This window comes from Saccopteryx leptura, chromosome 3, assembly GCF_036850995.1.
Source record: "Saccopteryx leptura isolate mSacLep1 chromosome 3, mSacLep1_pri_phased_curated, whole genome shotgun sequence".
NCBI lineage: Eukaryota > Metazoa > Chordata > Mammalia > Chiroptera > Emballonuridae > Saccopteryx > Saccopteryx leptura.
Genome location: NC_089505.1, coordinates 122,721,797 through 122,793,014, shown reverse-complemented (window position 1 = coordinate 122,793,014; position 71,218 = coordinate 122,721,797). Strand labels below are relative to the sequence as shown.

General features: G+C 45.7%; 2 protein-coding genes across 7 annotated transcripts in view; one reads left to right on the top strand and one right to left on the bottom strand.

The window, feature by feature from the left end:
- Positions 1 to 2,553, top strand: part of SPATA6 (spermatogenesis associated 6) — a 110,470-nt gene extending 107,917 nt beyond the window's left edge. For all 6 annotated transcript variants that reach the window (XM_066376231.1, XM_066376229.1, XM_066376230.1 and 3 more), the window contains exon 13: positions 2,307 to 2,553. In XM_066376231.1, coding sequence (XP_066232328.1) covers positions 2,307 to 2,544 — 238 coding nt within the window. In that variant the 3' untranslated portion in view covers positions 2,545 to 2,553. The remainder of the gene's footprint in view (positions 1 to 2,306) is intronic.
- Positions 2,554 to 40,045: 37,492 nt separating this feature from the next.
- On the bottom strand, positions 40,046 to 61,644 carry SLC5A9 (solute carrier family 5 member 9). Its single transcript, XM_066376224.1, has 14 exons — positions 61,420 to 61,644; positions 59,346 to 59,417; positions 58,266 to 58,370; positions 57,785 to 57,949; positions 56,587 to 56,692; positions 55,685 to 55,765; positions 55,189 to 55,394; positions 54,846 to 54,981; positions 54,283 to 54,390; positions 52,211 to 52,361; positions 49,774 to 49,942; positions 48,094 to 48,309; positions 45,032 to 45,191; positions 40,046 to 41,604 (listed from the first exon to the last, which is right to left on the bottom strand). Exons 1-14 carry the CDS (start codon positions 61,573 to 61,575, stop codon positions 41,396 to 41,398), a joined length of 2,040 nt encoding a protein of 679 aa, XP_066232321.1. The 5' UTR covers positions 61,576 to 61,644; the 3' UTR covers positions 40,046 to 41,395.
- Between the last annotated feature and the right edge of the window lie 9,574 nt (positions 61,645 to 71,218).

The following is a 71,218-nucleotide window of genomic DNA, read 5'->3' as shown; positions in this document are numbered from 1 at the left end:
TAGTTCCTACTAATTAATAAAAAAAAGATAAATAACATGCAATTTAATCCCTAAGTTTTTAAAAAGTTTTCCTGTAGAAAACTAAGCCTCTAGTTCAGTGCTGTCTACAGTGTACTTGGTACTTGTTAGAAATTCGAGTTCTTGGACCCCTCAAACATATTCAACTTGTAGTTCTGTAGTTGAGGCTGAAAAATCTGAGTTGCAGGAAGCCCTCCAGATGACTCAAATGTATATATTAAAGTTTAAGAACTACTGCTACAATTTATCAGTCAACTTCGATATCTTTAATGACATTTTATTTTATCTTTATTTTTGTATGGTATCTAATGATACAAATACAAATAAAAATGAATGACTACTTAAGATATAGAACATACCCCATACCCTTGCCCCTAAGCAATTGCATCTTTCTCTTTCCATAGAAATAACAGCTATTGTAACTTTTCATCATTTCTTTATTTGCTATACCACACACATACCTATCTTTAGTCAGTAAGTTATTTAATTTTTCTTGTTTTAAACTTTATATAAGCAATTATAATTGTATATTGTTTAAAGTTTGCCTTTGCCCCTCAATTGTTTTATTTTTTTGTTTTATCTATGTTTATAGTTACATATTATTAATTGCCCCTGTAAATAGTTATTCAGGCTGCTTCTAGCTCTTAGTTCTGTTACAAAGAGTGTTATTATGAACATGTTTGTACATGGGACACATGTGCAAGAATTTTGCTGGGGTATCAAGCAGTTGAATTACTGGGTTGAAGTTGCATATTTAAGCTTACTGAGTCATGCTGAACTGTTTTCCAAAGTGAGTGTATAAATGTTTTCACTATATCATCATTGATAGTGTCAAACTCTAGAAATGATAGCACAGTTAGTTACTCCATGCCTTTCTTAGTGGTCACTTTTATGGTGCAGTTAGATTGACTTCAGGTCAAATAGCAAATACATCAATAAACAACTGCAAGAGTTTCTGTTTCACAGTTGACAATAGGGGACTGGTGAGTTAGGGAAGAGATTGTGGAAAGTGACATTCCAAGAAATGAAGAAAAGATTTATTGCATTTAATGGCAGGACATTTAGCTTTATATGGCACAGACTTCTCTAACAGGCCTGAGAGCTTTTATCTATAACAGGTACTTAATTTATGGAAGTAGGTCAGTTGCTGGCTTGAGCCGGGAGTCGCTGGTCTGATACCTAGCTGAGGCACAGACAAGCAGCAATCCGTGCACAGCTAAATGGAACAATGAATTGGTGCTTCTTTCTGTCTCTCTCTCTTCCTCTCTCTCTCTCAAAAAAAAATAAGTAAATAAAAATTTAAAAATAAAATAAACTTGGTCTTTGAAAAAGTCAACATTTTATTTCTAGGAAATGATGTCATAAGCCCAGTGCTTAATGTTTATGATAGTAAAATTACAACTTTGGTGTGTTTTTAAAAAGTACTATCAAGCCTTCAGAAAGAGTTGCCTTTTCTTCCCTATTCCCATGTCAACTATTTTGTGGCTTCCTATCTATTCTCTCTCTCTTTTCTTGCTCAGAATAACAGTGGATCCCTACCACTTCAAATATACTCTTCTGGGTTTTTTTTTTCTGTTTTCCAAAAGTGGTTCATATTCAGTCACTCTCTGCTCTTCCTGGAGGATAATAGCAGCATGCCAGAGTAGAAAGGGCATTAGAGCCTCACAGGCACTTGGAAGCTGAGTAGTCTGAGGAAGTCACTTGATTTCACTGAGTCCTAGTTTCCACAGTTACTGACTTCGAGGGTTGTATGATTTTTTTTTTGATAAACTTATATAAATACAGGTAAAATACCTAGTAATTCAATGTCTCCTAATTCATAACTTCTGTGTGCAAGGTAAGAACTGTACTATGCATCTTACATATACTCTTTGTTTTTTAAAACAATACTGCAGAAATACAGTAAAGGAAGCTGAGACTCAATTGCCTAAGGCCCCCAGCCTGAAAAGGACCGTCTGCCATTCAGCCAGGTCTGCCTGACTGGAGAGGCGAGGCACTCTCATCAGTGGCCGTGCCCACCACCTGTGCTCTTCCTTCACCACATCTCACCTGCCTCTGTCCTCTGAATCCCTTTGTACTCTGTCTCTCACAGTTCCCATTTTCTTGTTTTTTCATTGTTTTATACACATAGAGTCACTCTTTGAAGGTGCAGGCCTTATTGTCTTTTATTTCTCATAGTCCATACAGAGTATACCCACCTATGAAGCACTCCACAAATATTTGATTTATATAGTACTGCCTCTCCTCTAGTTTCACCATTGTGTAATCTCGTGTATCCTTTTTTATAGCTCATTTCAGCGGCCACGTGGCACTCTCCATTTGGATGATGGTGAATACTGGTCCAACAGGGCAGCCTCTTATAAAGGAAAATCCCACCGTTCCACCTTTGAGAACAGCATGGACAAGATTTATAGGAACTTATACAAAAAGGCCTGTAACTCTGTTTCTCATACACAGGAAAGCTCTGAGACCATCCATGATAAACTGTATGAGTGTCCGTGTCAGCTTCTCAATGAAAACGTTTGATGTGATCAATATCTGTATTCCTTTTTTTTTTTTTATAACAGGTGGCTCTAATTGAGTCCAGTAGTTAGACTTGAATAGGTTAATTACTTTAAGTGGTAAATGATCATATCCCAGTATTTTTTGTCACAGAAAAGAGTGCTTTATTCTCAAAGTCAAAGTTCTGCAGCACAATCACAATGTCTAAAGTGATGATGAGGCGGCTATTCTGTCACATGTATCTCCTATCAGCATCTGCCTTATGTTCTGCCTTAATCACCTTGTAATTTTATTTCTATATGCTTAACTGGTTTTCTTGTCTGAGTAAGATTTAATTAATATTAACTTACTTTTTTTGGTAATGAGCAAAAAGATAAACTGTATAGAAATGAATTTCCCAAGAGTTGAAAGCCTAACTGGTATTTTCTGCTGCTTCCTCCTGAGAAAAGGATATTGACATTTCTTAGCTCATAAGAAATCACTTTCTGTGTAAAGTTTACATCATCATGCACTCCCTCTACTCCAGAAGAACTTTCTAAGTTACTCGAAGTGCGTAACAGTTATCTAGAATAGCAGAGGCCACGGGTGACCCAGAATGTGAATAGCTTACTTTTAAACATAGATTTCTTTGCCTGGTTTTCTTCCAGGGCCATATATTTTGGTGCAAACAGATCAGAAAACAGCCTCAAAAAAAAACCCAAAAACAAAAAAAATCACGGTATATTGTAATTTAATCTATTTAGAGTTTTCATAAGTACCAGTGGTCCAAGAAAGTTGTATCCTTACTTTAAAGGACACTTAGAACCAGAAAGAGAGTAAAATATTATAGCAGAACTTTTTGTTGTAGGCACTGGAAAGTCTGTTGGTTGAAATAATTAGCTACTGTGACCATTTGAAGAAATCAGTTACCTCACATTTACCAGAGTAGAGGGAAAGCAGAGAATAGGAGATAAGTACACTTGGCTTACAAGCTTGGAGTTGATACCAAAATAATGTTTTCTTATTAATTCCATCTTTGATTAATCCTAGAGCTATGATTTTTAAAGGAAGAAAAAATTGGCTTGAACTTTATTTAAATTGAAATTAACTTGTAAAAGTGGGTGACTTATTATTGTATTAGGAGAAAATATTATAATACTTGCAGTCTAATGGGATTCTTTAACTTGACATTAAGAATGGTTTTTTAAAAACTTTTGATTGAATTTATTGGGGTGACCGGTAAATAAAGAAATAAAGGTCTCGGGTACACAATTCTACAATACATCACCTCTGTGTTACATTGTGTGTTCACCACCCATGTTTTAGTGTGACAGCCTGTGATATATCAGAAAATGCACCAGAGGTAGGAGCCAGGAGTCCTAGGTTTAGTCCCATCTCTGCCATTTTCTAGCTAAGTTTTTAAAATTCTCTGGTCCTTAGTCTTCATCAGCTATCAAACGGAGAGAATGGAACAGATCAGCATTTCCTGAATTACATTCTGTGAACCACTGTTTTAGAAGATGGTTGTAGAAGTGTGAATGCAAGTATTTAATTATTCATATGAGTTTAGGAAAATCTGTACGCTATATTTACCTTCCTCCCAGCTCCCAGAGAGTGAAAGAGGACACTGGTAATGCTGAAATAGCAGCTGCCACCTGGGACCGTCCTGTTGAAACTAGGGCGTAGGCTCATCGTGGTCATAGTGAACACTAGCAGGTTAGAGGCTCTGAGAAATCCTGGCATCAACTTGTTTTGCTCTAGCATCTAGTTAAAGAGTCTGGCACTAGTGGTGCTCACTACAGCTTTATTGAAGTGACCCAGAATTTTCTAAACAGAATTAAGTGTGTAACGGTATCTGTTGTTATGGCCATCTTTCCACAAGCATTCTGTCATCCTCAAGTTCCCGCACTCCTCAGTGTCACCCTCAGGTGCACATGGACACCGGTAAGGGAAATGCCGGACTGCACGCCCACTGAGTTACCTCTGGTTGCAGGTTATATAATGATGTTTTGTACAATAAGCTTTTAAAGGTCAACATTGAATAATGCTTTTTGAAAAGTCATAACCTCAGTAAAAATTATTATCATATTTTTGGAAACAAATGAAAAACCCCATTTAAAAGTTCCTGCTGCTTGAAAAGAACAATACGAACTTCAAAGAAAATTGTTTGCTATCATACAAAATCTCTCAAGTGAATAAGTACCACAGAAACTACTTACTGGACCTATATCTGCCACTGGCGGGGGGAAAGGCCACAAAAAGTAGGTCTCGAAGAGGATCGTCAGGAAGTGACATTCTGAAAGACGTTGTCGTATGGATAAAGCTGACCTCTCTGAAGGCTCAGGTGCAAATTTTCAGATATATAGCATCTTTGCTAAGTGCTTGATTATTTCCATTCCTTTGGGGAAGAAGTGGTCATTATTGCTATCCCTAATTATTACTGTGAATTCTTACATTGTATTGTCTTTAAAGGGTAAAACCTTTAAGTATTAATAGTTATCTTTTCTCATGGATAGAAGCAGAAAGGTGCAGTTGTTTATTCTCTTAGCCCCTTTTCCCTATATTTTTCACAGCCTTCTAATAGTTATTGGACTTAATATGAAAGCTAAATGGACCTTACTTCTTCCTTTTAATGTATTTTTTCCTTTAAATAAAAAAATGGGAATTTTATAAAGGAAAATGTCAATTCAGCTAAAAAAGATATGAATCATTGAACTGAGTCCTCCCTGATTCTACTATTTATATAGCCTCATTGAATCATTTATCCTTCTTGGAATTCATTTTTATTAACTATAAGTTGTTGAAGGGGTTGATTTAGAATGACCTTTAAGTGTTCCAACATTTATATAATTATATAACTGATTAATGTGGAAGATCAGAAAGTTCTAGGAACCAGAGTTGTGTTGCAAGTTTTTGGGAGGAGACACATTCAAGAAAGTATGTTTTGCTATATTTCTATGGACCACCCCCACAAAAGTACTGAGCATCAGTTAGTGTGATAAATCAGTGCTCCTGAACTTGGAGTTTACCTTGACTGCTGATAGAGGATCAGGCAAATAAACAGTCATAGTAAAATATCTATGGATTGCTTCATTTTTACTGTCATATTCTGTGTAGGCTCTTCTACACAGAACATATTTCTTCATATTTATATCATCTTTGTAGCCCCAGCACCACAATCTGGCCTTATTTTCATTATATCCCTTAACACAGACTGAATTATCAATGACTTTCTTCTGTGTCTTTTTCTATTGTTCTAGGTTTTCCTCTGCATTTGTGGAACACAGTAGATATACAATGTTTGTTGAATAACTGCATGAAAGAAAAAAATATATGAAGGCCCACTAAAAACAATACAAAGCCCAAGTGCATCTAGATGTAAGAAATAAGATGCCCTGACAAGACTTGCTGTGAGCTAGTTTATCTAGACCTGCAGCCAAAGAGCTAAAAATGAAAAAGATAAGAGGAAAATCTCAGTTGTGCCTTAGTCCTCAAGAAGAGAGATGTGGTTCCTCAGTTGAGAGTGTTATTGTTTCTACAGTGAAATCTATTTTTTTAAAAGAGTACTCTTAAATTAGAAAAAGAAGTCATAATATGATGGCATGCCTTTTTGTCTGTTACTTGGCTAACCAAATAAGATAAAGCATTCAGGTGACTCGGGCCAGCTCCTAAACAGCTACTGCAAAAGGTGATAAGTATAGGGTTAGGCAGTGGACCAAGAAAACAATTGTTTCCAGCACCTTATATTCCAATGGAGTTTAAATCCCTTTTATGAAATGCAAATTTCTTGGTTCCCAAAATGTGCCTGAAATATTTTCTTTCCCAATGTCTTATCTTTAGTCACTCACAAAGCCATGAATTTTTGACTGAAGAATTGAATTCTCTATCTTCTAGCATTCAGATGTAACAAACGGAGTTAATCTAGAAACTGTGGCTGTCTTGATTAATTAAGAATTATAATATGATAAGTAAGGTATTTATGTGAATATTTAAGCAAAATTATCTCAATGAAATTCATTTTTTTTTCATTTTTACTAATATCTTAATCTTTGTATGTTGAATTCAAGCTATGAAAATTTACATCTACGAGCCTGACAGAACGGAATGTATTCTGCTCTAATTTGTATAGAATGTGAATGTGAGCAGGATTTTTGAGGGGCATTTTTTTTCACCCCCACCCCTACCTTAGTATCATCTTTAAACTTTTTAAAACAAAAGTATTAATGTAATATTTATTAAGGATCACCATCTGTAGTTGGTGATTTACATATATTATCTTATTCGATTGTCACAACAGTTAGGGTAGGTATGAGTGATCTCAGATTTATAGACGAGGTAACTAAGGATCAAACTGCTGTGATTGGCTAGTGATAAACACAGCCAGTACATGGCAAAGCTTGGATTTGAATCTAACCCCAGCTTTGCCGCTGAGCTGAATAAGTGGTTACAAAATTGAGCTTGTCACAGTTCCTAAGTTTTTAATGGTGGAGCTAGTATCTCTTCAGAGAGAACCTCAGTAGATTCCAATGCAAACTGAACTCACATTAATGCAGTAAAACCTGGGGCAGATTCCACATTCAGACACTGAAGATGAATGAAGAGATCATCTCATGAACTAAATTAGGAGGTGGTACAAGTGTATGAAAGGAATATCACTGAACGTTAATTTTAATTAACCCAAGATTTCATGGTCAACAGATTGATGTACGGGAGAGTTGCAAGTAAAGGACTTTTGTTCTCTCTGTGGAGCCCTAGTTACTCTTTGATTCAGTAACCTCCCATTCTTATAGCACTACATTTTTAAACCGCTTAATTGAGTTATAACACATATACAAAGAATTGCACAAATTTAATATGTACAATTAGATGAATTTGGATGTATGCAAACACCTATGATACCATCACCACAATCAAGGGAATAGATATATTCAATACCTTCTGGAGTTTCCACATTTCTTTTTTTAACAGCTTCATGAAGATATAATTGATATACAAAGAACCGCACAAATATGTACCTTTTGGTGAATTTGGACATATACAGACACCCTCGCCACAATCAAGTTAACAGATGTATTCAACACCTTCCAGAATTTCCTTATGTCCCGTTTTCTGTTTGTTAACTATAAGCACCGTGCTGTACAGGAGTTCTCTAGGGCTCATTCATCTTATGTAACCGAAACTTTGTATTATTAACAAATAAAAGGGACATTAACCCTTTATCAGATGTACAGTTTGCACATGTTTTCTCCATAGCCAGAGGCTGACTTAAATCTGTGGGTTGTTTCCTCCGACGTGCACGGTGTTCTGATTTGATGGGGCTCTGCTTGTCTGTGTCTGCTGCTGCTCGTGCTTCTGGTGTCATGCCCAAGAAGTCCATGACAGGCCAATGCCAAGAAACCTTCCCCCTATGTTTTCTTTCAACAGTTTTATAGTTTCAGGGCTTACATTAACCTTCAATCTACTTTGAGCTGGTTTTTGTGTGTGGTGTAAGGTAAGGGTCCGATTTCATATTTTTATTTTTTTGCATGTGGATATCCAATTTTTCCTACACCATTTGTTGAAGAAACTATCCTTTCCCCCATTGTGTATTCTGGGCACCCTTGTCAAAGATCAGTTGACTGTATATGTGTTGCTTTATTTCTGGACTCTCTATTCTGTTTCATTCCTATCTGTCTTTTGCCAGTGCCATACTGTTTTATTACTATGGTTTTGTAATTTAATTTGAAATCAGGAAGTGCGATACCTCCAGCCTTGTTCTTTCTTAAAATCACTTTGGCAATTCTGGGTCTTTTGTAGTTCTATATGAATTTTTTATAATTCTTTTTCTATTTCTGTAAAAGAAAATGCCATTGGGATTTTTATGGGTATAGCAATGAAATGATGGGAGTAGTGATGTATAGATCACTCTGAGTAGTTTGGACATTTTAAACAGCCACATAGTAACCCACAGAATTAAAAGTCAACCTATGGCTATAGAGCAAATGTGCAAAAAGCTATATAGAAGATACACAAAATAAAAAGAAAAATGAAGCAATATCACTACAAAAAATCAAAACAAAGAGCAAAAGAAGGTTAGAGAAACAAAAGAACTACACAACAGAAAACAGCAAAATGGCAAAAGTGAGCCCTTTTCTATCAATAATTACCTTAAACGTAAATGGATTAAACTGTCACAAGCATCACTGCATTTCTGTTACAGTAAAAGTTTAAAAAGAAGTTTAGCTTTCTGATTTTATGATATAGTTCAGAATAAGGCGAGAGAAAACCTCTAATGTCTTTGAACATATGCACTAGAATTGATGATAAGTGTATCCTGTGAGAGGCTCCCTTTTATCAGTGAAATTCATTCTCCACTTGAGTATTTGTTTGGTTTTCAGTAAATTTAATGATATATGCAAATAAAATATTGAAGAAGAATTTATGTATATGTAGGTTTTCAGAAAGTTCTATTTCCAACAACATTGCATAGTAGAAAAGGTACTTCTTTTTCTGAACATTTCTGAAACTCATGTTTTACTACCTGTGAAATAGGATATTAATGACCATTGCCCTCCATTCCTCAGAGAAGTGTTAGGATTGAATAGGAAAATAAATGTGGACAGTTTTTGGCATATATATTAAGGTACTATTATAATTACTTTTTTTTAATTAAGTGAAAGGCAGGGAGGCAGACAGACAGACTTCTGCATGCGCCCCAACTGGGATCCACCTGGTAAGCCCCTTATAGGGCAATGCTCTGCCCATCTGGGGCCATTAATCTGTTGCTCGGCAACCAAGCTATTTTAGCACTTGAGGTGAGACTATGGAGCCATCCTCAGCACCCAGGGTTAACTTGCTCGAACCATTTGAGCCATGGCTACTGGAGGGGGAGAGAAAGAGAGAGGAAGGGGGTAAGGATGGGTGGAAAATCAAATGGTTGTTTCTCCTGTGTGCCCTGACCAGGAATTGAATGTGGGACTTCCACATGCCAGGCCCACACTCTACTGCCAAGCCAACTGGCCAGAGCTATAATTGCTTTTTGGAAAAGTATTTCATTTGGCATAATAGTTTTACTGTTGGTTCTAGAAATGCACAGACCTCAGATTTCTTTCTTTAAATTTGTCACGTCTGTGTCACTTAACGTTTCTGAACTTTTTTTTTTCACTTGTAAAATCAAAGATACTTTTGTAGTGTTGTGATCATTTAAAGAGTTAGACCATGTGGAGCGCTTTGTACAATGCATGGTGCTCAGAAAAGAGTAATGCTAAAGTTCCAAATTAGTACAGAGGTAGTATTCTGGAAGATCTTGAGGATCTGAATGGAGGAAAATAGAATATGAACTATGTAAATAAATGTAAAAAATTCAAAATTATTCTTAAGTCATGAGATCAAGTTAGTCAGATTTTTGATATGCCTCTTAAATTTACTAGCTATTTAATGTATATGTAGGTTGAGCAGGATTATGGAAAGAGCCATATATATATATACCTGTGTGTTATCTGGAGGTACTGAACCTTAATATTGTTATTCATGAAATAGAAATTGACACTAACCTAGGATTGTTACTATGAAAAATATATTAGATAAGTGAAGCAAAGTGTGTAGCATTGGACCTGACAAGAAGTATATGCTTGAAAATGATTTAGTACCTTTCCCTTGTCATTGGTTTAATCTTTTTGTGCATAAATCTACCCAGGCACAGACAGCTGCTAAGCTGTTAACCTTGTGTACCTGTGCACTTGGCAGATGTTACTAAGTGCATGACTTCAATCTCTGAGAAGATTGTTTGTTTATATTTTATATGTGATGTCTCTCATATTAAAGTATTATTTAAAAAATAAATTTAGTTTATGGGTATACCTTGTTATATCAATTTTGACCTAGGGAGTTTATTTTGTCCTTTGTTTATTTTGAACTTTGTACAGTTATGTTTTACAAATTAGCCATATTCTTTTGATTTGGGAGATGTCAGAGGTGGAAGTTAGCGTAAATCATCCTAATTCAATATAAGTAATCCTAGATCATCTCGGCCAGATGAAAATCTCCATAGCCCTTATTAATTTGTAATGAATGGGACTGAGAAGTCATCACCTTTACCAGAATATTATGCTGTTTGGCACTGGTCACAGAGGCACTTGTACAGTCATATGCTGCTTAATGATGTTTTGAGAAATCCATTGTCAGGCAGTTCGTTCTTGAGCGATCATCAAGCGTAGTTACACAAACCTGGATGGCACAGCCTACTTCACACCTCGGCTGTATGGTAGAGCCAGTGGCTCCTAGGCTACAAGACTATACAGCATGTTACTGTGCAAAACAACATGAGATTGAACTAAGCACAAGAGAAAATGGAGTAATCAAGAGACACAGTAAGCACGAGATGGATGAAGTAGCTGCAGGTGTAACATCATATACTGTTCTACAGAGGATTTTTTATTTTAAATGGAAAGAGTGCCCTCTAAAATAACAATGAGCAGTATAGTATAGTATAGTAAATACATAAACAGTAACATAGTCATTTCTTATCATCAAGTCTTATGTATGTGCTATACTTTTATCGGATGGCAGCGCGGTAGGTTTGTTTACACTAGCATCACCGCAAACATGTAATGCATTTTGCTAAGATGGCTGTGACATCACGAGTTGGTAGAGATATTTCAGCTCCAAGATCTTATGAGACTGCTATCCTTCATTGAACAAAAATCACTTGTGGGGCACATGACTCTATGTATGTGTTATAAATACATTGCTTTTTAAAAGTAGATCCACCTCAGGTTTACTAGATAATTCTTTAGAAGTTTTAAATGAAAGATTTTTCAATTATAAAATTTTTCTGTAGAAATCTCAACATAATATATAAATAAAATAAGTTGAATATATATAAATAAAATGAAATTTAAAGTATACTTATATATTTTTTTTTCTTTTTTTTTTTCTTTTTTATTTTTCCGAAGCTGGAAACGGGGAGGCAGTCAGACAGACTCCCGCATGCGCCCAACCGGGATCCACCCGGCATGCCCACCAGGGGGCGATGCTCTGCCCCTCTGGGGCGTCGCTCTGTTGCATCCAGAGCCATTCTAGCACCTGAGGCAGAGGCCACAGAGCCATCCTCAGTGCCCGGGCCATCCTCGCTCCAGTGGAACCTTGGCTGCAGGAGGGGAAGAGAGATACAGAGAGGAAGGAGAGGGCGAGGGGTGGAGAAGCAGATGGGCGCTTCTCCTGTGTGCCCTGGCCAGGAATCGAACCCGGGACTCCTGCATGCCAGGCCGACGCTCTACCGCTGAGCCAACTGGCCAGGGCCTATATTTTTAGAAATTGCTATCTAATGAGTATTAGATTTTATCTATTGCATCTGACTGTATATAAATTATTCACTGCCCAGAAAATTTGCCTGGTGGTTAAATACACAGCTTCTGGAGTCACTGCTAGATTCAAATCCCACTTGAACCACTCAGTACTGTGTGTGACCTTGGACAAATCACCTGATTTCTCTGTGTCTCAGTTTTCTCACTTTTGAAATGAAATAATGTTACCAATCCCATGAGGTCATTATGAATAGAAAGTCAGTTAACAGATATGAAGTGCTTAAACAATGCTTAGCATATGGTGAGGGCTCTATAAATGATATTATTTATGATGATGATGTATCTGACTATCTGGTAGACTCATCTGAAACCTATGTTTTCTGAAACAGTTACATGGTGTAGCTCCCTGTTCACTCCTGTTTTTAATAATATTATGTTGTTAAGTAAAAAGTTATACTGCAAAGGAATCTACCACTCAAGAAGAACATGTTAAAAACACTTTGCATTTTCCTAAAGAATAGAAAAAAAATATGCTATCTTGATTCTCCTTTGTGGCCCAGCAGTTGTTCATATATGATAATATTTCTACAACTGCACTGCATAAAGAACGTGTTTTGGCATAGAAACTGCATAATTTAGAGAGGCTTTTGTTGGTAATCTTAAACAAAAACAGTCAAACTCATTTCAGTTCCACTGGAAACCCAAGGAGGGGCATTGTTTTTGCCAAATGAGAGAAAAGACGCCAGCTTGTGAATTAGGAAGTATTTTCAAGTGTTTATATTGAGAAAATGGAAGGAAAAGAACATTTGACTTCAGTGAATTTTTGTCTAGTAAACATGTAAAGCCTTGGAAAACTATGTTCACTAAATTTTTATGATAAATAGTAGCTTGTATTTTACATAGTTCCTTACCAAGCTCAAGCATTTACATAAGTTATTTTATTGTCTTTCTCCTGAACATGTTTGTAAATCATGTAGAGGAGAATTATCTACATTTTTTCAAATGAGAAAACTCAAGTTTGGGTTAATTGTCTCTCATGGGTCAAACAGTGGGTGTGTAAATGGCTGAATTCAGACTTACACTTAGATATTAGTGTTTTCTCATAAATATTCTATAGAACTTTGACCTACTATTGTTTGATTCTCTTTAGGTATTGGATTTTAAGAGATGATACTTAACTCTGAGCGATCGATTCATTTCTTTATTTAAAGGAGACTTATTTTCCATTATTCAAAAATTTTAAATGTTTATAAATGCCTATAAACATTTGCTTTTCCTGCTCCCTACTCTGCCCTACCTGTTGACCAATTTATCTACTTATTAACACATCTCTGTTCCACTGAGCAGTGGAGGAAAGCTTGTGACTTGTTAGCAGCTCTAGCAGAAAAGTTTAGTAGTAGACTCCTATGGGATTGAAAGAATCAGTGACCTACTTACCACAAATAATTGGAAATTTTCATAATTTGGACTCAGAAGTGGAATATGCATGACTACACAGTATCCTGGGGTAAAGCTGGTGAAGCTTTTGGTTGTGACTCAGTTCAGTGGTTCTGAATCCTGACTGATCAGAATCACTCATGTTAAAAATAGCTTCTTCAGGCCCTGGCCAGTTGACTTGGGTAGAGCGTCAGCCTGGTCTGTGGAAGTTCCGGGTTTGATTCTTGGTCAAGGCACACAGAAGAGGTGCCCATCTGCTTCTCCACTCTTTCCCTTCTCCTTTCTCTTTGTCTCTTTCTGCCCCTCCCACAGCCAAAGCTCCATGGAGCAAAGTTGGCCCGGGTGCTGAGGACAGCTCCATGGCCTCCACCTCAGGCGCTAGAATGGCTCCTGTTGCAATGGAGCAACACCCCAGATGGGCAGAGCATCGCCCCCTAGTGGGCATGACAGGTGGATTCAGATAGGGTGCATGTGGGAGTCTGTCTGACTGTCTCCTCACTTCTAACTTTGGAAAAATACAAAAAAAAAAAAGCTTCTTCATCTCAACCTGTGGAGATCTGGATACAGTCAAGTTAGTGGTATTTTTAAGAGTCAGTGTAGGTCAGCAATTTTCAACTGGTGTGCCACAAGAATTAAAAAAAATTTTTTTAACATGCAAGAATTTTTAGAACACGCAATACTTGAATATTTAATAAAGGCACTGACCTCTTTTCTCTTAGATTGTCAAAAAAAATGACAACAGCCAACACAATAATAGCCATTTAATATGAATGAATAAAAATTATAACTATGTTTTACCTGTCCAGGTAGCTTGATTAGAGTGTCATCCTGATACACAAAGGTTGCTGGTTCAATCCCTGGTCAGGTCACATACATACAGGAACAGTTCCATGTTTTTGTCTCTCCCACTTCCTCCCCCTCTAAAATCAATAATTAAAAAAATTATACCTATTTTTGGTCAGATTGCTAAAAATATATATTTTTGGTGTGCTTCAGAATTTTAGCAGTTTTTTTGTGTGCCATGAGATGAGAAGGGTTGGAAATCGCTGCTCTGGGTGACTGTGGTACTTGCCTGGCTTGGTGAGCCAGGGGTCTGTACCTACATCGTTTCTGTACTAAGGAGCATGTAGGGTTTTTTGTTGTTAATGGTTTAAATTTCTCCTTTTAAAACATTTTTACCTCGTTAACCTCTTCATCATCTGAATGTTTCTTTCTTTCTTTCTTTTTTTTCTTTTAGACACAAAATGCCTTGAGCTCCAAGAAAGATAATGACTGGCTCTTGATTTCCATGTGAATTGTGTATCTTTTGAGTTCTCCATGGCTAACCTTTAAAGACCAGGCCTTTATTTTTCTCTTTTCATCTTGACAGTTATCAAGGTCATTTATTTATGTATTCATTGAGCAAACCTACCAAGAACTAAATGTTGTGGGTGGTGTTAGGCAAATATAAAGTAAGGTAAACCCTGACCTCTCACACTTTATAATACAGTGTGTTGGAAAATGTGAAGTGTACTGTGTATTTATACAATATAAGTATATATATGGAGAAGATATTTGGGCAAGTGCTCTAGGAGCACGGGAGAAGAAGCAGTCACTCAGTGAGGGAAGGAGGACATCACAAAGGGGTCGGCCTTTCATCTCGACCTTGTGGGTGTTTTATCAGGAGAGGATAGTCCGGGTGTCAGAGCTTGCACAGACTGGAGAGAAGCACAGCGTATCCAAGGAACCGCAACAACTTTGGAATGGCTAGAGTGGAGGCTTTGGTGAAATTATGGCCTCGGATGAGGGTGAAATGTATGCCTTATTGTAGGGTTTTAATTGTGTTATATCAGGAAAACTACATTCTCAGTAATGCCATTTCACACTGATAGTATCATTAAGAAGAGACGTATATCTGACATTCCAAAGGTCATATTATGACCAACGATAAGTGTTTTGTAGTCTGTTTCTCCAGCTATTTCTAATCTTTGAGCATATTTATTTGAGTAATTGTGTGTCAAATACTATAGATGACATAAAAAAAATTCTTAAATATTCTCACTGAATTTTCATCCAGTTGTGCATGTGACCCAAGTACTTGAAAAGACCACAGTACAAAATACCACCCAGGAATTCATAAGTGCTGAAGAGTCCATAAGTAATAAGAGTTCAAAAGATGGAGAGAACTACAGTCATTTATCTGGAAATGTTCCATGAATGCAGAGGAGGGACGAGTTCAGTCTGAAGAACGGATTGGATGGGGATAGGTAGGAAAGGCGAAAAGTGCCGTAAGTGGGGAGAACTGAGCAGTGGCATAAAGGTGTGGAATAAAGGCTAATGGAGTATGTGGAAGGCACCACTTCATGTAGGGGAGAAATCAGCATTGTCAATAGATCCAGCTTCTAAATGAAATAAAACCTTCAGAAAAGAAAGGCTGTTGTTTTTGATCCATCTTAAAGATCTCACATAAAACGCAAATCTCAACTTTAAAAAATAAATATTTTGTAACAGAAGAGTATTTCCTGGCATTAAGATACTTTCAAACACTAAAATCATTGCCAGACATTTTCCAGCTTAAACTCATGCAGTTTAAATGCATTGGAAAGAGCTTCATAGAGTTTAGACTTTGTCCCCGAAAGGAAAAATAGAACAGTCGAGTCATTGGTCCTATGTGCACAGAGTATAATTGTCACATCTATTGGGTTCCTGTGTTTCCTTCATTGTCTAGAGTCAGTGGGCTTTAGGGATAATTCCTTCTTGCCTTAGGTCAAGGATGAAACTACATACATAAGGACCACTATAACTCAGACATCAAAGATTAGTATAAACACATTTTTTTTCTGGTAAATTTAAAATCAGAAAACTTAAACTTATTTTATATCAGTTTTTCTAGGTAAATATTTCAGCTTTAACTGGACTTTTTAAATGTTATTATTTTAAAAAGCAATAGTGCATGAAATTGGAAGATTTATACACATCTTCATAGAAAAGTAAAAGCTTGAGATGACTTAGTAATATTTTTGTATATTGTGATATTCTATGCATTTCTACAAAGTTGTTAGTCTTTACAAGTTTTGTATCTTACTTTAATAATACAAACCTTTGTCTAAAATGATGCATAAATGTATTTTTTTAACAGTTATCTAATGTTGCACTGATATATTGTGAAGTAACTTAACCATGCCTCTGGGGTAGGACACCGAGGTTGTTCCCCAAATGTGTCTATTGTGCGTGTATACTGAGGAGAAGCGTGTTTATAGCAAAGGTAGGTTATCTGGTCTGCTTATGCAATGTGCAAGCAGAAGATGGGTGACAGAAGAGTTGTTCTTCTTTTCTTGTTTGTTTGTACCAAGCTCTCTATTGTTTACACACATTTTAGCCTCTATGCCATGTTCGAGAGCTTTATTTGTCTCACTTTTTGGTTTGGATAAGGCTTAAATATAAAATCCATCTGCGAAGCATATTGTATATTCACTTTGAAGGCTGAAACCCATTTTTAATTAAAACTTTGTTCAGCACTCATGGTTCACTTTGTCCTGCTTTTATTATGAAACACTTCAGTCTTCTTCTTAAAACACATATGCCTTGTACATTTCAAGATGTTCCTTGTTGCTCCTGCAGAACTAGTCTCTCTGCTGTCAGCCCAGCCATATGCTCCGGCTGTTCATTTTGCTTCCCTTTCTGGCATTTGTGTAGGCAACATCTTGTATGTAATGCAAGTTAGTTATTCCCTTCTCTTCAGTAGAACTTGTCAGAAGATACAAGAGCAAACTGGAAGCACTGAGCGGTTCTCTGGCGTGTTTGGTTGGGTGTGATTATCAAGGCTGTAGCCTTTCTTAAGTTCCTAATATTTATAAGACATGGAGAGAAAATGTGTCCAGTGAGACTTGAAGGCTTGCCAGATGTAATAATTACAGTGGAGATACTATTGGTGCTACTTGGACATCACACACATTATATAAATTGCAGCGCGTTAGTATTGATTATTTAACTAACTGTGAAGATGGGGGAGGGAGTGGAAGTGTAAAAGTCAGATTATCCCTTCTTTTCAGCAGCACACCATCACGCTCTCATCTGAAGGTCTTGGCGGGATTGTTCCCACCAGGTAAGTGACTTCTGAAGTAACTTGTGTTTTAATTCAAGTTAGGTATGGTCAGTGGTGAACTAATTTAAAAAGTAGCAATTTCTAAATCGAATCTGAATTAGAAAAGGCAGTAATATCTGACACCATTAGAAAGTTTGCTTTGCCTTTCTGAAAATGAATGAAAATTATTAGTCATGATAGACTTTACATTCTCCATAATATAAAGTCCCCAAAAAAGTAAAACCATCACTATCTGAACCCTGAGTTTGAATCCCTAAATATTTCAAATACAGTGGTCCCTCGTCTATTGCAGGGGTTAGGTTCCAGAACCCCCCGCGATAGGTGAAAATCCACGAAGTAACGACTTTATTTTATTATTTATATATATATCTTAAGGCTTTATAAACCCTCCCCATACTCTTATAAACCTTTCCCACAGTTACTAACCTTTCCCACACTCTTATAAACACTTCCTATGCTCTTAAACACTTTCTAAATAATTAAGATAATAAAGATATAAAAATACCTATATACCACAAAATCCCACGATAGAGTGAAAAATCTGCGATACAAAATTAGATATACTGTATACAATTTTAAAATCTGCGATACGGTGAGACCGCAAAAAGTGCATTGCAATATGGCAAGTGACGACTGTAGTTGATATATGTTAAAATATTTGTTCTTTAATTATTGACTGGAACATCTAAATTTATCACATATTCCCTAACTTCCTTAAAACGGAGTATTCTGACTGTATCTCAATGCACTTTTGATGGTTCTGGGTCACCTGTGTCCCATGTCACTGTATGAACCGGTATAAATGAGCAGCTTGTGGGAGTCAGGGGAGCCACATACGGGTGTCTGCACTGACTGTCTCCATGCTTAGGTGGCTCTGCCTTTTGTTTTTTATTTTTAGCATTTATGCTACTTACATGTTTCTTCTTCCTTTGCTGATAGTGGACATATCTCATTATTTCAGAATTTCTTTCTGCTCTTCAAATTGTCTGTTTGTGATTTAGAGTGGGCTTGATTTGTCTGTGTGAAACAAGAATGAAAATGCCACCAGGGACCTTGTGAGTGTTGCTGTTGTGTCATCAGCTTTGACTCTTATGAGTCTTTGTTTGCTTCTTATTCCATCCACATGGATGAACTTGCTGTGTCTAAACAGTGTAGGTTTAATTGTTGACCGTCTCTCCAAATTTAGTTGTTAAACATTTAAGGATACAATTACTTTGACCTAATGGTCTAATTTCAGGTAAGTTTTAATCTAAGAGAAGCATAAGTGCTCTTAGACTGCACTGAGATTGCTTTATACGGTTTACCACAGCATATAGCTTCTACTCCAGATTGATTAGAATGCGTGTCTTACATAAAATGCATGATACAGTATCACATAACTATATATACATTATTTATACAATTGTGTAGGGTATATCATTACCTCAATGCAAACATGATACATTTTATTTAAGCTTATAGTTTTTTCTCTCTGAAGTGGAAACCTTTCTTCAGTTACAACAGAAATGAAAGAACTAAAATATAGGGCTTCGTATATTCTTCCTAGTCATTTTGAAATGGGTTAATACATTCTTGATGCCTTTTTAACACTTTACCCTAATTTCAATAAATCCATTCTGACATATCTTTCACATTTATACAGTTGATTATAGCTTTTCTCTCTCTGAACTAAGACATATATACACGTCAAGAAGACAACTTTAGTAGATCATGGAAGGGTTGCTTTGAACTGTGTTGAGCACTTCCGTGCTGGGCACAGTGCTGGGAGACATGGAAAAGGAATACAGAGATGAGTGATTCATCCCTGCTCTTGAGGAACTGAGTCCCAAGGAGAAAGAGACAAATAGATGGGTTATACTTCTACATGGAAACACTATATTAAGTATAAACAAAGCCACTAGTGGACTCTGGAGAACAAAGAGTTGTTTTGTTTGTTTGTTTTGTTTTGTTTTGTTTTTTAAAGGAGAGGTAGGGGTTGGCTGACAGGCCCAAGAGAAAGTGCCTTCTTCCTGACCCAAGGAACAAGAGAAACACATGTCCTCAGTGTTAGGAATACTGGAGTTACATTTATTAACGTCTTTGAATGCTGTTATTATTTTATTTTGGAAAAATAGAAACTATCCAGGTATAGAGTACTGTGGGGACAAGGGAGAATGTGGTTAATTCTACCAGAGCGATGATGGGTCCAGGGAAGTGTCTACAAACATTCGAGCTGGGCCTGAAAGGATGCGTGGGACATCAGTGGGCGGGGATGTACCGGGTGATGTAGGCCATAAGAACACTAGGGCAAAGATAGAGGAAGTCGTGGTACTAGCGACTATCCCAGTATAATGATATCTTGTAACTGAGAGGTGAGAAGGTCGAGGGCAGAGTGGTCAGAGCCCTGGCTGAGTCAGACCAGCCTGTTGGGATCCTGCAGCCACTCTGCGAGTCAGCGGCAAGGTGCTGAAACAGTCTCTGCTTCCATTTCCTCCTCTGAAAAGTAACACCTGTCCCCAGGGCTGCCAGGTCGCACACCTGCAGGAGGCATTGTTCACATTATACACGGAGGACCTACCTGCCTCAGGTGGGTTGGGGAAATTAATCAAGGTAATTAATAGAGAGACATGGCACAGTAACTGGCACGTAGTGCTCAATAAACATCAACTACTGTTATTCAGGCAGCTACATTTTAAAGAATGAATCCATTTGAAATCCCTCTTATTTACAAAGGTTTATGCATCTCTATCCTTATTAAGCAACTGTGTTTTCTGAGAGTAACTTGAATACAATGCACGATGTACTTTGCTTAATTTACTGGGCTTCAAATTTGTTGTGAAGGAAGTATATACAAAGACAAAAGACAAAAAACAAATCAGAGCAAAACTAAACAAACAAACAATTAAATCATTTCAAATGGTTTTTGAATGAGTAATTTTTTGTCCCTGATCTTGGTTCATTCAATTCATGCCAATGCGTTAGAAGTGTCAAATATATTTATTTTTATTAGTAAAACCTGTCTCCTATGACTAGTGTTTCCATTGGGAACTTTTTCTAATACAATTTTTGTGACCTTGAAGTTTAAAGAATTTTATTTTTTTCTCCCTCTTTATATCCAGAAGCAAGAATGTTGAGAATGGATTAGCTGATTAGAACATCTGACTCAGAAAATGGGACAGCCATGAATTTGCCTGAAGATTCAGAAATACGGCTGGGGGACGATGATTATTATTACCAGACCTCAAATGTCAGCAAACACTTCAGGGTGGCAGGAGAGGGAAAGTAAAGCACACGAGGTTTAATGGCTCTTGCTGTGAGGGTCTTTGAGCAGCTAGGATGGAATTATTTGCTCAACACATGGTAGTGTCTCTGTTACTTGTTCAACTGGATTAATTGAAGCTGGTTAACATCTATTTTGTAAAACAGAAAATAGCCTTTACGACTCACCAGTGCATGTGAGAATGCAAAGGTTCATGGTTTAGTTAGGATCTGTCTTGAGAGATCTAGTCAGCAGAGTGTGAGATGAGAATGAGCACAGTGACTAGGTCAAGTCAAAGGAGCTTGGTTAGCTATTTATATTGCAGTCACAGGTTGAATTCAGACTCTGAGACTGGAGTTCAGTGTGCAGGCTGTGCATTCGGGAGGCCCCTGGGGCACACCCTGGGAGGAGGGAAACTGGATTGGGCGGAGGGAGAAGACGAGCTGTGATGCAGGCCTCATCGCAGTGCTGGCCAACCCCGCAGGGGCCTCTGGAGCTAAAATGGCCCACCAGAGTTGTCTCATATTTGGCTAAAATGGCCAAGCCTTTATACTGATTAGTTATCAGAGACGGGCTTCTCTAGGAGGGGTGAGACCCTGGGCAAGGGGACCGTGCAGCTGAGGCAATCCCTGATTGGCCTCTCCACAGAACTGCCCGCAGCTGGGACACGTCCTTCCTGTCTTCACTTGTCCCCCTTCAGTTCTCATATAACATACGGTATCCAAACTGGTTCCCAGAAGCCTGACAGGACAAAGAGCCTCGCCCTCTTCCTTCTCTTATTTCCCCACAAAATAAAGTCTCAAGTAACTCACTATCCCAAAATTACTTACACCGCTGGGCGACACCAACACCCCCAACACAAAAACATAGATCTAATACTAACTCTGTGAAGTAGGTTGTGTTTTTCCCCAAGCAGGAGTTATATATATAAGGCACTTTTATAGCCCTGATCTCTTCACCAGACTCTGGACCCATAGACACAGATAATGATGGAGCAATTTTGGTGGGACATCTCACCGTGACCTCAATACCAGTGTGCTCAAATTTGAACTCATTATTTTACTCTATTTGCTTTAGCATATGACCATCTAGCCACCAATCTTTATTTTTTTATTATGGTAAAATACCTATAACAATATAATTTTCACCTTTTGGAAGTGTACAGTTCAGCAGCATTAAATGCACTCATAATGCTGTGTACTGGTCACTACTATCCACACCCCAAACTCTTTCATCATTGCCGACATAAACTCTGGCTGCACCCACTAACAATATGTCCTCCTTCCCCCTGCACCTCATAACCTCTATTCTACTTTGTTTCTCTGTGAATTTGTCTATTCTAGGCACCTCATATAAGTAGAATCATACGTTTGTTCATCTGTGTCTGGCTCATTTCATTTAGTGTAACGTTTTCAAGGTCCACCCATGGTGTAGCATACATCAAAATTTTATGCCTTTTAATGGCTGAATAGTATTCCAGTGTGTATGTATATGTTGTGTTAATCTATTCGTCTCTTGATAGATTTTTTCTTAGTTCTTTCCAGTGATACTGCAACAGTCTTACCAATGGCAATCCATAGCAGTCCCGACCCTTTATACTCTTTCTGTCGCTGTCATGATCTTTCTAAAATAAACAGTAAGATTCTCCTTGGGTATCTGTTCATTGCCCTTACTCACCATCCCCGACCCTATCCCATCCTTGACTACACCTTAGTGCCGGCCCAGTTAAGAGTGGCGTTCCTTGTCATGAGCCTCCGCCTCCTTCCCCAGGCTGGTGTGCTTTGTGCTCCTGTGCAGCTGATGCTCCAGCCGCACCAAGTCTCTGCCCAGACCTGCCATGCCCTCTTAGTATTGCTTGATCCTGCTGCTTCTGCCTGGAAGAGAGTCCATTCCATTTTTTCCACCCAGAAATCTCTACTCAGCCATCAAAACCCAAGTTAAACATTGCATCTGTGAGGCCCTCCCTGGCTCTGTCAAGTAATCTGTTGCTCCTTTCTCTGTTTTCCCAGAGTATTGGCTTCTCCCTCTCATTTCAGTCCTTATTGCAGTGTACTGCACTAACATGCCTATTTGCTTGCCTTTGTTTGTTAGATTGGCTTCTGCTTGGACTGCACGTTTTTTGCACATTTGTGTCATGTGCCTTGAAATTAGTAGCATTCACAAATAAACAGACAAGAGCAGTGTGAGGGGTGCCAGCTATAGGTGGAGTCTGGGTTCAAGGACCAACTCCACTTCTGAGTGGCAGGCCTTGGGCGCATCACATCACCTCTGAGTTTGTTCCTTCATTTGTGAATAATTCAACATCCTAGAGTGGTATTGAGAACTGAGATAATTGATGTGGAAATGCTCTTCATAAAATAACTATGAGGGTTTGTGAAGGATCAGTTTTATTAGTTTTCACATGTGTCTCATTGCAGGTAAACTCGTGCTTCTCTACAGGGAGTTCCCAGTTCTGTGAATTATTTCTTTAAGAGTAAATCACAACAGCCTGACCAGGCAGTGGCACAGTGGATAGAGTGTCAGACTGGGATGTAGAGGACCCAGGTTCGAAACCCTGAGGTTACGGGTTTGAGCATGGGCTCATCCAGTTTGAGCACGGGCTCACCAGGTTGAGCGCAGGGTTGCCGGCTTGAGCGTGGGATCATAAACATGACCCCATGGTCACTGGCTTGAGCCCAAAGGTCACTGACTTGTGAAGCCCAAGGTCGCTGGCTTAAGCAAGGGGTAATTCACTCTGCTGTAACCCTCCGGTCAAAGCACATATGAGAAAGCAATCAGTGAACAACTAAGGAGCTACAACAAAGAATTGATGCTTCTCATCTCTCTCCCTTCCTGTCTGTTCTTATCTGTCCATCTCTCTGTCTCTCTGTCTCTGACACACACACACACACACACACACACACACACACAGAATAAATCACAGTGGGGATGTAACTTTGGAGTAGATGATTTATTTGAGTTATTTTTATGTTGTTTGGTTTGTTTGTACAAGTGACTATCAATGCAGGGATGCAGAGTTCAGGCAATAAAAGAGATGTTTCTCATCATCAATGTAGTCCAGTGGCATTGCTTTGTCTCAGGGGGTAGTAAGTTCCCCATCACTGGAGGTGTACAAGCAGAGGTTGGTAACCTTACCTATCAGGGAAGCTTTTTAGACAAATTCTGACCTAGACTAAGGAGGAAAAGGGGGCAAACTAGCTGACCCCTGAGGTTCCTTTCATTTTAAATGTGTATAATTCTAAAATTTACATACAAATTATACTGAGAGATGGACCAGGGTTTTTGTTTCTATTCAAGTGATAAAGTAAAAGTATAATGGTGGGTTTTCCCCCCCTTCTTTAAGTGAAAGTTTTTAATTTTTTGTAAGATCAAAGATCACACACAGTAAAAAAAATCTGACATTTCTACTTTGTGAGTCCAGGCTAAAGCAGAGATTCGATTTTGAAATATGAAAGCAAACTGTAACTAGCTCAATTTAAGCATCTTGGATTTATATTTATATATAACCTTTAGAGTGCTTCCAACTTTTCACCCTGGAGAGAAGGAGAAATGACAGTAATCTTACTTAGGGCTGGGAGTCTAGGAGACACTAGTTCTAGGTTAATGGAAAACTGACACGGCTTCGCTCGGGCTTCTAAGCAGTTTCCACCCCCTCCTAACTGATGTGAACTCTCACACCCTGGGACAGATAGTTACGGGTCTCACATATTAAATTGAGTGCTTCTGTGGTCCCAGCTCCATTGCAAATCACTTTTAAAAACATTTCTTCACGGTATTTTTAAGAGCACTATTTGTTTTTATACATTGCCCTTTCACAGTCCAACGCTGCTTCTTAATGTTTTTATTGCTCATGGCAAACCCATTTCAAGCCTCTGAAAATGACTTCTCGATGTTTTTCTATTTGCACTGTCTCCACTCAAGTGTGCTGGCGTGTGGCTTGCTCTCCCTGAACACTCTGCAGTGCCCTCCATGCTCCCACCCACCCCCTGCCGCAAGGAGACAGATGTGGAAAGGAGTCAGAAGCGCGCAATGTCAGCATGGGAAGGCTTCGTAAATTTCATCTAAACTAATTTAAACCTCTGCACTCCCTGAAGGGTGCAGAAACTGAGGTATGAGAGAGGGGAGGGTGTCATGAAGCGACTTAGAGCCACCTTAAGCTAGGATGAGCACCTTCAAGTTGTAAAAGCTCTGATTTGGTCTCCCCAGAAGCAGTGCGTGCAACCGGGGCGCAAGTGCAGTGAGTGGGAGGCGAGCCTCGGAAACACCAGCGGAAGGGTGGGGGCGTGAGACAGGGAAGGGAAGGCAGCTCACTTCCAGACTGTTCTGTGCAGGGGGCTAGGGTTTGTTTACAGCCAGAGAAAGCCCTCAGGGGTGAGTTGTGGGGGCTTTCAGCAAGAAGTTGCCAACAGGTAGGATAGGTGGGTGCCTAGGGGACATGAGTGGGCAGCAACAGCCTCTACTAGAGGTCAGATGTTCCTTCTCCCCGTACCTGGTCAGTAAGCCTCACTGCGTTAGAGGGGAGGGGCTAACGAAACATGATTTGTACGGGGAAATTAAATGTACAGTGTTGGAATCTACAAATGAGTAAATGTCCCTATTTTGTGGTTTTGCACCTTATCCACCTTTGCACATCCTGTCCTTCCACCCCACCTTGTGTGACTTCTCCTAGAAAATGTTTATTCATCCGCCAAGGCCCACCTCCAATATGAACTTTCCTGAGTCCTTGGGTAAAATTAGCTAGCTGCTCCCCCACCCCTGCGCTCTGACAGCATGTTGTGCTAGCTCTAAAATATCTTGAATAAGAGTGTCACGCCTCCTGTGTGCCCATCTCCTCACTACTAATGGTAGTAATAAATGGCTAATGTTTATTGAGTGCCATAATTCTGGGCCAGGGACTGTTTTAAATACTTAATGTGAAATAACTAATTCCACCCTCTCAACTCTATGAAGTAGCTGCAATGCCCACCTCCATTGTGTGGTCTGGGAGCTGAGAGAGTGGGGAAGCTACTTTGTCAATGTCATGTAGTTAGCTAGTGGCAGAGCTGAGGTTTAGATCCAGAAGTTCAGGTTTCCAAGACCCTGCTTTTTGAAAAAAAATTATTTTTCAATTTATTGAGTTGACATGGTTTGCCAAATCATAGCGGGTTCAAGTGTACACCTCAATATAACAGCTCCTCATGCCCTCCACCCGCCCCAAGCAAAGTGTCTCTCCACCGCCATTTCCCCCCCTTTGATCTCCTTCTCCTCCCCCCACCGCCTTTCCCTCTGGCTGCTGCCCCTCTGTTACCTGTGTCTGTGTGTTATGTATGTGTGTTTTATGGCTAATCCCTTCACCTTCTTTGGTCCAGACACCTCTTCCTCATTCCCTCTGGCAGCTGTCCATCTGCTATCTGTGATCCTGTCTCTGTTTCTACTTTGTTCCTCAATTTATTGTGTTCACTACTAGACCACATATAAATGAGATCATATGGTACTTGTCTTTCTCTGCCTGGCTTATTTCATTTAGCATAATAATCTCTAAGTCCATCCACACTGTCACAAAAGGTAAAAGTTCCTTCTTTTATACCTCTGAGTAGTGTTTCACTGTGTAAATGTACCACAGCTTCTTTATCCACTCATGCACTGACGGACACCTGGGCTGTTTCCAGATCTCAGCCATCGTAAATAATGCTGCGATTAACATGGGGGTGCGTCTTTTCTTTTGAACTTGTGTTTTAGTATTCTTAAGATATATCCCTAGAAATGGGATAGCTGGGTCAAACAGCAGTTCCATATTTAATTTTTTGAGGAATCACCATACTGCTTTCCACAGTGGCTGCATGAGCCTGCATTCCCACCAGCAGTGCACAAGGATTTGCTTTTCTCCACACCTTCAACAGCACTGGTTGTTTGTTGATTTATTGATGAGCGCCATTCTGACAGGTGTGAGGTGGTATCTCACTGTGGTTTTAACTTGCATTTCTCTGATAATTAGTGATGTTGCACATTTTTTCATATGCCTATTAGCCATCTGTATGTCCTCTTTGGTGACATGTCTATTCAGGTCCTTTGTCCATTTTTTAATTAGATTGTTTGTCTCCCTGGAGTTTTATAAGTTCTTTACAAATTTTGGTTATTAACTTCTTATCAGATGTATCAGCTAATATGTTCTCCCATACAGTGGATTGTTTTTTCATTTTGTTGATGGTGTTTTTTGCCGTGCAAAAGCTTTTTGGTTTGATGTCGTCCCATTTGTTTATTTTTTCCTTTGTTTCCTTTGCCTGCAGAGCTGTATCAGCAAAGATATTGCAGCAAGAGAGGATTTTTATGGTTTCATGGCTCATTTTTAAGTCTTTTATACAATTTGAATTTGTTGTTGTGTATGGTGTAAGTTGGTGGTCTAGTTTCATTTAGTTGCATGTGCCTGTCCAATTTTCCCAACACCATTTTTTTTATAAATAAATTTTTATTTTAATGGGGTGACATCAATAAATCAGGGTACATATATTCAAAGAAAACATGTCCAGGTTATCTTGTCATTCAATTCTGTTGCATACCCATCACACAAAGTCAGATTGTCCTCCATCACCTTCTATCTAGTTTTCTTTGTGCCCCTTCCCCTCCCCCCCCCTCCTTCCTTCTCCCCGTACCACATAACCACCACACTCTTGTCCATGTCTCTTAGTCTCGTTTTTATGGCCCACCAATGTATGGAATCCTGCAGTTCTTGTTTTTTTCTGATTTACTTATTTCACTCCATATAATGTTATCAAGATCCCGCCATTTTGTTATAAGTGATCCGATGTCATCATTTCTTATGGCTGAATAGTATACCATGGTGTATATGTGCCACATCTTCTTTATCCAGTCTTCTATTTTTTTACAGTGATTAAAGCCTTTAAGCAAACTCTTGGCCAATACAGCAAGAATCCATAAAAGAGTCGTGTCCTTAACATGTTCACCAAGTCCAAGTTGGACCCAACACCATGCCAAATCCCTGAAAAATGCAACCCAACCACAGTTCAGTCTGTTAGGAGCTGTCACAGGGAGCAGGAGTCCAGGAAAAGTCCACATCCAGGAAAAGTTTGCACAGCACTGGAATTGTTTTCACAATTCTATACTTTGCAGCTCATGTCCAAGTCCCAATGACCACTGCTTCTAGCTGGTAATGATTCAGGTAGACTGGAAAAGCCATCTGCAGCATGTGTGGAGATGGAGCTTCTGTTCTCCTCTGCCTGGAGAGATGAGACCAGGTTGCTTTCCCTGGAGCTCTGCGACTGTGGCTTGGTAAAGAGAACCTTGGGATACACTAAGCTGGTTGGCAAAGGTAGATTCATAATAGAAGTTGGCAAAAGGGGAAAGAGAGCTCTAAACTAGGAGTAGGTCCCAGACTGAAATATGAGTGGGGCATTGAGGTAGGAGGAATAAAGGAAACACTATATGTTAAACAAAGCAGCAGAAAATAGGACTATCAACACCCACAATAGAGATCTTTGAGGGAAGAATAAAAAACCTGACTATTCAGGCAAAACATAGTTAAGTGGCCCTAGTGCAAATGAGATCAGTTTACCTGCTTCTTGGAAGAAATACCCTAGGCTCGTCCACAGTGTCGTAGATGGGGCCAATGGCCCTGGGCACCTTCAACCTTCAGTGGCAAACCCCAGCATTCTGGGCAAGGTTAGGTCATAGGTGGCTGGAGCAGGGCTGGAAGAGACTGAACCCTCCCTTAGAGGAGCGAGGGAGAAACCTACTTTCCAGTGTCCCTGTTTCCTCACAGCAGAGGCATGTAAGTCTGGCAGGCTTTAGCTCAATGACCTTCCTTTCCACTACTGAAGCAGGACCCAGATGGCATCCTATAGACCCCTTTGGGGCATTGGAGCCTTTAAGGGCATATCCTAAAAGCTGGTAGTTCCCCTGATCTCTATTGGGCTTTTTCTGCCTCTTGGTATTTTAAAGGCCATGCTCAGAAGATCTTGCTGAGGGGTTTGAGGATCTCCATCCACCTATATAAATCTTTTCCATATATCTGGAGCTATTTGGAAAAAGACAAAACAGTGTTATTAGCTGGATCAAATAAAGAAGATAGCTAGGGTTTGCAGGAAAAAAAGATTTGGGTTGTCTCCGGTTACCAGCATTCATAAGAATTTAATATATTTTTAAGTAAAAAGCATGATATGGTAGACCCATAGGAGTTCCAGGATATGACTCCCCCCCTTTTAAATTTTTTAAATTGACTTTAAAATATTTGCTGGGTACACTTTAATAATACCTTTGACTTTAAAGATTGTAAGAATGACAAAATACAGTATGCTTTTGCTCCATATGCAGGAGCATTGCATTTTAACCAGTTAAAAAATTCTATAATAGAACAGTGCATACAGACAATGAGCTATAACATGGTTAGCAGCCTCTCCTGTTCTGACAGAGGTTAGTATAAATCCAGAATATGTATCCACTGTAACGTGGACTAGGACTGTTTGTCAAATGAAGGTATATGAGTAACATTTGCCAAAGTTGTCCTGGTAGGGGTCCTTGAGGGTTAACTCCAAATGAAGGGGCAGATTGTAGTATAGGACCCCTTGGACAGGATTTCCCAATCTGCCGTGCTGCTTCCTGAGAAAGTTGAAACTGTTTACACAGGGCTGCAGCATTCTGGTGATGTATAGTATGAGATTGAATTGCTCGATCTGTCATGGTTACTCCCAATAATTTTCTTTTGGGTAGCTTGATCAACAAGGGCATTCCTATCCCCTGGCTGGTTGGCTCAGTGGTAGAGCATCGGCCTGGTGTGCAGGAGTCCCGGGTTCGATTCCCAGCCAGGGTACACAGGAGAAGTGCCCATCTGCTTCACCTCTCCCCCTCTCCCTCCCCTCTGCCTCTCTCCTCCCCTCCTGCAGCCAAGGCTCCATTGGAACAAAGTTGGCCCCGGTGCGCTGAGGATGGCTCTGTGGCCTCTGCCTCAGGTGCTAGAATGGCTCTGGCCACAACAGAGCAACACCCCAGATAGGCAGAGCATCCCCCTCTGGTAGGCATGCTGGGTGGATCCTGGTCAGGTGCATGCGGGGAGTCTGTCTGACTGCCTCCCCGTTTCCAACTTCAGAAAAATACAAAAAAAAAAAGTCATTCCCTGGTGCTAAAGCTCCTGGGAGCATTGAGTGAGCTTGAGTATGTCCTATAAAACATGGAGCTCTATGTTGACATATAAGTCTTTGAAGAAGGAGGAACTGCTGAAATAGTTCAACAGCATTTGTCCCTAAGACAGCAGTCTTTATAGTGGAAACACCATAAGTAAATATTTGCTGTCTGTCTATAGATTAAAGGGGGGAATATGGCAAATGCTGAAAAGCCATTATCATGGCATATAATTCTAGACTTTGAGCTGATTTTAAGTTGACAGTTTCAGTATAAAGTTGTCCATTGATTTGCAAGAGTGATTTGCCATTTAGTGGAAGTTTCCAGAGCCATGGTTGTTGATCCTTTGAAAAAAGGAACAACATAATTTTTGAGGCTCAAAACTATAAGCTGTAAGGGTTCCTATGCCCCTTGATAATCCAGGAGGCAACAAAATCAAAATATGGAAGTGTATTCCATGGCTATTAGATGGTTCAATGTGCCCAAGTTGTAGCTGCTCTTGTACCAATTGAGCAGCTGCCCTAAGTTTCTCTCCTGAGAAAGGGCCATTGGTCTACCCATACAGGATTATCTGATTTCCAAGTAATTGGGTCCCGTGCAGCAATGGCATTGTTTGAGGTAGCAGGAAGCTACCAAGGCCCCTATGCTAAATTTTGATATCCTAATCCACACCATCTGCGTTTTGGGGTACCATTTCTATGGGGGTGAGAATTCCTCGCTGTTCTTTCCCTAGTCCCTTGGTGGGGCAAAAATCCCCGATCAAAGCATCTGAGTACTGACTAAAACCATTAAACTGACAAGCAATGCTCCATATTTTTCAAAACTCTCTACTCCACAAATTAACTGGCCATCCAGAGGAGCACATAAGCTTAAAAAATCCAGAATGACCTTCTTAAATCTTCCCAATGTAGAAATTAGAACTTTGTTGAGGGATTTACTCTGCTCTATACCTTGTAATTCTGTGGCTCTGCATGAGTGGGCACAGGAAGGAGGCAATGTAGCTTAGCAATAACAGTGTACATCAGCTCCAGTATCTAAAAGTCATTTAAATTTATGCTCATGTATTGTTAGTTCCATTTCAGGGCATTCCTGACCTATTTTTTTTAAATCCAATTGGCAAAATCAGAGGAGCCAAATTACCAATTTGCTTGGGGCCCCTTTTGCAGGATGTGGCCTGAGAAACAGAATTAGCATTCTTATACTATTCTTCTAACTGCCTGAATTAGCCGTGAGACACATTCTTTTTTTTTTTTTTTTTTGATTAATTTTAATGGGGTGACATTGATAAAATTGTCTTCTGTCACCTTCTAACTGGTTTTCTTTGTGCCCATCCCCTCCCCCAACCCTCTCCCTCTCCTCCCCCCCACCCTGTAACCCCAACACTGTTGTCCATGTCTCTGAGTCTCATTTTTATATCCCACCTATGTATGAAATCATATAGTTCTTAGTTTTTTCTGATTTACTTATTTCACTCAGTATAATGTTATCAAGGTCCATCCATGTTGTTGTGAAAGATCCGATGTCATCATTTCTTATGGCTGAGTAGTATTCCATAGTATATATATATACCAAAGCTTTTTAATCCACTCATCCTCTGATGGACACTTAGGCTGTTTCCAGATCTTTGCTGTTGTGAACAATGCTGCCATAAACATGGGGGTGCATTTCTTCTTTTCAAACAGTGCTATGGTGTTCTTGGGGTATATTCTTAACAGTGGTATAGCTGGGTCAAAAGGTGGTTTGATTTTTAATTTCTTGAGGAATCTCCATACTGTTTTCCACAGTGGCTGCACCAGTCTGCATTCCCACCAGCAGTGCAGGAGGGTTCCCTTTTCTCCACATCCTCGCCAGCACTTATTCTGTGTTGTGTTATTGATGAGCGCCATTCTGACTGGTGTGAGGTGATATCTCATTGTGGTTTTAATTTGCATTTCTCTAATAGTTAGTGATGTTGAGTATTTTTTCATATGCCTATTGGCCATCTGTGGAGAAGTGTCTATTTTCTCTTTGGAGAAGTGTCTATTCATTTCTTTTGCCCATTTTGGGGTTTAATTGTTTGTCTTCCTGGTATTAAGTTTTACAAGTTCTTTATAAATTTTGGTTACTAACCCCTTATCAGACGCATTGTCAAATATATTCTCCCATTGTATAGCTTGTCTTTTTATTCTGTTCTTACTGTCTTTAGCTGTGCAGAAGCTTTTTAGTTTAATAAAGTCTCATTTGTTTATCCTGTCTTTTATTTCACTTGCCTGTGGAGACAAATCAGCAAATATATTGCTGCGAGAGATGTCAGAGAGCTTACTGCCTATGTTTTCTTCTAAGATGCTTATGGTTTCATGGCTTACATTTAAGTCTTTTATCCATTTTGAGTTTACTTTTGTGAATGGTGTGAGTTGGTGGTCTAGTTTCATTTTTTTTGCAGGTAGATGTCCAATTTTCCCAACACCATTTGTTGAAGAGGCTGTCTTTACTCCAATATATGCTCTTATCTCCTTTGTCAAATATCAGTTGTTCATAAAAGTGTGGGTTTATTTCTGGGTTCTCAGTTCTGTTCCATTGATCTATATGCCTGTTCATATGCCAGTATCAGGCTGTTTTGAGTACCATGGCCTTATAATATAACTTGATATCTGGAAGTGTGATACCTCCCGCTTTATTCTTCCTTTTCAAGATTGCAGAGGCTATTCGTGTTCTCTTTTGGTTCCATATAAATTTTTGTAATATGTGTTCTATATCTTTGAAGTAAGTCATTGGTATTTTAATTGGTATTGCATTGAATTTATGAATTGCTTTGGGTAATATTGATATGTTAATGATGTTTATTCTTCCTAACCATGAGCACGGTATATGCCTCCACTTGTGTGTATCTTCCCTGATTTCTTTTACCAATTTTTGTTATAATTTTCCGAGTACAAATCTTTAATCTCCCTGGTTAAATTTATTCCTAGGTACTTTATTTTTTTGGTTGCAATGGTAAAGGGGATTGATTTCTTAATTTCTCTTTCTGACAGTTCATTGTTAGTGTATAAAAATGCCTCTGATTTCTAAGTATTGATTTTATATCCTGCCACCTTGCTGAATTCATTTATCAGGTCTAGTAGTTTTTTTTTACTGTGACTTTAGGGTTTTCTATATACAATACCATATCATCTGCAAATAATGATAGTTTTACTTCTTCTTTTCCAATTTGGATGCCTTTTATTTCTTTTTCTTGTCTGATTGCTGTGGCTAGGACTTCCAGAACTATGTTGAATAAGAGTGGTGAAAGGGGGCACCCCCTGCCTTGTTCCTGATCTTAAGGGATTGTTTTTATTTTTGCCCATTGAGTATGATATTGGCTGTGGGTTTGTCATAGATGGCCTTTATCATGTTGAGGTATGTTCCCTGTATTCCCACTTTGCTGAGAGTTTTGATCATGAATGGGTGCTAGGATTTTTATCAAATGCTTTTTCTGCATCTATTGAAATTATCTTGTGGTTTTCTCCTTCCTTTTGTTTATGTGATGAATCACATTGATTGATTTGTGAATATTGTACCAGCCTTGCCTCCGAAGAATAAATCCCACTTGATCATGGTGTATGATTTTTTCCGTATATTGATGAATCCGTTTTGCTAATATTTTGTTGATGATTTTAGCATCTAAATTCATCAGGGATATTGGCCTATAATTTTCTTTCTTTGTGTTGTCTTTGCCTGGTTTTGGAATCAGAATTATGCTCGCCTCATAAAAGGAGTTTAGAAGTCTTTCTTCCTCTTGAATTTTTTGAAATAGCTTGAGAAGGATAGGAGTTAGTTCTTCTTTGAATATTTGGTAGAATTCAATTGTGAAGCCATCAGGCCCAGGACTTTCCTTTTTTGGGAGTTTTTTGATAGCTGTTTCAATCTCATTTGTTGTAATTGGTCTGTTTAGGTTTTCTGATTCTTCCAGATTAATTTGTGGAAGATTATATGTTTCAAGGAATTTGTCCATTTCATCTAGGTTGTCTAGTTTTTTGGCATACAGTTCTTCATAGTATTTTCTTACAATATTTTGTATTTCTGTTGTGTCAGTTGTTATTTCTCCACTCTCGTTTCTAACTTTATTTATTTGATTCCTCTCTCTCTTTTTTTTTTTTTTTTTTTTGGTGAGTCTGGTTAAAGGTTCATTGATGTTGTTTACCTTTTCAAAGAACCAGCTCCTGGTTTCATTGATCCTCTGTATTGTTTCTTTAGTCTCTATGTCATTTATTTCTGCTCTAATCTTTATTATTTCCTTCCTTCTACTAGCTCTGGGCCTTACTTGCTGTTCTTTTTCTAGTTCTTTTAGATGTAAGGTCAAGTTGTTTATTTGAGGTTTTTCTAGCTTCTTAAGGTATGCTTGTAATGCTATAAACTTCCCTCTCAGGACTGCTTTTGCTGTGTCCCATAAATTTTGAGTTGATGTATGCTCATTATCATTTGTTTCTAGGAATTTTTAAATTTCTTCTTTGATCTCATTTTTTACCCATTCATTATTTAATAACATGCTATTTAGTTTCCAAGTGTTTGAGTATTTTTCAGTTTTTCTGTTGTGGTTGATTTCTAGTTTAATGCCATTGTGATCAGAGAAAGTGCTCGATATGACTTCAATCTTCTTAAATTTGTTGAGACCGCTTTTGTGCCCTAACATGTGGTCTATTCTAGAGAATGTACCGTGAGCGCTTGAAAAGAATGTGTACTCTGCTGTTTTAGGGTGAAAGGTTCTGAAGATATCTATTTAATCAAGTTGATCTAATATGTCCTTTAAGTCTGCTGTTTCTTTGTTAATTTTCTTTCTTGAGGATCTATCTAATGATGTTAATGAGGTATTGAAATCCCCTACTATTATAGTATTGCTATTGATCTTACCCTTTAAGTCCATCAAAGTCTGCTTTATATATTTAGGTGCTCCTATATTAGGTGCGTAGATATTTATAACGGTTATATCTTCCTTTTGGATTGCTCCCTTTATCATTATGTAATGACCTTCTTTATCTCTAACTATAGTCTTTGTTTTAAAGTCCACTTTTTCTGATATAAGTATTGTTACCCCAGCTTTTTTTTCATTTCTATTTGTGTGAAATATTTTTTTTCCATTTTTTTATCTTCAGTCTATGTGCTTCTTTTGATTTAAGGTGTGTATCTTGTAGACACCATATGTATGGGTCCTGTTTTCTTATCCACACAGCTACCCTATGTCTTTTGATTGGATCATTTAATCCTTTTACATTTAAAGTTATTATTGATATGTAATTGTTTATTGTCATTTTATTCTTTAAAACTGTATTCCTCTTTCGCTATATTCTTTTTCTCCTTTGGTCTGTTTACAACAGGTCCCTTCGCATTTCTTGCAGCCTTGGTTTGGTTGTAGTGAATTCCTTGAGGGTTTTTTTGTCTGTAAAGCTTTTTATTTCTCCTTCAATTTTAAACGATAGTCTTGCTGGATAAAGTAGTCTTGGTTTTATGCTCTTGTTCTGCATTACTTTGAATATTTCTTGCCATTCCCTTCTGGCCTCAAGTGTTTCTGTTGAGAAGTCAGTAGTCATCCTTATGGGGGCTCCTTTGTAGGTGATAGTCTTTTTTTTCTCTAGCAGCTTTTAATATTTTCTCTTTATCACTTAGCTTTGGTATTTTAATTATGATGTGTCTTGGTGTTGATTTCTTTGGGTTTTTCCTTAATGGAGTTCTCTGTGCTTCCTGAACATGTGAGATGTTTTCCTGCCTTAATTTAGGGAAGTTTTCAGCTATGATATGCTTGAATAAAGTCTCTATCCCTTGTTCTTTCTCTTCTTCTTCAGGAACCCCTATGATGCAGATATTATTCCTCTTCATGTTGTCACAGAGCTCTCTAAGAGTTTCCTCAGACTTTTTGAGTCTCTTTTCTTTTTTCTGCTCTGCTTCCATGCCTTTATTTATTGTGTCCTCTGACTCGCTGATTCGATTCTCCGCTTCATCTATCCTGCTTTTAATTCCTTCCATTGTGTTCATTTCAGATATTGTATTTGTCATTTCTGACTGATTCTTTTTCATTATTATTTCAGTGTCCTTTTTTATACTTACTATCTTTTTATTTAGGTTTTCGTAATGACCATCTATTGTTCTAATATCTTTGAGCATCTCTAAAAATTGTTATTTTATACTCTGCATCTGGTAATTTGGTTATATCTGAGTCATTTAGGTCCTTTTCTTGGGATTTCTCTTGGTTCATTTGTGTTGCGTTTCTCTGCCTCCGCATTTTCTCTGTGTAAAGGAAGGTTTTGGCCCCTTGAGTCCACTGGGTATGGCCTTTGTTCCCTAGGTATGGTCTGTCTGCATGTCCGCCACCCCCTGTTCTGTTGCTCCTAGGGCTTTTCCGTTTGGGTGTTGCTGGTGCCTGCCCACTGGGGCTGTTGCTGTGGTTTCCACCTGTCCATCATGGGAGTGGCTGTGATCACGTGCCTTGGTGGCGTTGGCCTTTGCCCCGCTCCCGTGGGTGGCGTTATGCTCGGTCCTGATGGCACTGGCGAGCACCTTTGCTCAGTTGTGTGTCTCCACCTGTTTCCGGGCTTTCACCCCGCCCTTGCCGGAGGAGCCCGCTTGTGGAATGTCTGTTAACCTTGGCTCTACTGGCCGGGCAGGACTGCATGCCCACACTCAGCTCAATAGCAGAACTCTGCCTGTTCTGGGCTTTTGGCTCCACCCTCGTGGAAGGAGCCGGCTCCCAAGTCAGGCCAGAAGGCTCAGTTCCATAGGCGGGGCAAGGCTGTGCTCCTGCACCCTTGCTCAAGGGCTAGTCTCCACCCCTTCCCGGGTTCCTGCCCTTCTCCCGCAGGCTGGATTACAGGCTGCTGGCAGCTGGGCTTAACCACTTTTGCATGCCTACTCCTCCCCAGCCGGGCAAGACTGAGCTCACACGTGAGCCCAGTGGTAGCCAGCAGGCTTCCGCCCCTGCTAACAGAACTGCCCCTCTGCGTCCCGCAGCTACCCGCCCTCCAGCGAGCCCTCAGCTGTGTGGGGTGCGGGTGCTGCAGCTCAGACCCTAACACTCACTACTGTAGCCCCGAAAGCTCCCTCCTTCTAAGCAACTCTGCTCTCAGTGCCATGGCGGAGCTTGTTTGGCTGCTCTCCTGCTTCCCTTTGCTGGTATTGCTGTTTCCGGGGGAAATATTCACTTCATATTTGGGGAGTGACTCGACCCAGGGGTTAGGGTGGCTGTCTCCCAAAATGTTTCTCCCTGTGCCTCCTAGATTACACTCTCTTCCTGCTACTCTGATATTCTCCTCTCTCCCCATCCCCTGGAGCCCCAGGTGAGTGGTTGTGAGAGAAGTGTTCTGTGCGGTCCCTTTATGAAGAATCCTGGGTCTGAGAAATCAGACCCTTTCTCACAAACAGTATCCTGACTTGTTTCCAGCTAAATACTGTCCTTACGCCTCTTCTGGGCTCTGGGGCTACAGACTGGGGCTTTGTTCCTGGGGTTCAGGACCCTCCCCTCTCTGTAAACTCACTTCCCGCCATGCGAGTCTCTCCTGGCTGCTGTTTGCTCCGGGGAGCTAGGCAGCCCTCTCCGTGTTTCTGCTTTTTCTACCAGTCTCGGTGTGGCTTCTTCAGTGTTCCTTGGTTGAAGAGTCCTCTTAGTTTAGTCCAAAGTTGGTTTTTCCAGATGATAGTTCTTAAAATTAGTTTGTAATCCACTTTGCTTCTGGGAGGTGGATGTTGATACGTCCGCCTACTCCAGCGCCATTTTGTCTTCCTCTCCCAACACCATTTATTAAAGAGACTGTCTTTACTTCACTGTATATTCTTGCCTTCTATTTCAAATATCATATTAGTAGACCATAAAGGTGTTAGTTTATTTATACTGTTTCATTGATCTATATGCCTGTTCTTATGCCAGTTCCAGGCTGTTTTGATTATAATGGCCTTGTAGTATAGCTTGATATCAGGAAGTATGATACCTTTTACTTTGTTCTTTCCTTTCAAGATTGCTTTTTTTTTTTTCAGAGATAGAGAGAGGGATAGATAGGGACAGACAGACAGGAACGGAGAGAGATGAGAAGCATCAATCATTAGTTTTTCGTTGCAACACCTTAGTTGTTCATTGATTGCGTTCTCATTTGTGCCTTGACCATGGGGCTACAGCAGACCAAGTAACCCCTTGCTTGAGCCAGCGACCTTGGGTCCAAGCTGGTGAGCTTTTGCTCAAACCAGATGAGCCCGTGCTCAAGCTGGTGATGTTGGGGTCTTGAACCTGGGTCCTCTGCATCTCAGTCTGCCACTCTATTCACCGAGCTACCGCCTGGTCAGGCTATTTGGGTTCTTTTTTAGTTCCATATAAATTTTTGGAATATTGTTCTAGATCTATGAAGTATGCCATTGATATTAAATAGGAATTACATTGAATCTATAGATTGCTTTAGGTAGGATGGACATTTTAATGATGTTAATTCTTCCTATTCATGAACACAGTCTATGCTTCTACTTGTTTATATCTTCCTTAACTGCTTTTTTCAATGTCCTATAGTTTTCCAAGTACAATTCTTTTACCTCCTTGGTTAAATTTATTCCTAGGTACTTTATTTTTGTTATTATTGTTGCAGTAGTGAAAGGGATCCAAGTCCCTGCTCTTAACTACCACATAGAACAGCTTCTCTTTGGCTGAGACCCAAGAACTACACCTGGGGGTATTTCTAGCAGGGCCTCATGCCAGGCCAGAGAGCCTTAAACAGGTGGACTACATGAAATTTGCTGGAGCCTGAGAAGACACAAAGATCAGTCTTGCCATAGGGCATAGCGTGAATTGGAAGAGGAGAGACTGAGAACAGCGGCAACAGTCAAGAGACTGGCACACAATCCAGGTAAGAGGAGAACAAGTCCCAAGTTTAGCATGGAACCTCAGCTAACCTGAGCTGACCTCTGCTGACCTCCCGGCCTCTGCGCCAGCCACCCAGCATAGCAAGGGAACGCAGCCTGAGCTCCGGCTGCCCCTGTGAGCCCCTGATGAGGAGTCACATGCACCAAGAAGGCACAAAGAAGACAGAGGGACCAGCCATGGCCCTGCCTGTGTGACCTTCTGACCCAGACATTTTAAAGTACTTTTGGCTTCCTGATTGTGTCATGATTTTCCTTCTGTGTTTTTTTGTTTTTGTTTTGTTTGTTTTTTTTACACAGACAGAGAGAGAGAGTCAGAGAGAGGGATAGATAGGGACAGACAGACAGGAACAGAGAGAGATGAGAAGCATCAATCATTAGTTTTTCGTTGCGACACCTTAGTTGTTCATTGATTGCTTTCTCATATGTGCCTTGACCCTGGGGCTACAGCAGACAGAGTAACCCCTTGCTTGAGCCAGAGACCTTGGGCTCAAGCTGGTGAGCTTTGCTCAAGCCAGATGAGCTTGTACTCAAGCTGGCGACCTCGGGGTCTCGAATCTGGGTCCTCCGCATCCCAGTCTGATGCTCTATCCACTGTGCCACTGCCTGGTCAAGCACTCTGTGTTTTGAATATTTAGTTTTCTCTACTAAGAATACTAAGAATACTGTTTCACTCATTCATTCATTCATTCATTCATTCATTTATTCATACATATTTCTCAGTACTCACCACATGCCAGGTACTGTTCTAGGTGATGGGGACTCAAAGAGGAGCTTAGGGGACAAGATGAATATTGATGAAATAATTAGCTATGTTGTTATTCTGATATTTTCTTTGAAGGCAAATTCAGTGGACCATGAGATTATGGGCTGGGTGCTGGGACTTATCTGCTCTGGGATGCAGGTGGCTATAGTAAGGTCAACACAGGAACAGTGTGGCTTCCCTTAGGATGTGCATGACCTTTTGTGCTGAGATGTGAGGAGTAAGCAGGAATTAAGTAGGCAAAGAGTGTAGGGAAGGAGAACACCACCCTTGCTGCGGTCCTAGTCAGTGTAACAGCATGCCAATGAATGTTTGGGTTAGAGGAGATGGGTCTGGGGCTCAGAGGACACTCAGCACAATAAAGGGACTGGGAAACTGGGGAGTGGACCACAAAATAGGGGGCTGGGGAGATGTGAGAGGCTCTGCGGGGGAGGGGACTGAGAACCACAGCAGGAGGGAGGTTGGAGACTGAAGACCTTTGGGAATTTTCATAGCAGGGCTGCTGAGGAGCTCTTGAAAACAGGAATGTTCAATATTTAATTCTAAATTGTGCTTCTGGGGTTTAAATTTCTCTCCTCCCCGGGCCTTTTGTGGTTCCTCACAAAAACTTGTGGTTTGGGAGAAAACCAGGGGAGAAAGCTGAGTTCCCGAGAAGGGTCACTAGGGGGTGAAGAGGAGAGCACAGCCACTTAATGTGACACCAATGAGGTCAAATGGTCAGTGGACACACATATTTGGAGGCAGCAGTGACAGGAGTTATTCATAGTATTGACTATACTTAAATCTCGAAGAACTAGAATTTTATTTGTATTTGATTTTGATGATTGATTAGTATAAGTGATAGTCAAAGGCAGCATTAAAGAGGATCCAGTGCAGCCTTGACAGAGAGAGAGATAAAAGAGGGGACGTTCTCATCTGTGTCTGGCAAGAGGACGGGGTTGTGGCTTTATTCTAGACACCTGAGACTCAGTGTGTAAACTCCAGTGGACGAGATTCCTCCCACCAGCTGGCTCCCCAAGTCACAACCCAGTCAGCCTCAAAGCACAGCCTGCAACACCATGGAGAATTATTTCAACATTCATCAAACACCTGTTACTTTCTGGGTACAAAGTCACTTGGGACTTGGTCCTGGATCCCTGCCCCTTGGAAGACACAGTCTCACTGGGAGACAGACCTCGCAATGCAGAGATCAGAGCTGCCACAGAAGCAAGCCCGGATAGTCTGGGAGCAGAAGTGGGAGGGACCTTGACCCAGTCTGGGGCATCAGGCAGCTTCCGGGAGGAGCGACAGCCAAGCGGGGTCATGGTGTTTTTCAGGTCAGGCCACTCCCGGCAGGCTCAGGGTGAGGGCACAGGCCCAGCTGCAGGCTCCTTAGCCGTCCATGCAGGACCTCATCAGGGCTTACCATTGAGCAGAGTAGCTTGTCTCCATTCCTCCTATTTTAACAATTTGTGTCTCTCCAACTGGACTCTCAGCTCCTCAAGGCCTTGGAGACTTGCACACGTGTGGATGTGAGAGCCAGAAGACAGAGTGAGTGGTGCCAAGGCGAGTGCTTTATCTCAGGGCTCCTTGCCCCACACATCATTGGTCACCATGGTTACATTCCACCTGGTGCCTCTCTCCTCTGGGTCTGAGGGCTGCCCTGTGGAGCCAGCCGTGGAAGAAGGGCCTTCTGGGTAGCTGCCTGCTGGAGATAGCTGACTGAGGACTGGGAACTGGAGATGCAGGGGAAGGAGCAGGGGCAGAAGGGTGAGCCACGATGCACGTGGACGTCCGCAACTTGCTTGCTATTCCTTTCCTTGTACCCTTCACTTTTTAACCTCAAGACACACGTTGAGTAACTGCTCCTGAGCAGACTCACCAGGAAGGTGAAACAGCACTGTGAGGTAGGGCTGTAAGGCAATGCAATGGAAGAGAGCTGGCGTCAGGAGACCGGTGTGAACCCTGCTGTGCGGCCCTGCGCAGGCTCAGTGCTCTCCCGGCTCCATTTCTGCACTGGGGTTCTCCCCAGGCACTCTCGCAGGCTCAGCCTCCGGTCTCCAGTTTGGACAGCAAGATGGGAGGAAAGTGGGTCTCCGTGGCCGGCCAGGCTGGGGCTGAGTCCATCTGTCTCAGCTGAAGCCGGATCTGTGCGGTCATGCAAAGTAGCCCCAGAGGAAGACGTTGATGGCCAGCAGCAGGACAGCATTGATGTTGCAGACCCGTCTCCAGAGCGGCTCCTCCTCAATGCTGGTCAGCTTCCGCTCCAGCGCAGCCTTCTCTGCTGGGCTCAGGGCTCGCTCCGGGGCCCCGGGGAGCCCACAGAACCAGCCCCAGAGCAGCTTTCCCCAGGATCTGCGAGGGGCTGAGGGACAAAAGTCAGAAAGGGGAGGGATGCAGGAGGGGAGACACAGGCAAGGTTGAAAAGGAGAGTGATGAGAGGGCAGGGGAGAGAGAGAGGGTGAGAAACCAAAGAAGGGAATGAGGTGTGCAGAGAGGAGTGGGTACAGAGCAATCAATGCAGCCCTTTCTACAGCCACAGATGGGCGCTGAGCTGGGGCTCTACCCTGAGCTCTGTCCCTGCGCACAGCATCCAGACAGCCATTGAAGAGAAGTACCGCAGTGGTGCGGGGGAGATGGTGTCTTAAGGGGTGAGGATAATGCTCTTCCTCTCAATTCAGATCACACGCCCCCCTGTGTGATGGCGCAGTGGGGAGCATTAGCCCACTCAGGAAGGAGGCAGCAGTTGAGCCGGACATACTGAGCTGGACAGACTGACGCGGAGCTGTGGGCAGGGTCCTGGGCTGGAAGTTGCATTCTGGGCCAGCGCTGCCATCGCCTGACTGAGGCCACATGCAAATCACTCACTCAACTTCTCTGAGCTGCAGGGTCTTTCCCTTCCAAACAGGTCAATGGAGTATGCCCTGTTCTGCAGGTTGTTTTATGCACTAAATGAGAGTGCAGATTTGACAGTACTTTAAAAGTTAGAATGGTGGAGCCGTGGGGAGAAGTTCCGGGGGAGGCAATGGTCTGAACATGCATGAGACTGCAGTGCAGACACAGGCTCCCCAGCGTGGAGAAGGGCCTCGCTCTGAGGTTAAAAGGGAGCACAACTCATTAAAAACCATGTTTAAAAGAGCTAATAAAATTTTTTCAAAAATTTTTTGATTAACAATATATTAAAATAAAATGCAAATAAAAATCATTTCACTGAGGTTGAACACAACCCATTGGAAATGCTTTATCTTAATGGCTTTGGAACCTGGTACTTGGTGAGTTCCACATGACTACAGAGTCAGGGATGAGAAGACTCCGGTGCCATGGAGTCTGCCCCCTCACTGTGCAGAGCAGGAAAAAGGCTCAGAGAGAAGAGAGAAGAAGCAACTTGCTTAAGGTCACACAGCCTCCGAGCTGCATGAAGAGCAATGATATGAATTCAGCTCTTTGACTGCCCTAAGTGTTATCATTTTACAAGCTGGTCCCGGCACGCTCTTTTGAGTCACTTAGGTAGTTATTGATGAACAATGACTCAATAAACCCAAACCTATCTGCAACCTGGGATAAATATACTTCTTTCAGATCTACTTTGCTGTCCTTAAATTTGTTTTTTAACTTCCTGTGTTTAGGACTCAAAACTATCTTGCCATTTCACTTTTTAATCTGAGTACAACACAGATGAGACTTCATCCACCTGCGGCCTTCTGAGAAGTGGGTGCTTCTTCCCTGTTTCCTTGGCAGGGAAGGGGCTCCGGCACATTATTGCACTTGCCCCTCCCTGCCCTTTCCCTCCTCCTAGTGGGTGGGAGGGGCTTCTCCCACTGAACTTGGCTGACTCAGCGCCTCCTTTGTCCATCTGGGGAGCAGGCCACCCAGAGGGGGCAGTCATTTCTCTGCTTCTCCAGAGACGGGCTCTGCCCTTGACATGGGGGCACCAGGTTGGGCTTTGAGTGGGGAGGGGATGAGCTGAGCCTCCCTCCTTCCTTTTGGGAGATATCTTCACGGCTTCTTCTCTCTCTGCTCTCTCTCTCAGGAGCTACCTCAACTGCAAAGAGCTGAGTGCTCAGAGGGCTGTTTCTATGCCATCAGTGTTATAGGGACCAAGTCCTCGTCCTTGCGATAATGTGATGAGAAGCAGTTTTGAGACCCCAGCGTTGAGTGTATGGACCACAAAGCTCAAAAAAGGGTACAGAGTTACGTTTTGCAAAGCAAAATGGGGGCAACTGACTAGACCAGGGTTGTGACGTTGAGCTTTGTTGGTGCTTTCTGGGATTTATTGAAGATTATGGATGGATAATTTTATTTTGTTTTGTTTTGTTGTTGTTTTTTTTATAGTGGACCACTGGCTTTTATCTGTGTACATTCATCAAGAAACTTGGAGTCTTAGATATTGGTGGAGCTCATATTCTGGAATTTTCTATGTCATTACCTTTAGGCCAGTGGCTGTTTCTCTAGAGTCAGAGCCCTAAGCAAAGGTGAAGGGCCTCAAGGAAGGTGGGAGGCTTTGCAGGCCCCGGGGGAGCACAGGACTCTTAGCACCTGGGAAAGGCAAGGGAGCTGAGGGACGCAGCTGCCAGCCGCGTGGGTCCAACAACCAGCGCTTTGATAACCTTATTTCTGCTTTAAACTGGCTGGAATTATTAAAAGTTGGGCACACCAGAAGCTGGGAACGAAACAGACACTTTTCGAGGCCCTGGTGGAGCTCTGTCCAGTCCAGGAGAAGAGGGCAGCCGCTGAAAGCACCCCACTCCCCCCAGGCACCGGCCTCATTGAGGACTTAACTTTCATTACAATTTTAACTCCCCAAGGGCAAGATAAATTGATCAGGGGCTTTAAATTGCAAACTGATTTAACATTTTTTACATTAATTTTTCCTTGGGGATTGTATACTTTGGGAAATCTCTATGTTATTATATCAGACTTTCTCAACACTGTTATTTAATCACACTGCAGGAAGATTATAACCACATTAGGTTTAAAACAGCTACATTATGTCTTATGTCAATTTTCCAACTATAGATCCTATGTGGTCTTGGAGTACATTTAGTTCATGTGCTATTGTAATACATTTAAGAACCTCCAGGGGGCAGTGTTGATATGGCCCCTCGGCAGCTCCAGGGGATACTCAGAGAAATGGTGGTTGGTCTGGAGGAACCTCAAACACACAGACAGTTCTGTATGGACACATGGCTGCTCTCTTCCTGTGAAGAATGGCCATGCTTTTGTGTGACTCCAGGCGGATCGTTAAGCCCAGTAGGAAATAAATAATAAAAGGGGGGGGGGGCCTGTTTCTCTGCCATACCTGATGTTTTCTTCCATGTGGTTGGAACTCAATTAGTGTAACACCCTTTGATTCTCTGCCCTTAGGTTCATTCAACCCAGGATTGGAGAAGGGACTTCCCTGCTGGTGGATGTGGGAAGGATAAAGAGGACATGCTTGGCCCCATCCCTCCCTCCTCCTCCTTGGCAGTGCTCACAGGGGTAGGTGATAATGGGTCCCTCTGTCTAATGCTGGGGTTCGGAATTAGAAAGTACACCTCCCTATGGATATAAACTAAAACTTCCCACCTGTACTTTACCAGTAACGAGGGCAATATTTTGGCTTCCATTTGCCTTACTTGTCTTTTTCCTCAAATAGTTTCATAGCCATGCAGGAAGGGAGCAAGGATATATTCTGGACTCCTGCAGAGATCCCATCCTCAGTGACCCCCAGCTGGGGTCTCTGGGGACCTGTGACCTAGTGTCTGACCCCATCACTGCTCTGTGATAGGCACCCCGGCACACCCTCAGCCTACCTGCATGCTGCTCCGGGCCCTGGCCGGAGCTCTCTGCCCCTCCGCCTCCTGCAGGGGGCTCCCCCGGTGGCAGCTCCGTTGTCCCTGCTGTGCCCCCGTGGGCTTCCTTCTCCAGCTCAGTGTGGGGGCAGTTCCGTGTCCACCACGTCAGGCGAGCGAGCTGGAGGGAAGGAAGACGCTATCCTGACTCACTTACCTCTGGAGGGAAGTCATGCTGTCCAGGAAGAGGGGCCCATGCTGGGAGGCTGTCAGAGCCCGGGGTGGGGGGTGGGAGGGTGCTGGAACCCACACAGAGCTGGGAGTCAGGGTCCTGCTATGAGCCGGACCACCACTTCCTTTGAAAATCTGCACTCCGGGAGCGCAAGCCAGGTGCTGAGAAACACCCAAGTCGGGTACAGCCCCTGACCTCATGGAGCTCGCAGAGAGGAATAAAGCCCAACAGGGGGAAGGCACCCCATGACTAAGGGCTTCCAAGGTCAGACCGAGGAGGTGATTTCTCTTAAAGAAACAATGCAATGGACGGTCACTGCAGACTGTAGGCACAGGGAAGAGGCTCCGTCCTGGGATTGAGAAAGATCCTCAGCATGGACTGAAGGGATCCAGCCCAGGGGCTGCTGAGCAAGTGAAGCAAGAAACGCGGTGGGGGGGGGGGGTCCCCGGCAGGGAGCAGTCACAGGAACTGCTGAGGAGTGAGATCTGCAGGCCGTGTGACTGGTTGAGCTGGGTGAGGGAGTCGGGAGTGGAAACATGGTCTCAGGTCCCTGCCTTGGGCCATCAGGTAGGTAGTGGTGCCCCTCACAGAGAGAGAGTGGGCAGGAGAAGGGTGGAACTTGTGAGTGAGAGAGAAAGACAGACAGTCGCACACACACACACACACACGGAAGTGGCTTGTGCATGTGCACATGTGATCATGAGCCTAAAGAGTCTGCAGGACCTCCCAGTGGAGATGTCCAGGTAAAGAGAAGCAAAACCTGAGCACCTGGACAGCTCGGGTGGCTTTTCTGCGCCTCCCTCTCTAGTGGCTCAAGAGAGAAGAACACAGCAGGTTCCCAGGCTGGTATCAGTTGGACCCAACCACGACTGCCTGAGCTGCTTCCCAACAAGGCTCCCCTCCCGCCCCGGCATATTGAACTAGGTACCCCCACCCCGTCCTGCCTCCGACCTCCTGTGTCCAGTGCTGCAGGGGTGGGGCCCTCTCCTGAGAGTGTCCACGGGGTATCCCACTGTGCCTGGTCTAGCAGAGCCTCCTGTGGGGTCATGAGAGCCTGGGCTGCTCTGTGCTTGTAAGAACCTCTCCGTAACCTTCGCTTTATACCCACCGTGGATCACTAGCAGCATATGGGTGGTGTTCCTTTAAGTCATGAGGAAGCAGTTGGATTTGGGGTTTGAATCATGGGAAGGGGGTTTTGGCTTGAGATAAAGAATTGAATTTCATCTTTATGCAGAAGGTTGTTGAATTTATGGCCATGGATAAGATAGCTCAGGGACAGTGTGGGGTGTCTAGGAAACAATATGTAAGGGGCAGGAAGAAAAAAACCCCATGAAGGCAAAAGAGAGATCAGAGGAATGGAAAAAAAAATCCTGGCGGGAGATATGTGATGGAAGTGAACAGGAGAGATGTCTTTGGGATGCAGAAGGCAGTCAGCAGTATCTGATTCTCCTCAGAATTCACTTAAGATGGAGAAGGGGCCACTGCTTTTGGCAACAAGAAGGCCGTAGGGAATCATGGTGAGAGCAGTTGCTGTGGGAGGTGGAACAGCAGCCAGACTGCAGCGGCTGGGAGGTGGGCGAGAGGTGGGGCATGGAGACCACTGTTTGCAAAGTTTGTTTTTGAGGGGCAGGGAGTGAGGAGGCATTAACTAGAGGAGAACAGGATCCAGCAGGGATATTTGATTGGGAAACACTTCAGCGTGGGTGAAAGAGCAGACAGTGGAGAAAGCGGAAGTTTCGTGCACTGGCGGGGAGATTGTTTCCGGAGTGAGTCTCTCTTGGCTCATCTGTAAATGAACGGCTTGTTGGTAGGAATTAGTGACACAAAGGGTGAAGAGTATTGCAAACTAATGCGCCACACAGGTGAGGGGTGTCAATACTGATATCCACCCGATGTTTCAGGGACCAGCGTCAGGCATGGGCTCTGCTAGGGGCTATATTGTGTCCCTCTTCCCAACTGCATGTGTTTAAGACCTAACTCCCAGTACTTCAGAGTGTGACTGTGTTTGGACAAGTGTATTTAAAGAGGTCATTACAGTTAAATGCAGTCTTTACGGTGGTCCTAATCCAATATGACTGGTGTCCTTGTAAGAAGAGGAGACTAGGACACAGACAGGCACAGGGGGAAGACCACTGAAGACAGGGAGGCCATCTGCAGGCCAAGGAGAGAGGCCTCAGAGGAAACAGCTCTAACACCATCATCTCAGACCTGTAGCCCCCAGAGTTGTGAGAAAATAAATTCCTACTGATTAAGTCCCTCAGCCAGTGGTACCTTGTTATGGCAGACAGAGCAAATGAATGCTATTTTGTTCTAAAAGAAAAAGCTTTCAAAAGACGGGGCCCCCCGTCCAAGGACTGCGAGCTCGTCCACAGGGCGAGTTGAGGACCCCAGCGAAGCTCTCACTCTGCCAGACTCCGCTGCTTTTCTCACACACTGTTTCCTGGCCACTCACCCACCCTGCTCATTCTTCTAGGTCCGCCTCAAAGTGACCCTGTCAGGGAACCCTCCCTGGCCCCCAGGGGTGACCGTCTCTCCTCTGTGCTCAGTCTGCCCTTTGAGGCTGGTCCTTCTGCACTTTCTCTTGGCAGAGCAACTGTTTGTGTGGGCACCCCTGTGGACAGTCACAGGCAGGGACCATTCATCTTTGTAACCTCAACACAAAGCCTAGCACACAGTAGGTGCTCACTGAGTAATTTTCCAATTGAATGAATTAACTTTCCGCCAGGAATGAATAACCCAATGAGCTCCCCACTCCCCAGGAGATCTGTAGGGCAGCAGGCAAGACTGTAACCCAGTGGAGTAAAACCGGTGGTGGGGGGCATGGGGGGCCCAGCACAAGCAGTCCACTTGCCTTTTCCTCGGGGAGAGGGGTTGTACAGAGGCTGACAGTGACGATGACGATGGCAGTGAGCCCGCAGAGGACGAGGGCAAAGTAGAGGTAGTGGAAGTCCCTGAGCACGGCCGGCCTCCGGTCCACCTCCCCACAGGCGGGGGCTGGGTACAGGAACTCCAGGACCATGCGCAGCAGCCCCACCACCAGGCCGCACATGAGGCCCCAGAAGGCTCCCTGTGGAGACAGGGTAGGCCAGCACCGGTGAGATCCAGGAGGGAGGCCCTGGGAAGCTAAAAGCCACTTTGCCTTTAAATCCCTACCTCTGGCTGGTGACAGTGTTTGCAGGTTTGTTGGAGAGAATTCCCCGTTTGTGCTGAGGCTTTGTCTGAACTTAAAGGTGGGCAGACTGGGGTGCTGGAGGGAACACAGGCTCTAGATTCAGACAGACCGGGATTTGTGCCCTGGCTCCAAGCCAGAACCTCACTGACTCAGTGTTCTTCTCATGTGCAATGATAGGAGAAATTAGTAAGTACTGAGTATAGATGCTTAACATTCAACTAGAATGGAATGTGATTTTGTAATAAGTAGGGAACACTAGGATCCCTGTTTCCAAATTTCTGTGATGATAAATCAGAAATTGGTATAAACATCTCCTTTTGGTTGCTTTCATTTTTTCCCTGTTTTTCTCTTTTTAAAAAAAAAACAAAAGAAAAGCTCCATTATACCCCATATGTTTTTAATAGCACTGTTCAACCCTAACCTGTACCTGTTTTCTGTATGTAAGAGTCATATGACTTGTGCTTTTAAAATCGAGATGCTAATCCTGATTCCAAACACTCTGGAATAAGCAGAAACATCCAGAGTTCAACCGAGTCTGGCTGTGTGCCGTGATCCCCAGCGGGGAGAGCAGACCTCTGCAAACAGAAGGCACCAGCGGCCACCTCGCTTCGCGGGCCGTTGGGAGAGGGGCCCTCTGATCGCCTTTGCAGTGACCTGACTCTCTCGTGTGGCTCCTGTGCAGTCGTGTCCATGATGTCCCTCCCCTCCCGGTGGTAGAGCCAGCAGATGTGGGCCTCTTCTAGTGCTCTGAGAAGTAACTGAGCTTACAGTCCTCCTATCCCAAGCTCCTTCCAGGCTTCTGTTAGGTTTCAGTGCAGTTTCATGAATGACACTTCATACACTTCATTTCATCATATTATTTGTTATATATATATATAAATATATTTGCCTTATAGTGTTAGAGATAAAACAAACCCTCGATTTCTTCTGGTCTGTTTTGGACTTTCACACACTGTTCCTTGTGTCTATAATACTCTTCCTTCTCCCATTAATCTGTTGTGTCTTGGCTCAGATGTTGCTTCCTCCAGGAAGGCTTCCCTGACCTCCTCCCAGGTATCCCATAGGTTAGGTGTTCCTGTTCTTTACTCTCCAACAGCCAACATTCTTTCTTTTTATTGCTTATTGAATTCTCATTCCTCCTGGGTAGGCCAGTGATGTCAGACCTGGATAAACCTTATCAATCATGGCATCCCAGCACCTTCACAATAAGATTGATAAATGTTTGTTGAGTGGATGAATGAATCTACATCTGATGCTATGGGTGGGGAGAGGGGCAGCCGGTTTGCCTGAGGTCACAGAGAGAGACCAGGTGATGGCCAGACCAGCCCTCCCGAACCTGTGGTGACCTGCTCTACTCACAGGCTCTGTGACCCTCTTGCAGAAGATGGCCAGCAGGAAGAGGGCGGTGACGGGCGGGGCCAGGTAGCTGGTAACGGACTGGATGTAGTCGAAGAGCTGGCCACTATTGGAGCTTTGGATGATGGGGATCCAGACGATGCTGACTATGACCAGGAACACGATAAACACCCTGCCAGGAGGGCACAGGGTGTGTGGGGAGCGCTCAGGGTGGCAGGGCGTGGGCGGGGTGGAGGGGATGCTTGGGGACCAGGAAGGTGGAGGGAGAGGAATGCATGGTGGCTGAGCCGGTGAATATTAGGAGACTGAAATCCCAAATGCTAAAATTCTAGAAATTTTGACTCCTAAAACCCCAGAATATCAGAATTCTAGACTCTAACAGACAAAGGATGTTTTAAGTAGATGTCTTCAAGGTCACATAGCCGACAGGCTCTTTATAAAGCAGGGGTCGGGAAGCTTTTTGGCTGAAAGAGCCATGAACACCACATATTTTAAAATGTAATTCCATGAGAGCCATACAATGACCTGTGTACATTATGCATTATCCAATAAAAATTTGGTGTTGTCCCAAAGGACAGCTGTGATTGGCTCCAGCCACCCGCAACCATGAACATGAGCGGTAGGAAATGGATTGTAATACATGAGAATGTTTTATATTTTTAACGTTATTATTATTTTTATTAAAGATTTGTCTGCAAGCCAGATGCAGCCATCAAAAGAGCCACATCTGGCTCGCGAGCCATAGGTTCCTGACCCCTGTTATGAAGGAATCTGTACCTTTAACCCCACCACCTACCTCAGTAAATGGCCTCTGGTCTTTGCTTGGGATCCCTTTCCTTCTCCGTTTCACCCAAACCCTGTGCAGGGCAGCCCCCAGACTTCAAGGACTTCTCCCTTCTCTAGGCTTCCCCAGCTCTAAGCCCCTCTCCTTCACATTGCCATTTAGCTCAGAGAAGAGGCTCCACCTTCATGTCACCCGCCCCCCCCCCCCCCTCAACTGATACTAGCTCAGGCACAGGTCTCCAAAACGCTCTCTATGTAAGATGTTGCAGGTGGGACCAGGTTGTTGAAAATTTTTTCTTAAATGTGCTGGGTGCAATAATGTACATGGCCAGAAGATGGCACTAAAACTCCACTGGTTAATGAAATAAGTGTCTAAAACTTGGCAGTTCAATGTGTAAGTATCAAATGTCTTTTAGAAATGTTTTTGCAAGAGCACTGGCTGGCTAGCTTGGTTAAGTTAGTGTCATCCTAATATACTAAGGTTTTGGGTTCAATCCCTCATCAGGGCACTTACAAGAATTAACCAATAAATGTGTAAGTGGAGCAAAAAATCAATGTCTCTCTAAAATCAATCAATAAATTTAAAAAATAGAAATGTCTGTGCTCATCTGTCCTCTCCTTTTCCTCCCATTTTCTCTCTCTCAGGCCTCACTAATGCACCCCAGTGGCCTCCCTCCCGCTCACCCTCGCCTCTTTGCACAGTCTGTCCTGCCTTCAGAGCCTTCTGGTCCCTGTGCGCAGGGTGGGTGCGCCCAGGAGCAGGCGGTGGGACTCTACTAGGCAGCCGTGGGCAGAAGGCATCGTGGTGGAAGGAACAGTGTATGCAAAGGTAGGGATATGGAAAAGAGCAAGTTATCTGAAAAGTACCATCTACCCAAAGGGGAAAATGGACGTATTAGTCCAGAAACCTGAGTTATAGAGCCTTAAATTATGAAGCAAAGATTTCAGAAAGGGCCGTTGAATTCTATGCAAGTCACAAATCCCCAGCCTAAGTCAGAAAAAAGAAATTTTAGCCACTAAATTATACCTGAAGTGCATAAAACTGGTACCTACAAGGTCAGGTTCAGATTCTTTAGCCTGGTGTTTAAGGCTCTGCATCTTTTGGAGACACACTTCCTGTAAACATCTTCACCAGTGCAGGTTCCTCACTGTATTTATTACCTGTGCTTCTGCCTTTCTCATTAAACTCTGCACACCCTCAGGGCAGGGCCACAGAAGTCCCCGTGGCCCCAGCACAAATGTATGATGCAGGTGGACACTCAGGGTGAGATTGGTGGAGTAAGTTAATAGCCTTTTTGTTATCCTGGGATAACAGCTGGTCCGAAAGACCCTGGGGGTGAGCGGCTTGCCAACGTTCTTCCCACTTGCATTGCTTTAATGCTGTGTCAGCTCCTCTCATTTCATCGATCAATTTCAAGAGAACGTTAAATAGACAGGAAAGAGATTTTATCCCCCTCCTTATTCTTGAGGGGGAGAAGTGGTCCAGAGCTGGGGAGGGACTTACCTGAGGTCATGTTGGAAATTGCGGCCAGAACCGGGAGGTATGACTGCCAGTCCTGGCCCAGGCCCAGCCACATCACCCCAGGGCTACCCAGGCGGGGAGGAGGGGAGAGGGCTTTGCCTACAGAGAGGGACTGGGGGAGGGCGGGCCGCGCACCTGCCCACCACCATCAGCTCCTGCTCTGTTGCCTTCCGGCGGAAGCGCTGCCACACGTCAATGGCGAAGAGGGTGCTGCTGCTGTTGAAGATGGAGGTGAGCGAGCTCATGAGGGCGGCCATGATCACGGCGATCATCAGGCCCCGCAGACCTGGGGAGAGAGGACGTCTCCGTGGACCACTGTCCCCTGAGGCTCTGCCAGGAGCCGCGGAGGCTGCAGCGCCCAGCAGAGCAGGAGTCTGGGGTGGGAAGGGGGGATGGAAAGGGGGGAGGGGAGGTGCTAGATGAGGTTCCCAGCCCACGCAGATAAGGAATCCAGGACAAGACACTGGGTTCTGCCCTCGCTCTGCCTCTGCCTTGCTCTGCGGCCGCGGTGGGGGTTGGAGGGAGTCATCTGCCCTCCCTGAGCCCGCTTCCTCAGTTACACCATTAAGGGGTGTGAGGCTCGGTGATCTCGATGGTTCTCTGCAGCCCTGACGTCTCAGTCTGGGTTTCAGAGCTTGCAGACACTTGCTTAGTGGGTCCCTGGTTGGGAGGAGGCTGACTGTCAATGATTATATTGATATGTTTACAAAGTTTTCCTTTTTTATTGACACTTGAGCCAGGCAACACCCTGGCCCGGGAAGAGGAAAGCCTCGGTTTGTTTCCTGGTTCTGCAAGTAACCAGTCGTGTGATCTTTGAACTGAGTCTTTTCTTTTGGGGCTGACTTTTCCTCCTGTAGCAAGAGAGGATGGGCCCCACTGATCCGTGGGGCCTCTGACTCTGATGACCAAGCCTCTAGAAAAATGACTGCTCATGCCTGGGGAGGGGACTCCCCACCCGGCCCGCCTCGGTCCTCTTTGCTCCCCCAGTGCCAATCTTTAACCTCCCTGTGCGTGTCACCCTGGAAGACTCATCGTGCCCCAGACCTACGCCAGCATCTTCCTCTGGGGCCTTCTGTTTCTCCCTTTGCTTAATACCATCTTTATGGTCTCCATACCAGACTCCTCAGGGGTATCCTAGACCCTCCTCTGCGGCGTCTCTGTCACAGCTGGGCCTCCCCTCCCCATCACCACTATTCCTTTGATTCATTACTTATTCTACTGGGTGAGGTGAGGGATAAATCAACTCATTGGCTTCCCTTAAACCTGCCTTTCTTTCTAGATCTTCAACCTCATAGTGTTGTATACCAAAACCTGGGGACCCCTGGGGATGCCTCTGTCTTTCTTGTCCTTTAAATGCAGTCAGTTATCAAGTCCCGCCAATTCTACCTTATAAATATCTTCTAAACATCTTTTCTCCATCTCTGAAGACACTGACCTGGTCCACACCACCATGCCCACTCCCCTGGACCACTGCACGCCCCTTGTTAATCATCCCCCTGCCGCCCTGAGGCTGACCCCTCCAGGCAGAGCGGTCCTTCTGAAACACAAATCCTATCGTGCATGCCGGCCTAAAACCCTCAGAGAGCCTCCGCTGCCCTCAGAGTGAAGGCGTGGCCATCACCTCTTCTCCACGATGGTTGTCCTCAGTCCTCTTGCATATGATCCCACACGGGGCCGCCTGCAGTTCAGACTTTGTGCCTCTCCCAGCCCTGGGCCTTTGCACAGGCAGCCCCTCCTCCCTGGGTGACATTTCCCATGCTCCTCTAGCTTTGTCTGCCTAAGCTGTTTCTCGAGTCCTCGCCTCTGAGAAAGCATCCCCAACATTCCTCCAAAGGGGGTCAGGTGCGTCTTTAGGGCTCCCTTAGTCCCACTGTGTCCTCACACTGGTCACATCGTATAGGAGCCTCTGCCAGCCTGGGTGCCCTGGAGACTAATGGAACCTAAGAACAGGAGCTGGCCCTTTGTCCCTGTGCCTCCAGGACCAGGGCACAGAGCAGTGCTTTATGGATGCCTGTGAGTGTGTGAGTGTGTGTGTGTGTGTGTGCGCGCGCGCGCATGCGTACAAGCACTGGGAGGGCTGTGGAGGTGGATGTTTTTATTCCCTCTTCCCATCCATGTCCATCTTTAATGCATTCCCACCTGGGTGGTGAGGATTGGAGGCGCTGGGAGGTAGGAGTGACGAGTGGCGTGGGGGACACAGGACTCACCGATGGGCATGAGAGCTATGACCAGCTTGGGGTAGGCGATGTTGGAACATCCCACTCGGGCCCCGCAGATTCTCTGGCAGATGTCAGGGTCCACGCAGCCCACCTCATCTGCAGAAACAGTGATGGCATTAGAGCAGGTCACCCTGTGCCTTCTCGGTGGGCCCAGGGTTTGCTTTCTGGCCCCATGGGGAAGTGTTCACAGGTAGTTCTGGCTGGGCCACAGGGTCAAGGGGCAGGTGGCGGTCTGGGTGCTACAGTTCAGCTCTCGCTGCTAAATTCCTCTACCATAGACTATCCTGCCGAGCTGATAGACCTGTTTAGGTGTTAGGCCTTATATCCTGATAAAAGACCAATATCCTTGGAAGGCACCAAGAATGCCTTGACTAGTTGTCCCCTTGTAAAGGGAAGCAGGATTTTAAAATAACAGCCAGATACACATTTTCCCACTGAAATAGTTGTTGTATATTTGGGTCACAAAGCCAACATACTAAATGTTCTTAATGAAAACTATGCACCGCCTGCCGGCTCTGGCCCGACAGCGCCAGAGGGAGCCCAGCTCTCACCTGGGTACAGGGCCCGGCTGATCATGCCCGGCATGACGATGAAGAACATGGGCAGCATCTTCAGGTAGCCGCCCAGCACTGAACCTCCCTTGGCATGGGACAGACTCTTGGCAGACAGAGACCTCTGCACAATGACCTGAAAAGGCACCCGTGGAGGTGAGGCATTTGGGCCGGACCAGGCTCAGCTCAGCCACACGTGAGCTCTGACATGGTCGCTGCCTGTGCCCCTGCAGCGGCCCCAGAACAAGTCCCAGCCCTCTGTGCATCCAGATGCCCCGTTTGCCCGCGGGGAGCTAGGCCCGGTGGTGGTGGTGGGCGGGGCCAAGCCTGGCTGGGGCATCACCTGGTCCGTGCACCAGCACCAGGTGGCCAGCACCGTGAGCCCGAAAATGAGGCCTGGCCAGGGGATGTCCCCGCTCAGGGGGTCCCGAAGCATGTGGAAGGCATCGGGCCGGGGGAGGTGACAGGTGGTGTTGGGGACTGTGACGTTAGGGACGGCCTGCCTGTACCGCTGCTCCAGGCCTGGGTACCAGCCCACCTCCTTAAAGCCTGTGGGAAGAGACAGCAGTGAGCAAAACAGCCCGGAGACCCCACGGGGCCTGTCACATGCCCCCAGCTCCCAGTCCCGGGGGGAGCCCCTGGGTTTGGAACTGCGATGGGACAGGGAAATGCGGGAGGGATGTGGTGCTCCTCTGGTTTGGTATGGAGAGAATCCTGCCCCTGGCCTGGGGGGACTGTGGTTCTGGGAAGTTCTGATCAAACCACGGAGGTAACAGCCAAAGCTAGATGAGAGAGGAGCTTAGGGGCAAGGTTGGGGTGCATTCAGTTCTCTTCCTTACCCAGAAACATGAGGACCAGGGCTCCCCCCACCATGATGACCGTCTGCAGAGCATCAGTGTAGATCACGGCCGTGAGGCCCCCTGGGAACCCAAGGAGAGGGCTCGTCAGTCAGCCAGCAAGGTTCCTCTCTGGGAGCCCGCCCTGTGCGTGGCCACCCTGGGGAGACCAGAGAACACACGGAGGCCCCTTAGCAGGTGGACTCCGGCCGCCTGCCTTTCCCTGCACTGCCTGCTCCCCTCTGTCCCCCTGTAGGGTGCAGGCTGGTCACAGTCACGGGTGCTCAGGCCCAGCTCTTTCCACTCCAACAGCCTCTGCCTGGGGTTGCCCTGCCACAGCTTGTGTTCAGGGTCCCAAGTCTATTCCCCTGGGAGCTGTAAGCTCCAACAGGAGTACCCCTCCCCCTCCCCAACACCCACTTAAATTCCCCATCCTCCCTGGTCAGCTTAGCCCGCGGTGAGTCTGCCCTGAGCCCACGTCCCAGGATGCCCAGGCCTGAGTGGGTGCTCTGGAGGCGGTAGGGGAAGGTGGGTTTGTGGCTTTTGTCGGAAGCAGCCCAGTGGCTCTGGTCCAGATGACAGTCCCTGCTACAGCAGGTCTTCCTCAGTACTCTGTGTCTCCTGTCTCCCTCCTGCTGGCTGTTTCCTCCTGTTCCTCCCTTTCTCTGTCACACTGTGTCTCTCAGCCTTTTCCTGTTTCCTTTGATCCTACTTCTCTGTCCATCTCTATCCCTGGCTCTCCCTGTTTCTCAGCCTCTGTGAGGGGCAGTTCTCTCCCTGCCTCTGGATGTCTCTGTCCTCCAGCCTGTCCCGCAGTCAGCAGCCTCCCTCCGCACCTACCTGCCCCGTCCCTAGGAGTCTGCTCCCCGTGCCTGCACCCCGACGCGACCTCCGCCTGGCCCTACCTGCGATGGTGTAGACGGCCGTCACCACCAGCAAGATCACTGTGGACAGGTAGAGGTTCCAGCCCAAGGCCATCTGGATGAAGAGGGCTCCAGAGAAGATGTCAGTCTGCAGAGACCCGGGCCAGGAAGTCACCCGGTGTGGCCCACAGGGGTGTCACCTGCCTCCTCAGCAATAGCAGCGGCTGTCAGCTCTCATCACGTGACACGGACAAGCCTTAAGTGCCCTGCCCGGGAGGATGGGTTTGACCTTGCCAGTGCTGAGCAGCCGTGGATATTTTAAAGCAAAAAAGTACCGCATGGAACTCAGAGACTGAGAACAAAGACACCTGGTGGCACCGTGAGGACAGCCATTAAGCCGAGAAGGGTGGTGGTGGGCGGTGCAGTGGGAGACGGAGGAAGTGAAGCAGGGAGCTGGTGTCAGGGAAGAGGCCTCTTGGGAGGAGACTGGGGTCCCAGAGGGTCCCTACCTGCTCGCTGACAGGGCAGAGGCCTGCTCAGCTGCCCGATGGGCCCAGGGCTGACCTGAGGGGCAGGAGCCCTGGTGCAGGGAACCTGAGGTTCTGAATATCACCCGTGTTTAGGTTTATTAGAGGAGGTGGGGCTGCATCCTTTGCCTGAGCTGGCTTAGCTTGTTTATAAGCGCTGGTGGAATAAGATGGCGTGTAGTTTTATCCAATCCTGGTCCTGCATGCTTCTGCTCCCTTCAGTGCGTGCTTGCCGACCCCATCCTATGGCTGTCATGAACCCATCACAGGGTTACAACATGGTGGCGTGGCAGGAGACCAGGACTAGTCATAGGACCCCAGCTTTAGTTCCAGTCCCAGGGCTGGCCCTCGGGGAGAATCATGTGACGTAGTTTGCTTTCTAGGGTTAGGTCAATAGAGAAGGAATAAGGACTTTTTTTAACTGTAACATTCTAGGCAATTAATGCATGGCACTAAATGCAGAATCAATTGCTGGAAGGATGAATGAATGAACTCTCAATTATTATGAGGTCTTTGGATGGAGGGACTGTCATTCACTCAACATTTGCCATTCATCTCTGATTACACACTGCGGAGGGAGAGCTTGCATTGAAGGTATGTGGATTTATTCTTCCTTTCTCTCACCCTCCCTTCCATCCGTCTATCCAACAAGCCCTGTCCTATCGTCAGCATTTTCAGAGAAACAAGACAGCCACACTGGGGTGAGTTCTCACCGAAATCTTGGTGAAGATGTAGAGGATGAGAGACAGCACAGACATGTACACCTGAATCCTCTGGCCCCCGAATCGCTTCCTCAGGTACTGCGGCATTGTGACAACACCGGCTGCAATGTACACGGGGACAAAGATCCAGCCGAGGGCCAGAAGCAGCCAGGTTGCCTGGGAGAGTGGGGAGAGGAAGGTTTTTGTGTCAGGATGCAAATAGAAGGGTGGTCTGCTACCGAGCATTGGTGCCACGCAGAGAGCCCTGAGCAGGGAGCCAGGGACCTGGGTCCTGATCGCAGTCCTGTGTGACCTCTGATGGGCCCACTGTCTCCTCAGGCTTTGGTTTTCTCATCTGTTAAATGGGTCCTCCATTCAGCATGCAGCCTCCCCAAGCCCAAATGCGGCTCCTCTCAGGGCTAGGGCCAGAGCTGGGCTGGGGTGGGTTCAGACCCCCGGTATTCCTGGGAAGCCTCCGGGGCAACTTCCTTACGTTCCATTCGAAGCCCCCTACAGCAAGGCCTCCGGCAGCTCCTGTCCCAGCCAGGCCGATGAACAAGCCGCTGCCCACATTGCTGGACATCAGAGATGCTCCGATCTGCAAGGCACAGGTGGGGTCAAATGTCAGGGGTCAATTTTGATCTGAATTAATCTGGAGTGAGGACCATAAGCTTCAGGAGCTGGGATGAGGCAGAGAGAGCAGGACCTGGACTTAGGAAATCTGAGATCAGAGGGAGGAGGGGACGTGGGGAGAGCAAAGAGAACGAGGGATGGAACTGACATTTATCAAGTGCCGACTGTATGCCAGGCACTGTGCTGGGTATTTTGTGTGTGCCGATACACTTCATCTCCCCAGAGGTTTGGAGGGATGAGTATTAATCTTTCCAATTTACAAAGAATGGAATTAATGTCAGGAAACATAAGGACACTCACTCCAGGCCACCTAGTGCGGGGAAGAAGGGAAGCCGTAGGGAGCGGGTCCACGTAGGGAGGAGAAAGCCCTGACCAGGCCATAGATCTAAGCCCCACAGAGCCTAGGGGGTTAAAATGGAGGAGGGGAGAAATAAACACTGGCCCGATGGAAGAGCCTGGGTCCCAAAGGTCTCAGAATCGACTCCTTGGGGTTGTTGGGATTTTATGTCCATGATTTCTCTCATTTAACTGCTTTTCAGTATTAAACTGATATGTCACCTTCTCAAGAAAACCTTTGCTAATCCCACTTGCACTGTCTGGAGGCCGGAGGCTTTCTGCAAGCGCTCACAGGCCCCTCTGCTCCCCTCTAGCTCAGCCGTGATCACGTTGTTCACGAGTCTGTCTGCCCAGCTCAGCTCGGCTTCTGAGGGACGGCACTGTCCTGGGTCATCTCTGTGAGGCCAGCCTGCAGCCCGTTAGAAGGTGCCCGGTGGATGCTTGTCCAAGGTGTACGTTTGCTCGGGCAGCAGGTGCGCTGGGAATGAGAGAAGGAGCCCAGAGCCAGGAAGCCCACTTAGGGTGCTGTTCCCTTCGTCCAGGCAGGAGAAGATGCGACAAGAACTTGGATGTGGGAGAAGGGAAAGGAGGAATGTCCACTCACCGGCCACCAGCTCATGGACCTCCCCGCCAGGAAATAGCCACCGATGGTCCCCCGGCTTGCACGAATGGATGACTGGAAAGGAAGTGGCCAGCGGTGAGGTTTTCCCAAGGCTCCCCCACTGCTGCCCTCACCCAGGCTCCCCGCCCCTCAGCACAGGCACTGCGAGGGCGCAGAGGTTGAGAGCTGAGGCAGGCATTTCACCATCTTTACTCTATGTGTCCTTGGGGGCGGTCACCGCCTCTCTCTGGGCCTCACTGCTTGTCTCCCAGAACTGGTGTGAAGAGCGAGGAGCTGAGGGGGATACAAAGCCTCCTGGGCACAGTGCTGCCCAGGCGTACGAGATCATGGTCAGTGTGCACGGCAGCCCCTGCCCTTCCCTCCGTCCGAGCGTCCAAGCCTCGTTTCAGGAAATGAGCTGCTATCTCCTCCTCCGTGCAGGCCTCCTCACTAGGGGCTGCACTTCTGACGGTGGGACTTCAGGCCCCAGGCAGAGCTTTGCTATGACTCTGTTCCCGGGGGCTTCTCCTGCCCTGTCCTGAAGTCAGTCCGCACCACTGAGGCTTATCCGGGACCCTGGGACAGACCCTGTCCAGCACCAGTGGGTGGTCAGTTAGTGGCCTGTTTGGGGGACTGCTCTGGAGAAGGAGAGTGGGGAGTTGCAGAACCTTCTCTGGGGCGCAGGGTGGGGGCAGGGCAGTGGGGAGGGGAGGATAAACTGAAAGCCCTCAGTAAGATGCAGAAGCCAACAGGGCTCTGCCTGGGTGTGGAGATGGGGGGGGGGCAGATGTGAAGCTTCTCTTCCCCAAGGAAAAGCAATTCCTCAGCCACTGGGCAGCGATCAGTGTGTGGTGTGTGCGGGGTGGGGCGGGGCTGGTGCTCCTTAAACCTTCCCTTGAACTTTCCAGTGTCACCTCTAGTCTTCGGGGAGCCAGAAGAGCAGAAAGAATTAATTTCATAGATGAGGACAGTAAGAATTAATTTCATAGATGAGGACAGTGAGGCCCACAGACAGGGAGCGACTCATCCAAAGTCCCCCGGGAGCTGGTGCTCCTCACAGCTGGCCGCGTCCCCGGGAGCTGGTGCTCCTCACAGCTGGCCGCGTCCCCGGGAGCTGGTGCTCCTCACAGCTGGCTGCGTCCCTGGGAGCTGGGGATCATCTGTTCGTCCACTTCTTCCTCACACCAGCCCTGGGAGGCAGGGCTGTTCTCCCCACTTTACAGATGAGGAAACCAAGGTCCGGAGGGTTCCTGCCCTTGCCACAGCCTGGTAAGTGACTAGTTGGGATTCTTGTCACTGTCTCCCTTGCAACAGAGTCTAAAGGTGATGGTGTTTCTCCTGAGTACTTCCGTGATAACAGCAGCCAGCTATAGTGTGCTGGGCCCTGTGCCAGACGCGTGCTTTCGTCATGTTGCTGAATGGACGTGACCACTCCACAGGGTCGTCCTTATTCCCACTGTTCAGAGAAGCTTCGTATGTTCCCAGGGCCACGCCTCCCTAACTGTTGGGTCTGGGACCGGAACTCAGGGCTCGCTGACCTGGCCCTGCTCCCTGGCACGGAGGCCTCAGTGAACAATGGAGAACAGAAGGACCTTGGGATCCGCCTGGCTCCCTTCCGTGAACACAGGTGCCCCAGCTCCTTTAGAAAGCACTGCTCCTTGCCAAGACACTATGGAGCAGAGGGTGAGGTAGGCCAGGAGTCAGCATCCGCCGAGCTGGGGACCTCGGCAGTGTGAGGAGGGAAGGACAGCATGGGAACTTGGGGTGGTCAGGGATGGGTGGGGCCAAGGGCAGCTGGTGCACAGGGACAGGGATCCAGGAGGTGGGGCGCAGGCCTGGCCTGCCTCTGGCTCGCTGTGTGACCTCAGGCAAGTCACACCCCTCTCTGGGCTGCAGTCTGCCCATGTAGGAAAGCAGGGATTGGTGAGGGTAATTCACGAAGGCCCTTTTACCCAGCCCTGTGCTTCCCTGACCCTCCTTCCTTCTGCCCACCCTGCCCACTCCGGCTCCACAGCCAGCCGGGGATGAGAGTGAGCCTCCGCCTCCCCTGCCAGGCCCCAACCTCCGGGAGACTCACCCAGACCCCCACGCCGATGACGAAGATGAAGTAAACAACCAGGACCCCGATGTCGTAGGCATGCAGGCTGGCTCCCGGGCCCAGTGCCGAGCGCGGAGCTGTCGCAGTTCTGACCCCGTTTCCCAGCGCTCCAGGCCCCACCGCTGCCAGCGCCATGCTCGTCTGCCGGAGTCGCTCACCTCCAGGCTGGACTTTGAGGCACTCCTGGGCTTTATTCCTTTCCTTTAATGATTAAACAGCCCCGAGTGCATCAGCTGCTGAGAAAGCTCTGGGCACCTCTGGCCACTGGCATGCAAAGTCCTGGCCACCCTTTTCTCCTGACTGCCACCCTCACCCTCTGCAGGAGCCTCTCCTTTTCCCTGCCCCCACTACACACACACGCGTACATGCATATCATCATCCCCAGGGGAGAAGGCGGAAGGGGAAAGAGCAGAGACTTGGAACCCTGTATCTGGGAAGAACTTTAGAAGTCAAGGTGTCAAGCTCTTGCTAGTGTGAAGGGGAAACTGAGGCCCAGGGACGGTTGGGTCACACAGGGAAGTAAAGGCAGAGCTGAGCCTTGATCCAGGTTTCTTAGTGGTCGTTACTATCCAATGTCGCTCCTGCCCAGTGGGAGGAGGCCAGAGAGAAGTCACCCTGGCGAAGCAACCACCCCTCACACGGTGCTACCTCCAACCCACCCAGGCATCCCCTTCCCTTTATCTTCAGTGCGGGAAACTGAAGCCTGGTAAGAGATATGTTTATTCCAGCCCGAGTAGGGCTAGAATTCCCATCTCCTCGGTCGGCGCCCCTGCCCCGAGCTGTGACAATGGGCGCTCCAGAAAAGAAGCCAGCATGCCTGCTGTCCAGTCACCTGCAGGGTGTCCTGGGCAGGCTGCTAAGTGACTCTGAACTTGGTGTCTTAGGTCGGCATGGTCTAGACCAGGGGTCCCCAAACTACGGCCCGCGGGCCGCATGCGGTCCCCTGAGGCCATTTATCTGGCCCCCGCCGCACTTCCGGAAGGGGCACCTCTTTCATTGGTGGTCAGCGAGAGGAGCACATTGACCATCTCATTAGCCAAAAGCAGGCCCATAGTTCCCACTGAAATACTGGTCAGTTTGTTGATTTAAATTTACATGTTCTTTATTTTAAATATTGTATTTGTTCCCGTTTTGTTTTTTTACTTTAAAATAAGATATGTGCAGTGTGCATCGGGCTTTGTTCATAGTTTTTTTTATAGTCCGGCCCTCCAACGGTCTGAGGGACAGTGAACTGGCCCCCTGTGTAAAAAGTTTGGGGACCCCTGGTCTAGACCCTGCCTGCTTCTCAGTGTCAGTGAATGACTTCCTCCTACGACCCCCCAAAGGATGGACCTACCCTGGCCCTCGGGGTTCAACTGTCCATGTACCCAGTCCCTCAACCCCATCCTCACAGATGCCTGTGGCTGAGCTCCGACCCCTGTGCGGTTTACCACACCCTAAACCAGCAGGTGTGGTCCCTCAGCAGCCATGCCTGTCTGTCAGCCAACCGGGCGACTCAGCACCCAGAGCCCAGGAAGTGCCAGGAGGGAGCACGAAAGGCTTTGACATCGATGGAAGAGATATTGCAAAGCCTATGCCAAAGCCCCGGCCCTGGCTGTATCGGGGAGCCCTGAGCCTCCCCCCCCCACCCCCAGCGCCTGTCCGTGGTTGCTTCACCCTGAGCCTTGGTGTTTACCCTGAGCCCCAGCTCACAACAAACCAGGAACAGCTCGGCAGCAGGAAGGAGGCTGAGAGCGGCAGGGCCGTTCAGGGACAGCAGGAGAACGGCCATGGTGGCCAGACGGTGCACCCAACGTCATCAAACCAGGAAACTCAGAAAGAAGGACGCAAAAGACAAGCCAAATGGGGCGAACAGACCTACAGATTAGGCTCCATTGGCCCTCAACGAGGGGCGTTCTTGAACAGCAGCTGAGACTGAAACGCACTGACCCAGCATCACTGAGGAAACATTACAGTCTGAGCATCGGGGACTTTCTGTTTAGGGGCACGGGTTATGACATCCAGGCGGAAGAGTTTTACTCCAAATGGTCTAGCATTTTAGGCAGGTGTTGGCAGTGAAGAACGAGGCCTCAGTTATCCTCTCGGAGAACTCCCGAGACGAAAGGGCCCTCATGTTGTTGTTCTTTCCTTGGGTGAGCACCTGCGTGCACCTGCTCTGTGAGGCACACACCATCAGATGTGCAGTGGGGCCCAGCCCAGCAGGAAGCCAGGTGGCCACACAGAACAGGCCCTTCAGCACATAGTAGGTCAACATCCATCCACCTCTCTCCTCCTAGTTGAGGCGCTCAGATAAGGAGGCACAAAGTCCATTTGAGGATGGCAGGGCTGAGAGGGCAGGGGGCTCACTGGGCAGCCTTCTCTGACTGCCTAGCCAGGAGAGCAGCCGCAGCCTCTGCCTGCTCCCCATCTCTCTGAAGGCACCCGCTCATTTGGGGTGTGTTTCCCTTAGACCCAAACCTCTCAAGGGCAGGGACCTGAGCATATAGTTCATTTTCACGTCTCTAAAGACCAAAGCAAAATCAGTACTTAAACTGGAGAATGTTTTTAATAGACCGTGTTGGAGTGGGAAGGTGAGTGGTGGGCAGGGCAGGCACGAACTCCTGGCAGAGGGAACAGTGTGAACTTGGCAGGAGTGTGTCACAGGCATAATGTACTCAGGAAATGGCTTTTTTGGTGGGACTGGAGCTTGGAGTTTGGAGGGAGTGTGTGGGGGGTGGGGAAATGAGAAGAGGGCACAGTGAGACTGGCATTAAGGAGAATCCCTCCTGGGGCCAGCATGGGGTCGGATGGGTCTGGGAAGTCACACAGGCAGAGACAGGCACTAGTTAGAAGGGAAGGAGAGGGCTCTGGCCGTTCATGCTGAACTGCAAGCATGCAGACCTTTGCAGCTTCCTCTCCCCTGGGGTCCCTGCCCCAACCCAGTGCCAGTAGCTGGAATAGGACCCTCAGGTTGGGTTTTCCCAGCCCTGGAAGGTCCCGCCCCTCCACTTCCTGGGCCTGCACCTGCTCATCCCCCTCCTGGAGCTGTAAGTGAGAAGCAGCTCTGGGTTCTAATCCCAGAGGGACTGACTTGTAACCAGGTGGAAAGCCTTTGGCTAAGGGGATGGATGGAGCACTAATGGTGAGACCTTGAATGTGAGGCATGAAATGCTGATGGGACAGGGTGGCCTCAGCCCTGGAGCCCACGGGCCCTCACGGAGGATCAGACTTTTCCATGTGGAAGGAACCCCTCTCGTGCTGTGTCGGCATCCATCTGTGTCCTCCAGCCTCCTGGGCCGGGGCGGATCCTGGGCAGGTTCAGCTCTGGCTACTTGCAAGTTCTTCCTGAAAAACCACTCTACCAACCTCCTGCTGAGAAGTTCCTCTTCCAAAACAATGAAGGGTAAGGACTACCAGCATGTGACTATCAGGTAGGTCGCATCCCAAATACAATTGCTATTCTGATATTGACTATGAGTTGGCCTCATTATTCCCATTTTGTAGGAGGCTGAGGCTTATTGGTGACATCCCACAACTATGCCTCCTTCAAGTTTTGAATTCAGGCCTGAGTCGCTCTAAAAGCTGTATCAGACCACCTGTCCCTTTCTTCTCAGTCCTTTGCCTATGGAGACACAGCATGGAAGGTGTATCCTTCTGGTGGTAGGTTAGAAATCAGCTCTGTTTTGCCCCTTCCAGTGGGCACAGAGCTGGCTGGGCTGGGGATAGGAGCCCTACTGGGGTCTGGGTTCAGGTAGCAGAGACCTTGTGAGCCCCCTATTCTGCCACCCCAGCCCTCAGCCACCACTCCTCCGGCCACTGCTCTAGCTCTCAGACTGGGTGGCTGGTGACACTGTTGGTTGGTTGGTTGTTTTTTTTTTTTTTTGCCACCTGCCCGTGCTCCTCTCACCTGGAAGCAAGTGCAATGCGATGTGATTGATCTGAGTCGCTCTGAGCACACTCGGTGCCGGGCCTGGCCAGGCTGCCCCCCTGCACAACCCCAGGGAGCGCCATTCCCTGGCATCGGGGAAGGTGGTGGCTGTGCTTTTGCAGGGGTCCTGGAGGAGGAGCTCAGCTGGAGGAGAAAACCACATTGTCCCTGGAGGCCAGGAGAGGCACTCACTTCTTCACGGTGTCACCCCCTCCCCCAGCCACCCAAGGGCCAAGGCATGGGGAGTGCTCCCAGCCTCATCCACACAGTGGGGAAGGGTGGGGGCTCCGTGTGGACAGGCTGGATGCTTAATTCCAAGAGGAAAGGATTATTATGTAGGAGAATAAGGCTGAGAAAGATGGTGACAGAGACCCAAGGATGGAGAAAGAGGCGGAAAGGGAGAGAGTTGCACACTCCTGTTACTAAAAACGTATCCCTGCCAGCCCCAGGTGTCTCCTACCTGTGCAGCCTGGCCAGGACGAGGCCTCCCGGGCCGTGTCTCAGCCTCGGCTCAGGCTGAGGGCAGGCGGCAGCTCCCCAGTCTGGTGTGGCTCAGGCCTGGCTTCTGACAGCTCAGGGCAGGGCTGCACTGGAGCCCTAGCTCCTCCCCCAGGCGAGGTGTGGGGGGAAGGGGGTGAGGGGGGACTGCGCTCCCACTCCAGCCCACTGGGCCTTGGGTTCAGAGGGACAGCACTTATCCTTTGACCTGTCCTTGTCCCTGGGGGAAAAGAAACTTGTTCTGGGCGTTCTCCGGGACCCTGGAGGGCTCAGATAGAGACCACAGCTCAGCGCTAGCTGCTGTGGCAGCCCTTGTGCCCACATACCTGGGCAAACAGGTTTCTCAAGACAGGAGGAGGGGCGGGGCAGACACTGGAAACTTAGCCATTGTCTGCAGCCTAGAAGAACGGCTTGGTGTTGGCCACAGCTCACGCACAGGTGTGACTGCCACATGCATGTTCACACGTGTGCACACCTATGATGACTAGCAGCTTATCTATCAATAGGAAATGCTGCAGGTGGGTGATGAGGACAGAGAACCCCGAGTCCAACCAGCCCAGACTCATTTAGTCCCCTCTGCTCACCAGCCACTGAGGGTGCCTGGCCGCTGCTGTCCTCTCTGCAGACATCACTTTTACGAAGAACCAGAGCTGACTCCACGAGCGAACAGCTGAGCCCCTGGCAGTGGTGGCAGCAGGTCTGGCCGAGGAGCCAGGAGAGCTGTGCTGTCCCCGGCACTCTGGTGGTCCTAGAGCGTGGACCCATGTGTCTCCAGGTTGCTGGGTCCCTGTTTCCTCATCTGTGAAAGGAGACGTCTGGAATCGTTCCTAATGACCTTGGGAGATCTACCGTGCTGTAAAGTAAACTGTACAGCGGGTCCCCAGCCTTTCGGTTCTAAGGGTCATGGCGGAGTGGGACCCAGCTGGAGCTGTGATTGACAACAAGAAGAGGGGCACTCGTTAGTCACATGAGATTGACCTGCTTAAGTCCCCTCTCTCAGCCTTAGTTTTCTTGCATGTGGGACAAGGGGACAACAAAGGTCAGCTGGCAGGGTCGTCTTGAGGTAAAAGGTGAGTGTGTGTACAGCACAGAGCGTGTGGCCCGGCACAACAACGCTCTATCATAGGCACCATTGTGTTACTATTATCTACATGGGGAGAAGACATCTGTGGTTCTCTGCGGTTTTCACCCTAAAGCAGTCTAGCCACTTGGAGAGGTCCTTGGTCCTGACAAATTCCAGAGCCTGTAGACACCCCAAGTGGGATTGGCAGTGGGGTGAAGGTGTTAGCTTCATGCCTGAGTTAGTACCACCCCACCTATCATGTCCTTTTCAGAAAGCAGAGCTGGTGGGAAGAAAATAAACAGGCCACAGGCTCTCTGCTGCCTTTCACAAGAAATTGGTTGAGGAGTTTCTGAAGAGCCTGGGATTAGCAATTGGAGTCAGGGCTCGGGACCTGGGCTCAGGGTCCTGTCCACCACCCCGTCTTGTCCCATGTCATCCTCTCTAGACTCTGGGTTATATGGCACCCCATGCTTGCCTGTGTTTCCATTACAACTCCTGTCCTTTGTGTTAGAATTGCTCATCTCTTTCCCTTGCTAGTGGTAGATCCTGGAAGGCAGGGGCTTTATCGGGTTCATTTCTGTCCCTAGCACATGCCACACGGCCTGGCACTGTGCAGATCTCCCATACGTTTTTATCAAATAACTAAGTGATGTAGTTCACATTAGGTTCCTCCTCTCATCTGAAAACTCTTAGAGAACTACACAACTCGAATCCATTCCAAGTGTCATTAGCAGAACCACACATCTTACTTAGCTGAGATTAAGTTTGGCTATAATATACACAAACATTAAAAGTAGCTTAAACAAGAAAAATTTTTTTTCCATGTAGAAGTTTGAAGATGAACAGACTAGCATGGGAGTTCCCAATATTTTAAGGGACCTCAACTCCTTTTACCTCACTCTCTACCATCTTCTATCTCAGTGTTCAAAATGGCTGCTCAGACTCCAGCCATTGCCTCTGTATTCCAGTCTACATTTCCTAAAAATTGTGTACAACAAACACTTCCACCAATGTCCTGTTGCCCAGGCTTAGTCATGTGGTCACTTCTAGATTCAAGGAAGAATGGGAAATACCATCATAATTTTGGGGTGGCCTGTACCCTGTCAAGAATCTGAATTTTATTTTTGTTAATTAACAGAAAAGAATGGATGCTGGGGGGTGGAAGCCATACCACACTGTGTAGTCCCATCTGTTGTCTTACTATTGTCATCCATTCGTCCTGATTTTCAATTTTTACCCTAAACTAATAAGCTATACATTTGGAATGATTGGCTTTTTAAAAAATTGTTATTTATTTATTTAGATTTTATTTTTATTCATTTTAGAGAGGGGAGGGAGAGAGAGAGAGAGAGAGAGAGAGAGAGAGAGAAGGTGGGAGGAGCAGGAAGTATTAGCTCCCATATGTGCCTTGACCAGGCAAGCCCAGGGTTTCGAACTGGTGACCTTAGCATTCTAGGTCGACGCGTTATCTGCTGTGCCACTCAAGTCAGGCAAATTGTTTTTTATTGATTGATTTTATTTTTGAGAGAGGGAGAGAATTATTCTTTCACTTATGCATTCATTGGTCGATTCTTGTATGTGCCCTGACCAGCAATCCAACCTGCAACCTTGGTGTATCGGGACAATGCTCTAACCACTGAGTACCTGGCTAGGGCTGGCTTTTTATATTTAATTTTACACAATGTTTTTCACACATTTTTAATCTTCTAATTTATATGTAATATACAAAGAACTGAAGATAGCGTTGTTTCCTATGAACCACAAGGAGTGAGGACCTGGACAGACCAGTGCAGAAACTTCCCACACCCAAAGGAGACACTTGGAGTAAAGGCAAAGTGGTTCTGCCCAGTTAAACTTCTTCATTCCGAAATGTCATTTTCAGATTTTACCAGAACTCCATGCCAACTTACTAAATGGTGCTTAGGAATAGGGGCATTACCCCCACCTCACCGTTGAAGGAACTGTGTCCCTGAGATGTCAGAAAGTTGCCTGAGGCCACACGCAGGGCTGAGATGGACCCTGAGGCCACCAGCCACAAGGTTAGTGCTCTTTCCTGTCACCACCCTGCCCCAGGGCTTCTTGGGAAGGGTGGGGGTCGGCTCCTTCCTCACAGTCTCCTCAAGGACACCTGCTGTGTGTGCATCAGGCACTGGGGACTCAGAGAGAAACCAGACCCAGTCCCTCTCATGGTCCTCCCGGTCTGATTGGGGAGGTCCGGTCATTAGACTACAGTGTGGTGAGTGATGTGAGAGTTGTAAGCACAGGCAGGTGACGGGCACCTAACCTTCAAGGTGCATGACATACCACTGTAGGTTCCTTCTAAACTCCAGTGTTGTGTCTGGGACAGGAACTGGGATTGGAGAGTGTGGGCTGAGCTCACACCTCAGAGAAAGGACATTAATGTTTATCATTGGTGTGGTGTAGTAGAACGGCTACAATTCTGGGCTTTGACATCGGAAAGTGTTAGTTCTCTTTTCACGGACGGCAAGTTATAATCTCACTTTTCACGTGAGAAAACTGAGACTCATGGAGTCCAGTCACTTGTCCAAGGTCAGAAGGCCCAGCAGGTGGCAGTGCAAGACTTGAGCACAGATGTCCTGACATCCAGGCTGGACCTCCGCACGCCCCATGCATTGTTTGGGTGGCTCTCCAGACCACCCTGTGCTCTGACACCTGGGCGGTGCTCATCTTCTGCCAGGCCACCCTGGCCCACCACCTGGGTTTTATTCTGTAGCTAGAAGCTGTCAGAAAAATATCTCATAAATTGGAAAGAGGAAATCTCACTGAGGGAAATACTGTTAGATTGTGTTGGTTGCTCTATTAGGCTCCACTGCCTGAAGCCAAGACTCTGAAACTCTGGTTAAACTGAGACATCCACCTGTCCCTTCCCTTCCTGAGGGGATATCCCAGCAAATTTACTAATTTCTGTAGGGCCCCTGGCTCCCCTGTGTTCTGACACAGCAAATGTAATTTGCAAGAAGAAAAAAGCCTTTGTAACTTGCAGCAAACGGAGGTGTGCTAGGTCTCACTGGCCGCAGCAAGCCTATTTTAAGGCAAATTATCTGACATGGGTTTTTCTTTTGTTTGTTTGTTTTTGTTTTGCGCGCGCGCGAGCGTGTGTGTGTGTGTGTGTGTGTGTGTTATTCTTCTGAAGTGAAGGCAGGGAGGCAGAGAGACAGACTCCCACATGCACCCAACCGGGATCCACCCGGCATGCCCACCAGGGGGCGATGCTCTACCCATCTGGGGCATTGTGGCATTGCAACCAGAGCCATTCTAGCGCCTGAGGAGAAGGCCATGAAGCCATCTTTGGTGCCCTGGGCAGCTTTTGCTCCAGTGGAGCCTTGGCTGCTGCCGGAGGGGAAGAGAGAGAGAGAGAGAGAGAGGAGAGGGAGAAGGGTGGAGAAGCAGATAGGCGCTTCTCTTATGTGCCCTGGCAAGGAATTGAACCCCAGACTTCCACACGCTGGGCCGACGCTCTACCGCTGAGCCAACCGGCCAGGGCCTTGACATGATCTTAGATGACTTTCTTTTTTTTTGTTTGTTTGTTTTTGTATTTTTCTGAAGTTGGAAACGGAGAGGCAGTCAGACCGACTCCCGCATGCGCCTGACTGGGATCCACCTGGCATGCCCACCAGGGGGTGATGCTCTGCCCATCTGGGGCCTTGCTCTGCTGTAACCAGAGCCATTCTAGCGCCTGAGGCAGAGGCCACAGAGCCATCCTCAGCGCCCGGGCCAACTTTGCTCCAATGGAGCCTTGGCTGCAGGAGGGGAAGAGAGAGACAGAGAGGAAGGAGAGGGAGAGGGGTGGAGAAGCAGATGGGCGCCTCTCCTGTGTGCCCTGGCTGGGAATCGAACCCGGGACTCCCGCACACCAGGCCAACGCTCTACCACTGAGCCAACCGGCCAGGGTCTTAGATGACTTTCTAGCCAGTCAATGACTCTAACCTGGCACTAATCCATAATAATCAATACACGATCAATCAATAACTGACCAATCAAGCATCAAGTCATTTTTTTTTTTTTTTTTCATTTTTCTGAAGCTTGGAAACAGGGAGAGACAGTCAGACAGACTCCCGCATGCGCCCGACCGGGATCCAACCGTCACACCCACCAGGGGGCGATGCTCTGCCCACCAGGGGGCGATGCTCTGCCCATCCTCGGCGTCGCCATGTTGCGACCAGAGCCACTCTAGCACCTGAGGCAGAGGCCACAGAGCCATCCCCAGCGCCCGGGCCATTTTTTTGCTCCAATGGAGCCTTGGCTGCGGGAGGGGAAGAGAGAGACAGAGAGGAAAGCGCGGCGGAGGG

Excerpts from the sequence above, each read along its gene's own strand:
- SLC5A9 (XM_066376224.1), bottom strand. The coding sequence starts at position 61,575 with ATGGCGCTGGCAGCGGTGGGGCCTGGAGCGCTGGGAAACGGGGTCAGA. Across the intron at positions 59,418-61,419 it reads TCATCGGCGTGGGGGTCTGG|TCATCCATTCGTGCAAGCCG; the intron begins GTGAGTCTCCCG and ends CTTCCTTTCCAG. Across the intron at positions 54,982-55,188 it reads GGTGCTGGTGCACGGACCAG|GTCATTGTGCAGAGGTCTCT; the intron begins GTGATGCCCCAG and ends GTGCCTTTTCAG.